Consider the following 68,872-nt stretch of genomic DNA (forward strand, 5'->3'; position numbering starts at 1 on the left):
AACCCCGATATCCCCAAATATCAGGATAAGCACGTGCTGGCCAACACTCGAGGGTGACGAAGCCAATTTTTAACATGCACATAAATAAAATACGTAATTAGAAAGAATTATACCAATGCAGAATCGTGTTTAGAGCATACAACTAATCAAGAATAATGTGAAAGAATTATTATAAAAAAGTATGAACCAAGGAATGGGTACTACACAGAGGAGGCTCGAGATGCCTAAGCGGAAGTGCCCTGACACCGAGATCACGTGCCTCGACTCTAACTCCTTAAGGGGGCACAAAAACAAAGGGGTGAGTGGACCATAATTTATAATAATAGTAATAATACGAAAACTAGTTTCTTTATGAACATATAACCCCCTGTTTTGAAAACATATATAATACTATATAGTAGGCTGTATGAAAATCCTAGCATGCCATGCAAAACATTGGTTAAACATGTACGTCTAAACCAGTGCTCAAAAATGGTAATAGCCGCTCGAAGGCAAACCCGTAAATCTCATCAAGGATGTACTCTCTAGGGGTATCATAGTCGTCCAAAGGCAGTACATGTCCATCACCCGAAGGTGAAGCTGTACGACACTGGGTTACACCAATGAAAAAACATGGTAAGCCCTATCACTTAAAGGTGAAGCTGTATAACTTTGGGTTACACCAGAGAAGAAATATATAACATCACACATCAACACTAACCCCGAGCTAGTGAAGCTAAGGGTATCATCATAATCGCTCGAAGGCAGTACTTGTCCATCACCCGAAGGTAAAGCTGTACGACATTAGGTTACGCCAATAAAGAAACATGGTAGGCCCCATCACCCGAAGGTGAAGCTGTACAACTCTGGGTTACACCAAAAAAGAAATATATAACATCACACACCGACACTAGCCCTAGGCTAGTGAAGCTATAGGTATTATCATAATCACCCGAAGGCAGTACCTGTCCATCACCCGAAGATAAAGTTGTACAAGACTAGGTTACGCCAGTGAAGAAACATGGTAAGCCCCATCACCCAAAGGTGAAGCTGTACGACTCTAGGTTATGCCAGAGAAGAAATATATAACATCACACACCGACACTAAGCCCGGGCTAGTGAAGCTGGAGGTATCATCATAATCGCCCGAAGGCAATACATGTCCATCACTCGAAGGTGAAGCTATGCGACACTGGGTTACGCCAGTGAAGAAACATGGTGTGTACATAAATATCCTCAACTGTGTCATATGGCTATAGACATCTACATACCCCTGTTCTGTGGATGTGCTATATGATAACCTACTAGATGAGCACCGAAAACATGACTTAAAAATCTCATATCAAACCACCGGAGCTCTAAAGCTCAAACCTCGTGTCATAAATCCATAGTAAGTCATATCCTTAAATCCATGGAATCTCACATTCATAAACCCGCAAAATAAATCATATTCGAAATCCATAGGAATTCATATACGCAAACCTAATAATTCATAACCTTTAGTAAAACGTAAATTCGATAAATCATAAATACTTGGTAAAAGCAATTTAAAGAAATCAAAAATTCTCCGTAAAACATATTATAAAACATGCTCAAATCATGAAATATGAAATGCATGCTAGGCTAATATTTTATAAAAACATGTAAGTTAAGAAGGGGTCCACTCACAGATATTTTGTTACCTGGAAGCCACTTGAACTAGCGATGATGGTGCCACTTCCCACCGATGCACCTAAACACAAATAGGGACCATTTAGTAAAACTCTACTAAAACGTCAGAATTTGGGAAAATGGACAGCAGATTCGGATTCGACATGTTAAAAAACCTAAGGAGAGATCTCAGGTTCCCCCACACGCTGCCACACACCGCCATAAGGCAGCAGCTCAGAAGGCCACGTGCCACCGCATGCACCAAGATTGTCACTGGAAAAGTCATCGGCGCCGTCATAAACGACGACGGAGCACAGTGCGTGTGCTCTATGCACTGGCAATGACCTCGCCCACGCACAGACCCACGCAATGACTATGAGACTAAGCTTAGATCTGGGTCGAGTCGGATCTAGGTTAAGCCTGGGTTTGATCCGATTTGGATCTGGGTTCTGGGTTGTTGGGCTAAGTGGGTTGGGTTAATGGCTCAAGGGTTTGGGCTAGGTTAATGGGTTGCATGGCCTAAAAGTTTGGGTCAGGTTTAAGGTTGCAGGTCGGGTCGACCTGATTTCAAGCCGTAGGTCGGTCGAACTTCACAAAGAAGAAAGCTGGAGCTTCCCGAGCTTCGATCACCCCCAAAACCTAACTAAAACTAATCATTCAATATATTAATTTGAAGCCCAAAGAACAAAGAAGAATATTATACCTATCCCGTGGCCAATCATGGCCGAAAAACGGCCGACGAGTCTTGGGTTCCCTCTTCGGAATATGGGCAAGTCTTTTCTATGTTATAACTGCATTCAAACACACCCAAACAACTTAAAAGCGTCTTAATCGCAACCCTAGACACGATCTACCAAACTTTAGGAATGTTCAAGCCTCGCCTTCGCCGGAGACGATGAGAACTCGCTGATAAACTCTGTGTACAATGCAGTGGGAGAGGGAAAGAGAATGAGAAGTATGAGCCATTATGGGGTCATGGTGTGGTGGTGGAGTTGCTAGAGTGTGAGCCATGGTGGTGGTGAAGGTGGTGCCGTCGCCATTTGTTTGTGTGTGTGTTCAAAGAATGGGAGAGAGTGATAAAGAGAGGTGAAAGAAAGAGAGCTAATGAGAGAAAGAGGGAAGTCACGGGAGAAAAATGAGAAGGAAAGAGTTCCAGAAGATTGAGGACCAATTTATAGGTCCCACGTGGCACACAACCCCAATATAACATGTGTTTCAAATGAAAATTTACCAAAATGCCCTTGTCGTATCAAGATTTGTAAAATCATCGTTATAATTCCGAATTGTGTTCTACTTGCACCCACGCATTCGTAACGACGAATACTATCAGAATACGTCAAGGAAATGAATCTTACGTGACACGACAAGAGGGAGAGAGTTCTAAAAGATTGGGCACCAATTAGAATACGCTAAGCACACTATATACGATATATGTTTTATAAAGGTTTTATGGCATGCTAGGGTTTTCAAAAAACGTATTACTTATTAGCTATATGAGTTTTCTAAAACTGGGGTTTGGTACTTTGAAGAGTAATTGATTTTAGTATTACTTATATAAACTTGGTCCACTCATGCTTTGTTTTGTGCCCTCTTCAGGACTTAGAATCGAGACATACAATCCCAGCGTCAAGGCACTCTCGCAGTGGTATCTTAGAGTCCTCTCGATGTAGGAACCATTCCTTTGTTCGTAACTTTTCATTGTACAATATTCTTGATTAGTTGTACGCTCTGAACATGTTTTCCACATTTTCATATTCATTATAGTTAAGTTTACGTGTTTTATTTTACATTCGTTTTTTCTTCATATTTTTGCATGTATGTTAATATGGCTTCGTCACCCTCAGGTGTCGGCTAGCACATGCCTACCCTGGTGTTTTTTAGGATATCAGGGTCGGGCAAGTCAGAGGGGGCCCTAGAACACAAAAGCAAATGGGGGATTAGACTCAAACAAGTTGACGACCCAGGAAGAATTAAAAAAAAATTATTATTTTTTGGCAAGGAATAGGCAACAAGCCTATGTGAGAAGTGATGAGCAACAAAAGGCATCTCACCTCCAGCAAAAAGTACTTTTCAAGGGCATGGATATGTAAATAAATGGTGACTCACCATCCTCCGAAGGCAATCACCAAAAGGCAAGGCTTGGATAGTCGGGCTAAGAAGTCTGTAAAAGCAACAAGAGACACCAGAGAAAATGACACTCAACCAATCAATCAAAAGACATCTCACTTTGCTCTCAGACAAGCAAAAAACCAGAAAGCTTTAGTTTGTCCCTACTCTGCTCGTTTAGTCCTAGGTCCACCTTAGAAAGCCATCTTTTGTCAAGTTTTAGAAGTTCTGCTAATTTTCCCTAGCATTGTAGTATCGAATCCCTTTTGTAAACCCATTCTACCTTTCATTCTCTAAAGATTGCAACCCTTGTAAAGTACAAGGAGAGGTGGTTGCAAGAAGATGAACCTTGCCTGACAAGGTTATAATCTTGCACGAGTCTCTTTTGTTTGTGCTTACATAAAGTAGATATGTTGTTTAATGCATCTTTCTTTGAGTTCTAACCAATTTCAATTGCTTTTCAAAGTTCATTCGTGTTTAATCTAGCTAAACTAATTAACTGTGCTCCTTTAGTGTTAACTGTAATCAAAGAAATAGTTGGAAGGGCCTTAAACTCCCTTTAACTGGACATACAATATTATGAGTAAAAGTCCTTGTTTACAAGGCAAGAAAAAGAACCTTATATAGACTTAATCAATCTGTAACAATCCAGCAAGATCAAGAAGTCTAAAGTAACTATGGCGCAAGTAATCAACCCAATTAATAACCAAAAAAGAACAATTTATTATACAAAAATAACAGTGGCATACTCAGATCCTTATTAGCTTTGATTTTGAGCCTCAAAGCCTAATAAAGGCCCCACAAAGGCACCATTCAAACTAATAGCAAACTCATATTGCAGTACACCAAGCAGCAAACCTTGCCCGACAGGCAAGACCCACGGGAGTTGTGTGAGGGACAGCTCTGGCCCGAACACATCCAATGGCTTTGAATGTGCTATGTTTCCTCTTAAATTGCTTGGTGATTGGACACTCCTCCATATATATGTTACAAAGTAACAACACAAACGAACAAGGGAAGAACAATATTTGATTTTCACCTCAATGGCTTCAAACAAGCATTCATAAGCATCACCCTAATTTATAAACACTGTAATTATGTTTTCAATAAGAAAAAACAAAGTATGAACACAACCAGGTGGTGGGCAGTACAATTTAAAAATTAAAGATGTCAGGGTTGCATATCAGATATATAAGATTCACATGCCACATCGAGGATTTCAACAAAGTAAACGGTAAAATTTAAAAGACTTGGTGAAACTAAGCAAAAACAAAAGACAAAAGTAAACCACTTACAAAGTTGGAAAACTTGGTTATGTTGAAAGGGCTGAAATGAACAGGAGCTTCTGCCAAAAAGAGCTCCAAATAGTGGAGTAAAAACAGGCCACAATCGAACGAATTTTCCTGTTGCGGTAGCTAATGAGAACACGAACCACTGTCAGAAGTTCTAACATTTTACCATCAGGAAAAACTATTCGACACTTCTTTATCTCAAACCACACAAAAAAAAAATGAGGGAGCGAAAGATAAAATTTTACAGTGACAAAAATATGACAAATAATCCAAATATAAATCCCAACTCACAATAAAAATGCATGTCATGCCCAAATTATTCTTTGTGCATATTTGTTGGATGTCATGATAAATGAGATGGGCTAGTACTGTAATGTTAATCCAAAACCTAAAGTTGACCATTAGGAAGAAAGTTTAGTCCAACATGATTTCAAACAGTGATCATGGACTAGTTGGGCTTGGTTTCAGAATGGTCCATGATCGTCCATTTTATGGATCTCAAAGGAGGGACAAGTCTAGATTATCACTTAAATAACTTCAGGGATTATGGGCTAAGTTCAAGCTCTTTACCTCAAGCCCAAATGTCTCCTAAAGTGAAATGCACTAGGTAATTACGCTCAAGCATATAAGTGAAAAGAAAAATATTTAAGCAACTCCAATGGATTATAGGGGGTTTTTTTTATAGTATAACGATGTATTTGTACACTAAGAGGAGAGAAGAGTTCGGTTAAGTTACACATTAAACAACCTAATCTGACATCTAATATATCATTTATGAGATTCGAACCTAAAACGTCTCACTTACAAACAAAGAAGAATACTATCAGATCGTAGTAATTAAGTATATCAACATTTGTAGGTTGAACTCGAGTGCCAACATGTGGTCCTTAAGGCTGAAATGTGTTGGGCACAGATATTCTCTTCCTACAACAATTGATAAACTTTTCAACGTTCTTAGAACACAAGACATAACAACACATGTTATATATAATAAGAGGGACACACATTGAAAAATCTATCCTCAGTCGTTGCTTGCGTAATTGACTGTCTTCTATGGATTTTATAACAAACAAATGTATTTCTACTTATTTACTCCCTTGACATTCTTTGAATTTGCCTCCCAAGGCACTCACCCCCACCCTCCTCCTTTTTTTTTTTTCTTTTCTTTTTTTGGAAACAGGCACTCACCCCTTTCGCATCCTCTCTCCCTTCTTTTCCTTTTACTTAACCCAGAAGGAAAAAGCATTTTTGCAATTCAAACAAACAAAACATTCACAGCTTGAAATTGACACGTGTCCTTATTTTAAAGAGAATTTTAACAAAAAAACTTCTAGTACTATTTATTTTAACAAAAAACCGCATTTAAATTTTTAAGCAAACCCACCTAGTATAAAATTATTAACTCTGCCCTTACGTACATCCCCAAAATAACATAATTACTCGTGTTGCACTTATAGGGCGACCACAATGAGTAAAGATGAATGATGTTTTCTTTACATTATTTGTTCTTTTTAATACTTATTTGTTCTCTTTATATTAAAAAAAAAAAAAAAAAAAAAAAAAAAAAAAAAAAAGAAAGAGCTAAGCTTCAAATGAGGTACTTGATCTAGGTCCAAAATTTTGAGCTATGATTGGATTTAGTCCAAAATTTTACTGTTTAAACCGCATCATTTTAGAGATTTTTTTTTTTTTATTGAGTACATCGATATTTTTACACAAGCAAAAAAATCAATTCAACTAAACCACATCATTTTAGAGAATTGTCTCTTAAGTTTTGTTTACTTTTTATACGTTGGATAGTGCCATTCCTTTCGGCCAAAAAGAAACCAGGATTATAATATTTCATAGAATCCAAACAGGATTCAATATTATATTTTGTAATTATAGTTTTTTAATTAAGTACACACTATCAAATAATTAAACACACTATCTTTCCTTTTCACATTTCAAGCTTCAACACATATACAATGTACCAAAAATAAGATATTATAAAAACTTACTAAAATGTAAGTGTTGATGTCAGCCGAGAAAGAAGCCACGAAAAGCCTAAGAAAATTGAGAAGCCCAAGGCCCAAGGGTCTTAGAAGAGGATACCCCGAGCATTATAGCTGACCGTCTATAAGCTTAGCCTAACCAGGATATGTAAAGAGTTTTTCAATCGCTAGGGAGTAGATGGGGAGACTAACAGCTTTATGGCACAAACTTGAAATCCGACACCAGCTTGAAATTTGAGTTATTTGATCGTCCATCAGACAGCAAACGATGTTGCACCGTGGGTGCACCATTCACGAGCTCCGAGACTTCTCTGGTGGTTTTCACTGCCTTTCGACCACTTTTTGGAAGTCAGCCTAGTTATAAAAATCTTTCCCTTGTCTTGTTCTACATCTCTGTGGTTTTGTGATGTTTGGAGTTTGTCAGAAATTTGAGTTTACGTTAGCTAGAAATCACCACACGTGGCGGCGCGTTTGGTGGCACATGGGAAACTCTAGCTATCTGGATTTTCGACAACGATACTTCCTTGATGTCCAGAGCCTAAATCCAAGGTTCGTTTTTGTTGAAACTTGATACGATGGTTTGGTTATTAGAAATATGGGTATTGATTTTTTATTTTTGTAATTGACGTCAACTTAACCGTTGGATCGTCGGTAAGTTTAATGAGCATGCTATTCATCGATTGATGGACCTTGAGAAATTGTGAAACAGAAATCCAACAGTCGGGTCTTTCGATTGAAGAATCTATGATTATTGACATTTGTAATAGATAAAGATCCGACCATTGGATCGTCTCAAAATTATAGTATGTGGTTGTACGTAATATTTAAGGATCTTAGGAATTTGAAATTCTGTTGTGCAGATCTTCCGAATTAGACTACGTTGGATTGTTGACCCTACCGTTAATCATGTTGATCGAGATTTGACTTTTGATCAAACGTCTCGAATCGCTCTTAAATATTGAAATTAATATTACTGAAGACTAATAAAACCTTAACCGGATTCTCCTACGCAAATAGGTAGGCTAGTGTAACGTTGGCTGATTGGAAATTAATATGGCGGGGGAGGGAAAGTAAGTTATTGATTTTGACTGGGTGCATGATTGATTACACGTCTAATACAAGAAATGAAATTCATTTTTTATTCTACCAAGAGTGGTACTTAAAGTTTGTGGTAGAATCCGATGTTTATAAACATGTATTGGTCCTATCCAGACTTGCAAGTTGCAAACTCTTGTACTAGAGGTTTGATGTGGACGAGGAGCATGATGCACAAGAACTGAACTTCAATGCAGAGAATTCTTAATTAGTCATTTTACCAAATAAAAAGAGTAGAAGGTCACCCGAGCAAAATAAAGACAAAGTCAAGTGTCGCATCATATTATAATTTAACTCATTTATACAAGAACGTATGAGCTGTACTGAACGCCATGGTCCACATAAAAGATAAAATAAAAAAACAAAACAAAAGGGATGCTAGCACCAATTGCTTGAAGGGAATATTTTTGCCTCCCATAAGTGCGAATCAACTCGCTAAATTGTTAAAGCTATCTATTAAGATTCGTTTAATTTAATATTTTTATAATATATAGATTTTATAACTAACAAATGTACAGCCATCTGTTTCAACTTATTTACTCCCTTGACATTCTTTGAATTTGCCTCCCCAGGCACTCACCCCTTTCGTATCCTCTATCTCGCTTCCCTTCTTTTCCTTCTACAAGCCCCAGAAGGAAAAAGCATTTCTGCAATTCAAACAAACAAAACATTCGCAGCTCGAAATTGACACGTGTCCTTATTTTAAAACTAGTGACTGAAAATGCAAGTGCTGCAGCACCAGGTGATACAGAAATTGCTTGGCAAAAGAGTAAATAACATAGAAAACGCATGGCAAAAGGGCAGCTGCGTTTCAACTGCACAACCAGCGGCTGAGGAAGAATAAAACCGATAATCTCTTAGATCGGTGATCGGTCGGCATATAAACTAAACGGTGGTGATCGGTCCCCTGCTGATCTGCGGTCCAGGTTTTATTACCTTAATTTCCAAAAAAATATCCGCAAAAATAGAAAAAGGCACAATGGGAAATTTCCATAAATGGGAAAGAAATTTCGCTGCCTTTCCTTTCTTGAACAAACCAGCTGCGCCCAACTTTCTCTCCCCTCTCTCTCTCTCTCTCTCCCCTTCTCTTTCCAAAATTGCTGGCTCTCACTCCTCTGCAAATTTCCTGGTCAGACCAAAACTTCAGACCTGAAACCACCCCGATGAAGGTAAACAAAAAAACCGAGGAAAATCCAGTAATTAATTTCTGTATGGTTTTCCTTTTTTCTTCTTCTTCTATTTATGGTAAATACGAAATATTGGACAGTTGATTGTGGTTGGTGGGTTGGTCTAGGTTTTGTTTTACTTATTTCGATTTGAAACGCTAGGGTTTGTGGTCAATAATCCTTAAAATTATCAGAAACCCAGAAAATATAAGGTAGTTTTTGAGTTTGTGGACATTTATATGTATGTGGAAATTCGAAGTGGTTGGTTTATTTTAGTTTACTTGAATTATTGTTTCTGAAGGGGGTAGGAAGAATTGGAGAAAATGATTAGGGAGAAGATCAAGATCAGGAAGATCGACTGCTTGCCGGCAAGGCAGGTGACCTTCTCAAAGAGGAGAAGAGGGGATTTTGAAGAAAGCTGGAGAGCTGTCGATTCTATGTGAATCTGAAGCTGCTGTTATCATCTTTTCTCAAACTGGCAAGCTCTTTGATTTCTCAAGCTCCAGGTACCAACCCTGTACAACATCCCACCGCCTTATAAATTCTTTTGAATTTTCCCAACTTGAACAAATATAACCAAGTACATGACTTGATAACTTCTCTCCTTCTGAGAGAGAGAGACAGACAGATTCAGTCATTTGGATCAAAAAGTTATGTATTCCCAAATGACCAGAGAGTGCTAAATAGCTAGATAGATAATCTATTCATGTACACAAAGACAGAGAGAGAGGGAGAGAGTGAGTTTTAACTAGATAAGGTACTAAGAATGCTATCTAGAATATCTAGTTCGGGAAAGTGAGGTTTACTTTTGATTGAGACAACTTCTAGTTAGGTGTCCTAGTTTGAGAAATTAACATTTTTTTAGTTTTACATGCTTTCAATCTGTGAAGTGGTGCCGATTTTTTACGTGATGCTGATCTCTTTGCTTTTCATGCTACATGCAATCGTGTCCGCCATGCAGAAGTCTATATATATAAGAACCACTGGTCTAGTGAATTATGTAATCTTATTACTATTTTACAGTTTCATAGTCTATCTTGCCGCTTTGATCTTATTGTCCCCACCTATCACAAATTGTTTGTAGATAACAACATATAAAATAATAGTTGGGGTTTGTTATTTTCTTAGACCGTCATTCTCACTAGAATTCAGATAATCAATTCGAAACAAATAATCTAACAACATAAAATCAAAATGATTGATAAAATACTCTGGCTAGTAAAAGAGTTACTTACTCTCTACGTACCATAAATATTCACGCATGACAACTTCAACACACGATGTTAGGCTATGTTCCAAAAGTTGTCCTTCATTCTCCCCACCTAAACTAAAATACCTGTAAATGAATACAGTGAACTTGCTAAAGACTTAAAACACGAACATTCAATTATACATGCTTTGGATTTTTCTTACTAGGAAGAAAGTGATGTGATGAATACTTGGGAATTCATCATAGAAGCCTTGAAGATCTTTTGAGAAGGAATATGTATGCCTTCGTCAAGTAGGGCAATCAGTGGTGCAGCTATGGCCATATATAACCTGTTTTTCCACATGCATGCATGAAATAATGAACTAACTTGAGTAGTTGCAAAGATTAAAACCTTCTTCCATAAATATTGTGCATGAGACGAAGGGTGAGATTAATATCTTGACATGTAATTGTGGAATAAGAATTTAGATAAAGTTGTGCTTTTGTTTTAGTAAAGAAAAAAAAAGACACTCCCCATAGTAAATGATGATGTCATTTTTATTAATAAAATGGGAAATGTCACTTTTAAAGTGGTTCCTTTAACCTGAAATGTGTTATATAGGATTACTTTATCAATCTGACATCTCAAATCATCACGCATAGAAAGATGCCCTTATTGTAGGATGGTGTTTTTTAACTTGTCTATTGTGTCAGAAAAATTCCTATTGAGGGGTAGCTTCTAAGAATTTACTAGATAGTCTATAACCTTTTTGTGATCTTGATATTCCTATTTTTACCATTCGACATTCTTTTTCTATACCATTCCGAACCAAATATATCGATAAGGAATTGTCGCGTGGATTAGGACTGATATACTCCCACATATAGAGGGGCTTTTTACACCACCAAAGTCTCCCCACCGTCGGCAATTCGAGCTGACCTCATTGTCTTGGTTGACTATGATGAACGACTGGAAGAGGGACATCATCTAGGTCGACTTGACTAAGATGTGTTCATCAGCACTTGATAACCATGGTGAGTTGACCTCATTCCCTTTGTTCATACTTGATAGCCATAAGATGTATAAAGAATTCAATATTTACTGGAAACAAGTACAATTTTACACACCGTAAATGAGAACTTTTCAACCTCCGTATATTTGGTGACAGAACGAGAGGAGATGATTCTAGTGCTGCAAGCATTCTAGCATCAAGCGTTTTCTATCATGTTCCTTCAACTAGGCATGGAGAAGGACTTCTTCTCCTAGCTGGTAGAATTCCTATCTCGGCTATTGCAAGCTTCCCATCAAGCCATATCAATTCCACTCATGAAATTCCCATCATTCCTGTCAACTATTAACTACAAAACATTTCGCCATAAGTACAACATAAATTAGTATCCGAGTATCTAAAAGAAATAATATTCATATGTTCGTTGTGTGTGATGTTTATGCAATTTGTAGATCACTCATGATAAAGTCTTCTAGAGGATAAAACTTAGGTTTATTTACAACTACACTCTGGAACTCAATTTTGATCTCACTTTGCCATCTATAACTCAAAATCAACATTTTAATCCATGAAACTCAAAATTCCTTCTACTTTGACTTGTGGACTATATCTTTTCTCTGAAACTTAAAAGTCACCTCCCTGAAACATGTGGGACCCACCACCTAATAAGACTGTGCCACACATGCCAATGAATTTGATTATAAATCTTCATATGGTAACATTCAATAATCAGAAAATATTAAAATCAAGTTTTATAGAGTAAAATGACGAAATTAATAGAAAGTATAATAAATCTCCACTATGCGTTAGCATTCAACATAACAAAATTAACAGAATTAAGGCAATCTGGAGCGAATTTGAGTTTTATAGAGTAAAATGACGACTTTTGAGTTAATGGGTAAAATGGGATCAAAATCGAGTTTAAGGAAGTCAAACTGGAGCGAATTTTGAGTTCCGAGGAGTAAAGTGGTGACTTTTGAGTTATAGAGGGCAAAAAAGTAAAGACTTAATGCTGAGCTTTGGTGTAATCATATAGTTATGGGAAAGTTTTCAATTTGTTCTTCATGAGTTCTAGTTACAATCTTTTCTCTATCATACATATTCTTGATTGCTTCGATATATGCTACTCATACTCCTTTCGTCTCTAGAGTCTTTCAAACTCTCTTGGTACCCTATCATATGCCTTTTTCACATCTATAAAGACCATGTGCAATTCTCTTGCATATCTCTGCATCGTTCCATCGATCTCTATAAGAGATAGATTACTTTTGTAGTGGAGCACTCTGGCATGAACTCAAGTTAAATGTGTGAGAATCATGTCTCTTCCCTCAGTTTATATCTAATTTATCCCTTCCAAAACTTCATTGTATGATTCATTAACTTAATATGCTTATAGTTCATGCAATTTTGTATGTCGTCCTTATTCTTATATTATTTTGCTAACTATGGTAGCAAAGCATTGACAAATTCAGGATTGGTAATCAAGCCACCCGCCAAAAAGTGGCCGTAGCGAATAGAACAATTAAAGCATATTTGCAATAATGTCTGAGTTGATGTGAGAGGAACGTTTTGGACATTTTAGGCCCATTTGCTTAGTTAACCTGATAGTCCCAACGTTGGTTTTGCCTTTTTGTTGCGTGTATCCTCAGTTGGTGATCTCATTATCTCATAGATAATATTCCGACTGGACATTTTGATCCAGGTAACCAGACCAAGCAATAAAACCTCCAGAAAGCTTTGCCTTAATGTTCTGGGCCTTTTGGCTGGTTGGTTTGCAACATAACCAAATATCTCCAAAGTGAGATTGTTGTGGATGGTTAATCTTGATGAATTATCTCCAAATCTGTATTAATTTGTTGTAATTTTGTTTTCTTGTTGGTAAATTAGTTCTGTAGCATTTAACTGTGCATGTTTTTGTCTTATTGTTTTGGGGTATTTTATTCTAGCAGTTATTCTGTTTACATGCATGTTCAAAGTGGTTGATTTCAGTCACAGTTTTTATATTATTTTTGTAAAAGAAAAATTAAACCAGAAAAGAACATAGTAATAACAATCTCATACAAGGTTGCATACAACATGCAAGTACTAACTTATTGGGATTATTGCAAAAGTATTTGCAAGCACTAACTAATTCTCTGTCTCTTTTTTTGTTGAATATTATTATTATAGATGTGTCATAATTTATAAATAATAATGAAACATGCTAATTATATTTTATCCTTTTATGTTGTGAAGTACCAAGGATGTGATTGCAAGGTTCAAATCACATACTTCTGGGGAAAAATCAGATCAACCCACGTTTGATCAATTGCAGGTGATTCAGTTGAATATTGGTTTTCCTTTTTCCCGTCCTAATTGCTCTTTAATTTTCCAATTTTAGTGGTATAACAATTAACTGTGTCAAGTGAATGTATCGCATTCTGTGATCTATACACTTGGAGCTATGGAGTGTAATTTTACGGCATATGATTTCTTTAACATAAATAAAAAGGTAAATTACATTTTGCATCTTCAAGTTTGCATCTCATAACAAACTCGTAACTCATTTTTGAACATTGCTATTTCATACGTCAACTTACTATTTCGTTGAAATATCATACATCCGTTAGTCGGTCCGTTAATTTAATGTTAAATGATGATGTGTCAACTGTGAGTCTCACATTTTTAATAATGTGATGTCAAATTTGTGCCATATGGACAAACAACTAATTGAAATTATATAAATTATAAAAATAAAATAAATATTTAAAATAAATTTAAAAAATATTTTGAAGAATCAGCCCACGGAGCCGATAATTAGACTAAGCCCAAAATCAGACGATCCTCCGCTCAGCCTAGAATCATAGTTGTATCCAATTTTAATTGTTTGTTTGTTTGTCCATGTGGCAAAAATTTGAATCAAAATGTGGGACCCATAGTTGTCACATTATCATGGTTGGCCTCTTGGGCTAAATATGTGCAAGTACCTGGGGTTAAGTAATGACCCCAAGTCATAGTTTTGACTTCCATTGAAGTTCTAAGTTGGGTTTTTTTTTTTTTTTGGATAAATTTTAACTTGTGTTATTAGTTAGTATTCATTTGAATCATTGAGTTTTGCTCATGGAAAAAAGTTTCATGTATGGTTTCTTGTTACGTAGGAATCAAATGACCTGGAGATTGCTACAATTGAATATCCATGCTCAAGCATGTTTAAGTAGTCCGTCTTTTGCCCCTTTTCTCCCTTCCCTTCACTGTGACATTTGGAATCTATAAACGAAACATCTTTTGGCATAAAAATAGGCGATATCCAATTTTGTGCTTTGTGCTGTTCTAAGATTTTCTTCTTTCTTGTTTCTCTTTGGGCTTGATGTTTATAAGCTTTTCATGTGATTCTGTGACAGATTAGACTATCTAAATGATGGTTTGGTATAAATATATTTCCCGTTAAATAGTTGGAGAAAGAAAACAAGATCATGCTGAGTAAGGAACTTGAGGATAAGACCCGCAAGCCGAGGTAAATATATTTTATCAGTTTGCTTGTAAGATATATGGTGGTTAATTAAGCTGGGATGATCGTTTGACGAGAGTCAGCTGAAATTGGTTTGGCATGCAAAAGGCAGATGAAAGGTGAGGACCGTCAAGACTAGGGTCTGGATGAACTGCAGAAGTTAGAAAAATAGGTGGAAGCAAGCCTTGGCTGTGTGATTGTAACTAAGGTATGTTCTAGCTAGCTAATTTATACTGTTACAAGTGAATACATCTGACCATGGCTTTTAAAATCTAGGTATCCCTCAGATAGAGGAAAACATTTTTGAGTCTTAGTACGTATTATTGTGCAAAGATCCGGATGATCTATTGCTTAATTAGTCTTTGTTCAAATATCATTCTTGCAAAATAAGACAAATGTCTTGAAAACGTTCAAATAGAGTATCTGTTATTAGCTCTCCATAAAAGTAATATTGCACTTCTTCCTCTAATTTCATATTTTTCACTATCATGAGTGAACTATGGCTGGGCTTAATCAAATAAATAGATCAACACGTTAAGCCTTTGGTTAATTTGAATGTAAACTTTACCTCTTTTTTTTTTTGGTTTTTTTTGGGGCAGTTGTAAAGAATGTAAACTTGACCCAAGTATATATACTTTAATTAGGTTATTTTATGAAAGACATAATGCTACTCTTATCACGTTTTCTATACCATATTTGTACCACATCTGAGGCCATACCTTATTAGAAATGTTGTACAAATGTGGTATGAAAAATATGGTAAGAATAACATTTTTTTTATGGATTGTATATCTATACAGCAACATCTAGTTTCAAAATTTCCATCTTTCAGGGAAACAAAAAAATTACGAGTGAGAAAAAGGTTTGTAGTTAAATAAATGATTGTTGTGTATGTGTCTATATATAAAATAGAGTTTCCAGAAAGAAAATAATTAATCACTAATGAACTTTTGCTTTGTTGTCCTCTGCATGCACTGATTATACATGCAGGGAGCTGAGCTGCTAGAAGCTAACAAGGGATATTTTGCTGTCCTCGCGGAGCTTTTGCTTACGTATCGTGGGTGGTTCTCTCAAGCTGATTCATTTCAGCATGATCAGGTCGAATTTTACACATTACCGGTTTAAAGCACTTAAATTTTCTTTTCTTTTAAGGGAAAAAAAAAAAAGCCATTAGGAAAGGTCTTCATAAAAGCTTGGGTTGAACGTAGTCCATCTCTTTCGTGGCGAGCTCAAGCTTGTGTTCAAAGATAAAATTGGGATTGCCACGCCTTCTTTGACGTTGAGTTTTGATATAGGTTTTCCTGTTTTTTATTTTAGCCCGTTATTACTTAAAAACAGAGAATTAATATTTGAAGAAACCAACTAGTTTGTACCAAATTAAAGAAAAACCGACTGTTGTGAATTTTTTTTGTACGTCAATAGATTAGCTCAAGTGCTCATTTGGGTTTTGTTCTGAATTTTTTTCGTGTACCTAATGTTTCTTTGGAGCGTTTGGTTTGTTTCCTCACCCAAAAGAAAAATCTGGAGAAAACCAAAGGTAAATAGTGGAGGATGGCACAGATGTGTTATCCATTGAAACTAATTTTTTGTTTTTGTTTTTTTTTTTTTTTTTTTTTAAAACTTTTCTACAAATATTATCTGAATCGTCTAACCTAGCTATTGGATTAGTGTCTAACATTGATCATGCGATAAATTCTCCCTTACTTGCACTACCTGTGCATATTTATTTTATGTAATGTGAATCACTAGCATGATTTCATGTTAAGTTGTCAACTAATAGATTGTTACAGTGACGATCACCGGCCGTTATTCAACCGAAAATATGGGATTCCACTCTCTCAATACTACAGCATACGGCACATAAAATCACTTGCATGGTTTCGTACGAGATCGCAAATTCATGATGTTGGTATAACTGTACGGCCAGGATGCTACAACATTTTCAGTGAACTTGCTAATTAATTTTGTATTCTCTATTTTCAGGCTTCCTTAGTTTTCCTAGTTAAGAAGTTGACCAAGATGGAGAGCGCACTTCCTTAAAATTAGTAAATGAAGTCGAGTTATTGGAAGACATATCCGGGGGAGTGCCATTTTGTGTTATATTTGTGTTCCATGCGGCATGGCAATAGATTAATTCTTTAGACCGTATTTGTAAATTTTGTGATGTGTCATTAATAGAAAATAAACATATTAATTAACAATTAAATAATAATTCAATCATCGACGATAAAATCATATGATTCGGATAAAATCATATGATTCAGATAAAGTCATATGATTAATAAAATACAATTTGTAAAATATGGCTTAAATGGAGGTTGCTTATAAACATTACTATTTCAATAATTCAGATAAAGTAGACAGTAAATTCAAAGCTTGGAATTGACACGTGTCGGTTATAATTGTACATTCGCTCGGTTTTCCAATTAGATGTCCATGCTTTTCCTATCATACACTTACTGCCATGCATTCTCTCTTACCATATTTCATTTCGCATTTTATGTCCCTTATGTCGGCGATGCCCCTCTTCTCCTGCCGCCGTCTGTCTGACAAACCCTAAATCAAATCTGTTGGGTACAGGAGAAGGAGCCTTCCAGGAGTTAGGCGGGACCTATACTGGTGGATTGGCAACAGGTATTCTTTGATCTGTTAGCGGTGCCGCGGCTCAGCGAACTTACATATTCTGCAGATACATGAAAATAATTTTGGTTTTTTTACAGATCTCAACAAACCACCGCCACAGAAAAAAAATGAAGATTCAGTCACATGACGAGATTGCAGAGAAGAGGAGAGGGAGATATAGAACCACTGACCATAATTTATCTAAATTAGTAAAATCATAAGACGATATTGCTCTGCAGAGAAAACGAGAGGGCCGGGATGGCAATGGTGGAAGAGGGTTTGGAGAATACGGCTACTGAAACTCGGGGCGTTCGGGTTTGGGGAGTTTTGTTTCACAAGTGGGAATGAGTATTGCCAGCAAGTGTCGCAGAGATCGCCGCTTGCAGCTACCGCCGCTCTTTGGGATAAAGAAGTGAGAAAGACGAAGTGGGTGAGGAAAATCAAACCGTATGGTACGTAAAAAGAATTAAACTGAGAATCCCCAGCCTTACTGTCGTCCAGTCCACATATTATAGACGGTCGTGATCGCATTCATCACTCATCACACCAACTGATTTGCGTTCCACGTTTCTAACCTTGTTTTCCCAAAAAATATCTAAAAAAAGAAAAAGGCGCAAATAGTGGATACCAAAGAAAGATATTTCCTATTTTTCCATAAATAGGAAAATTAATTTAGCAACCTTTCCGTTCTTGAACTGCCGGCAGCACCCCAACTCTCTCTCTTCTCCATCTTCTTCTCTTTCCAGAATTGCTGGCTTTTCTTTCGCTGTTCTGCAAATTTCCCAAAACTTCAGACCTGAACCCCACAACGAAGGTAAACAAATAATAACGGAAAACCCAGTGTAATTAATTTATGTATGGTCTTCCTCCTCCTCCTCCTCCTCCTCCTCCTCCTCCTTAAATACTGTAGGCTTGTTGGACAGTTGATTGTGGTCAGTTTTTCTGGGTTTTGTTTTTCTTATATAGATCTGAGATGCTAGGGTTTGAGGTCAATAATCTGTTATTAGATCTGAGATGCTAGGGTTTGAGGTCAATAATCTTTAAAATTATGAAAAAAAAAACCCAGAAAATATATGCTAGTTTTTTAGTTTGTGAACGATTATATATATGTGAAAAGTGGTTGGTTTATTTTATTTATTTGATTTAGTTGTTTTTGCAGGGGTAGAAAGACATGGTGAAAAGGATGAATGAGAAGATCAAGATTAGGAGGATCGACTACTTGCCGGCAAGGCAGGTGACCTTCTCAAAGAGGAGAAGAGGGATTTTCAAGAAAGCTGAAGAGCTGTCGATTCTGTGTGAATCTGAAGTTGCTGTTATCATCTTTTCTCAAACTGGCAAGCTCTTTGATTACTCAAGCTCCAGGTACAAATACTGTACAACATCCCACCGCCTTCTAAATTCTTTCGAATTTTCCTTACCTGAACAAATTAATATAACCAAGTACCTGACCTGACTTCTCTCTTAGAGAGAGAGAGAGAGAGAAAGATTCAGCATTAGAGTCAAAAAAATTTATATGTATATATAAGGAGGAAAGTGCTAACTAGCTAGATAGGTCATCCACGCATGTACACAAGCACACATAATTTATGGTGTCAGCTAGATAAGGCACAGAAGAAAGGCTAGAGAATCTAAGAACTTTCACCCAGAGAGAGAGAGAGAGAGAGAGAGTTAACTAGCTAGTACGAGGATAACTACATAATTTCCAGTTCAGAAAAGTGAGGTGTACTTTTGATTGAGACAACTTCTAGCTAGGTGTCCAAGTTTGAGAACATTTTTCGTAGTTTTACATGCCTTCAATATGTGGAATTGTGGTGATTCTTTGTAAGTTACTTGCTGATCTCTTTGCTTTTCATGCTAAATGCAATCGTGTCCGCCATGCAGAAATCTATATATATATATATATATAAAAGCCACTTGTCTAGTGAAATGTAATCTTATTACTATTTTACGGTTGTAGATAATAATAATAATAATAATAATAATAATAATATATATATATAAGCCACTCTTTGCTTTTCATAGTTTATCTTGCCGCTTTAATCTGATTTCCCCTACCTATCACAAATCGGTTGTAGATAATAATATATAAAATATTAGTGGGGTTTATGAAATGAAGAATATATGTGAGTATCCTTTTAAATGGGGTACACCGTTTCCCTTTCTAGATACACGGTATATTATTTCTTAGACCATCATTCTTACTAGAATTCAAATAATCAGTTATAAATAAATAATTTGACAACATAAAATAATTATAAAATACTCTAGCTAGTAAAAGAGTGTAGCACTATCTACTTACAATATATATACATACCAATATGTATATGTATATGTATATCCATGTCAACTTCAACACATGATGTTGGGTTATGTTCCAAAAGTTGTCCTTCATCCTCCCCACCTAAACTACAATGACGGTTAATTTGTAAGGACTTAAAATACGAACATTCAATTATATATACATATATATATATATATGCTTTGGATTTTTCTTACTAGGAATAAGGTGATATGATGAAAACTTGGGGATTCATCGTAGAAGCCTTGAAGACCTTTGAGAAGGAAATATGCATGCATGCGTCAAGTAGGGCAATGAGCGGTGCAGCTATTGGCCGTATATAACCTGTTTTTTTTATATGCATGCATGAAACAATAAACGAACCTGAGTAGTTGCAAAGATTTAAACCTACTTCCATAAATAATGTGCATGAGAGGAAGGGTGAGATTAATATGTAGAAATGTAATTGTGGAATAAGAATTTAGATAAAGTTGTGCTTATGTTTTAGTTAAAAAAAATATTCCCTCCACATAGTAAGTGATGACAATATTAATAAAACTAAAATACCATTTCTAAAGTGGTCTATTTAACCTAGAATGTATACTATAGGATTTAGTGTATCAATCTGTCATTCCAAATCAACGTGCATAGAAAAGATGCCTTTATTGTATGGTGGTGTCTTTTACATCGTTTATTTTGTTAATGAAAATCTAAAACTAGCTTACTAGCTTATAAGATGTTAACACATCTATTTGGTAGAGAGCGAATGAGCTTTTTGTTATCTAGATCTTCCTATTTTATTATTAGACTCTATATCTATTCCTTTTCCAAATCGGATGCACCAATAAGGAATCGTCGCGTGAATTTAGAGTTTAGGGACATCATCCATGTCAACTTGACTAAGTTGTGGTCATCACCACCCGATAACCAAGGCGAGTTGACCTCATTCCCTTTGTTGATAGCCAGGCCATAGAATGATTATCCATGTCAGCTCTACTAAGCTTGGTCACCACTGAGAGAACTGAGCCGACTCGGCCGAGTTGCTCTTGTTTAATTGTACCATGTCGGCTTGGGCATTATATGTAGGGCACGTGTCGACCATAAAGCCCTTACACCCCATCACATTTTGAGATGCCAGATGTCGATCAGATATGAATAGATATTGGTGCCTCGAGGCTGGAAAGGCTATTTTTGACCGGTTGTGTTTTTATATACTCTCCATCACCTGGATTGAGCCACATGTCAACCAGCTGTGGGGTCTCTCATGGATATATAAAGCAGCCACCTCCAAGCAAAAGATTAGGCTAACTTACTCTGGAATCACTCTCCATTTCTCTCACCTCTCCCATTCTTCTTGTGAAAGTCTCCTAAATCTAACAGATTTCCAAGTGGGATGCCCATGTCAAATGATTATTAAATACAATACGAAGTGGATGCTGCCCAGCGAACCACTCAAATCTCATTGCCTTGTGCATGATCTGTTATTACCGTGCTAGAGCTCACCTCACCTCGGTCTACTACCATTATTCCTTTGATTTTGACCCAAAAATATGTGTTTACTTCCTAAAAACACACCTCTATAAACATTATCTAAAGCAACAAAGGAACAAATTGAAAATGCTTTTGTAAATTAAGAAAGAACAAAAAGCTACTTTTGGAAGAAGATTCCAATGCTCATTGAAAACAAGTAGTTTCCAACGCCTCTTCTTACTCACTATAAAGAAGATAATTTTTCAACCTCTATATGTATATTGGCCAACATCTTAGATTTTGCATTGGCATGTGATATTTTTTAGTCTATACTTTCGTTAAAAAGATAGAAGAGCATGTGATCACCAACAAGAACGGGTCATCAAAAATACAATAGTCGACCTCATTTAGTGGGATAAGACTTTGTTGTTGTTGTTGTTTTAGTGCCTCCTTTTGCTCACTAGAAATAAGACAGTGGTTCAACCTCTATATATTGGGCGTGTATTAAGAAAACAAGAGGAGAGGATATTGGTATTGCAAGCATTCTAGCATAAAGCATTTTCTATTACTTCCTTCAACTGTAGGTATGGAGGACTTCCTTCTCCTAGCTGCAAGAAATCTGTCTTGGCTGCTGCAAGCTTCCCAATAAGCCATCCACAAGTATGACTACAATTTTTTCTTCCATAACCTCAAGTTTTTAAGCTCTTTTTACTCTCTTACTTTTGAAACCCAAGCTCCATGGACAAAATTCGTCGACCACCCTAAACGCTTTAGCCTTGATACTAAATCCAAGTTTAGCCAACACCAACCACCAACTTATTTACTAAACTTGGGGCTTTGGGGATCCTACATCTCAAGCTCTCATGGAAAGTTTAGAATATTTTTTTCATAGTTAAAAATCTTTCTCAAAGCCATTGGATACACTTCATCAGCACCGAAAGCATTTTAACCTAACTTTTTTTTTTTGGTCCAAAATTTTAACGTAACATCAAACCAAGCATTTTTGAGTTGCTATAAGAATATCAAAGCATTCTGTATAGCTTACTTCTCATTCAAGATGCTTTGGACATTGTTCTCACAAACTCAAAATTGGGGGACACAAATTAGGTTTCATTCACCTCTTTACAAGCCCAACTTCTCTCCAAATATATCAAACAAATAATATACAATGCATATGTGTGTGATATGTTTGTGCAATTTAGAGACTACTCATAATAACGTCGTCTAAAGCTGGATAAAACTTACTATTAAAGTTCTTCACCTATATATCTAGATATAAAATATTAAAAACTTTATCATACTAAAATTTTCAACATGTTACTTGCCTGCATCCCCTTGAGCTCATTTGAGAATCTCATGCAGCAACAGTGAACACGACACATCAATGAAGTATATACAAGGTTAGGTGCCTCCATTTTTGCGGTAAACGTGAGAATGGATTGCCAATATTGCCCTAAATTATAGTCAAGGAAGTGCATGTTAAGTTTTGTATAGCTTATGGATAGTCCTTTAGTACTAGTTTTGAGTGATTGATGAAATGTTATCTTAACAAGTGTCGGGTTATGGATTTTAAGGATATTTGTCCAAGATCAAGTGGGTTCATGTAATAGAGTTAGCCCGCCTTCTAACATCTTGTATTCGATTGATTACGAAGCTAAAGTCCTTAAGTACTATAGTATAGAATATATAAGCACCCCTACCCCCCAACACCCACTTTCGGAGGAGGATTCCAGTGTTCCGGAGAGTGGTCTTCTTAAGGGAACTATTATAGGAACCAAATGTGAAAGAAGGTTGACTTGGAAGGTGTACCTCAACATTCTTGCATAAGCAGATAGTGAAGACTTGACAATTGTGGAATCAGTGCTACAATAATAAGCCTCCTAATTAAGTCCTAAGATACCTAAGACCAATAAAAAAGTACTGTGTGCTTGGATTAATCTTCCAATTAACAAGGAAACACAATTCATTTACTTATAATATTAAGGTCGTATAAATGAGTCTTAATAGTCTAGGAAACAACTCATAGGATCTTTCACCTTTTGAAAATATACAAGGAAAACAATTAGTATATTAACTCTCGTATCCCCAAGATATCCCTCCAAATTAAGTGCATTATGTTTAGGTCTTTTCCACTAAAGTTGGATGGCTCTAACTAGATGGACTTAGTAAATTATCAAATCAGTCATTACTTGTAAGTAGAGTTATTAAGTTGGTTAGATGTATGTGATTCTCTCTTTTTATCCCTTTTTTTTTGTGCGGCAGTGGACGAGATTAAAAGCACAAGGTAGAAACTTGAAAAAGTTAGCAAGAATTGCTTGTTTTTATTTCTATTTGTTTATTGTATCGAAAACCTTTTGAAAATATAGTTGATCATTGACAAATTCAGGATCAAAGAGACCAATCAAGCCAACAAAAAAATGATAATACTTAGGCATATACTCACTTTTTAATTTGACTCAATCAAAAGATATTATGTGTTTTTTGTTTTTAAAGCGCAAGAAAAATTAAACATGTCTATTATTTTTTTTAAAATAATATAACATGTGTTACAATATTATTGGGTCAAAATCAAAAGTGAGTACATTTGCAAGAATAATACTTAAGTGCTTACTATCAATCAAAAAATGCCAAGTGTTCTTTGTTTTATTGAAGCCATGCCTATTATTGTTCAAAATATTAAAACGTGTGTTAAAATATCATTAGATTAAAATAAAAATGTATGTATGTAGAATATTCATTAGTGGGAGTAGGATTCTCTCCTCTCCTATTCTCTTCCCTTTCCCTCCCCTTCTTTTACACATTGTTTTTTGTCTTATTGTCTTTATAAAAAAAATCAATATAAGATGTTAATATGGATTAACCGTGACCGTTCAAATAAAGGAGAGAGATTATAAGAGGAGAGAATTTCCCTCCTCATAAATGAGTGCCTATCCTATTTGCAATGATGCTCGAGTTGATGTGAGAGGTACTGACTTAGACTTTTAGTCCCACTTTTAGTTACCTGATAGTCCCAACGTTGGTTTTGCCTATTTGTCATTCTGTATCCTTAGTTGATGATCTCATTATCTCATATATAATATTCCGACTTGACCTTTTGATATGGGTAACCAAAAGCTTTGCCCTAATGATTTGGGCCTTTTGGCTGGTTGGATTGCAACGGTTAGAACCAAATATCTCCAAAGAGATAGTTGTTGACATGTTGTGGCTGGTTAATCTTGATGAATTATCTCCAAGTTGTATTGATTTGTCCTAATCTTGTTTTCTTCTTGGTAAATTAGTCCTCCTGCATTTCATGTGCATGTTTTTGGGGTATTTTATTCTAGCAGTTTTTCTGTTTGCATGCATGTTCAAAGTTGGTTGATTTCAGTCTCGGTTTTTAAATTATTTTTGTAAAAAAAAATTAAACCAGAAAAGAGCAGAGTAAATAACGATCTCGTACAAAACCGCATACAACATGCAAATACTAATTTATTGGGATTATTGCAAAAGTGTTTGCAAGTGCAACATGCAAGCACTATTGGTTTTATGTTGGATATAATTTTATTTTTATGTGAATAATTCATAAGTAATAATGAAACATACTAATTATAGTTTATCCCTTTATGTTGTCAAGTACCAAGGATGTGATTGCAAGGTACAAATCACATACTGGTGGGGAAAAATCGGATCAAATCACGCTTCACCAACTGCAGGTTATTCGGTTCAATATTAGTTTTTTTTTTTTTTCCCACTTTGCTCTAGAATTTATATTTTTAATGGTACAACAATTAATTGTGTCAAGTGAATGTAATATTTTCTTTGATCTGCACTTGGAGCATCGGAATATATTTTTACAGCATTACAAGTTAGACTTCTATATATGCATGCAGCAGGGTTGGCCTGTTGGACTAAATATGTGCAAGTACTTGGGGTTGAGTAATGACTCCCAAGTTATAGTTTTAACTTCCATTGAACATTCTAAGTTTTCTTGTGACAGATTACATTTTGTTTTCTTTCTTGTTTCTTTTTGAGCCTGATGTTTATAAGCTTTTCACGTGACAGAGTAGATTATCTAAATGATGATATAAATATATTTCCCATTTAATTAGTCGGAGAAAGAAAACACGATCAGGCTGAGTAAGGAACTTGAGGATAAGACCCGCAAGCTGAGGTAATTATAATTTATCGATTTGTTTGTAAGATATATGGTGGTTAATTAGGCTGGTATGATCGTTTGACGAGTCTGCTGAAACTGGTTTGGCATGCAAAAGGCAAATGAAGGGTGAGGACCTTCAAGACTTGGATCTGTATCAACTGAACAAGTTAGAAAAATTGGTGGAAGCAAGCGTTGGCCGTGTAATTAAAACTAAGGTATTACTTAAAACTGAGGCTTAATACATATTATTGTACAATGATCCGGAAGATTTATTACTTAATTAGTCATTGTTCAAATATTGTTCTTGGAAAGAATAAGACAAATATCTTAATTTTGTTCAAATAAGAAATTTGTTATTAACACTCCATAAAATAATACTGCACTTCCTGCTCTTAACTTTTTGCCCTATGCTTGAGTGAGCTATGACCGAGCTTAATCAAATAAATAGATTGACACATTGTGCGTCGTATACACCTTTTTGTTTAATCAAAGGAGTAATGCTAGGTAGACTGAATTTTATATTTAAATTTTCAAATTAAATGATGTGTCATTAATAAGAAATAAGCACGTTAATCAATACTTAAGTAAGTGATTTAGTTTACAATATTTAGTCTTTCTAACATTACCCTAATAAAAAAAATCAACAAGTTTCTAATCTGACTATTCTTTTGCAGGCGTATCTTTCAAATTTAGACTTTGGTCAAATTGAATGTAGACTTGACCTTTTTATTTCTTGGTTGTAAAGAATAGAGCTGAACCATGTATTTTCCGTACTTTAATTAGGTTATTTTACTAAAGAAATATTTTGGATTATATATGTATATATAGCAACATCTAATTTCAAATTTCCCGTTTATTTCAGGAAAAAAAGATTATGAGTGAGATTATGGCACTTACGAACAAGGTTTGTAATTAAATAGATGATTGTTGTCTGTGTCTATTTATGGAATAGCCACAAATATATACAAATAGTCCAGAATTTCCCGAAAAGATAAATAATAAACATTAATGAATTATTAATGAATTTTTGCTTTGTTGTCCTCTTCTATGCCCTGATTATACATGCAGGGAGCTGAGCTTATAGAAGCTAACAACCAGCTAAAGCAGAGGGTAAGAAACTACCACCATTTATATTTTTTCTTCTATTTTATTTAATGAAAGTAATAAAACTTAATTAAAAATTAAATTTGGGCGATCTTTTTCTTTGTTGTTTTTGCATGGCAGTTGGTGATGTTATCCGCTAGAGGAGATATCGAACCGGCGGCGATCATGGAGTTGGAAAACCTGAATAATGTTGGAGAAGAAGGCATGACATCTGAATCAGCCACAAATGTCACCGCATGCTCCAGCAGTGCTCTTTCTCTCGAAGATGACTGCTCCGACATCTTGTCTCTCAAACTGGGGTGAGCCGCTTGCAAATATATATGCTATTTGCTGTTGGCTTTTGCTTTGACTTTTGGCTTGTGCTTATTTGATGATACGACGAAGAATAAAGGTAGTAAAATACTAGGGAGCTGTGTAGATAAGGGATATTTTGCTGTCCACGCGGAGGGTTTGCTTGCTTATCATGGGTTGTTCTCTCAAGCTTATTCATCTCAGCATGATCTGGTCGAATTTTACACATTACCAATTTTAAAAATTTTAATTTACTTTTCTTTTAAGTTTACTTTTCTTTTAAGTAAAAAAAAGCCATTTAAGGAAGGTCTTAATGAAAGCTTGGGTTGAACATGGTCCATCTCCTTCGTGGCACAAGCTTGTTTTCAAAGATAGCAGTGGGGTTGCCACGCCTTCGTTGCCGTTGAGTTTTGATGTAGGTTTTTTTTTTTTGTTTTTAGCCTGTGATTAGCTCAAGTGCTCATGTGGGCTATGCTATTTTTTCCTTTCTCCTGTACCTCATGTTTCTTTGGGCCGTTTGGCTCCTTTCCTCAGCGTATCACAAATTCATGATGTTCGTTAAGTATAATTGTACCGCTATGATGCTTTCATTCTTCAACATCTTCAATGAAATTGCTAATCGGTTTTTGTTTTCGGTATTTTCAGGCTTCCTTAGTTTCCCTGGTTAAGAAGTGGAGACACAGATGGAGAGTTGCACTTCCTTATAATCTCTAAATAAAGTCGAGTTATTGTAACATACGAGTGATATGTGTGTCTTAACTCAAAAACAAATTGGAAGACATCTCTGTGGAAGTACTGTGACTGTGTGTTATATGTAAAACTATATTTGTATTCCATGCAAAGCATGACATTGATCTAGTTATGCAAATGCAGGCCTATGAATTTGGACTCTAATTCAGTTTTGTCTTGTCTTGTGGATTTGTTGGGGATGCCTAAAAGTTATAAGGTTTCGTAATTATGCTTAAATATTCATTTCTGCCTTAAAAGGGTGGGGACTTGGACCGAAAATCGAACCCCAAAAATTAAAAATTAAATAAAGGGGTCTTTTAATATGAGTAGAATTTTATGAGGCTGATTTGAAAGGAGTCCACTAGTGTTGCATCATCCTAGGTGGGGTCTACTAAGAGACTATATCTCCATGTCAATTATTTATGTCCATAAGTTTCCCATGAATTTCAACACTTACCACTGTATAGTTTTTTAAATGAATTTACCAAATTCCAACGATTTTTAGGGCGTTAAGTTTATACACGTATCTCCAAACCCTTATCTCATCGATTCCAATGATTTTGAAAGAAAAAAAATCTTTCTAATTCCTGCGTTGTATACTTCAGATTCAAATTATTAGATATTATATATATATATATATATATATATATATATATATATGATTCCTACAACAATCAATGCATGCATGAGTTTTGGTTTTAAATACGTGTGAATTAGGGTTTGTGGGTTTCTGTAGAACAGGTAGCTTATGTTCAATACTCATATTTTGTTGATTCTTAGTTGTTGTTGTTTATATTTAGGGGTGGAATGAAATTAAACTACCTATGTGAACTGAATTTTCCATCTATTTATGTACTTGAATGGGTGGAAAGTTGATGTTTTTCTTTGATTGTAACTGATTCGTTGTTGTCTACCTACATGTGTGGAATGAAAACAACAAATAAAAATGAAAAATTCAAGTACCTAGAAAATTAATAAAAAGGGATAGTTAATTTAAAGCAAAACTAATGAAAAGAGCTTGAAAACTTTGAGTTATAACGATAAGGACAAAATAAAGGGTAAAGTGAATAGTACCAGGTTTGACTTTTTAGTGTAAAAATGTGGTTTTTCATTAAAGTGAACAGTACCGTGGGTTTTTCGTTAAAACTCCCTTAATTTAATGCTGATATTAGGTAACTTATATTGTGGGCTTTCTTAATTTTATTTTTTCAATGTGTGTTTGAAATTTTTGTGGAATTTTTAAAGTTTATAACAACTAATGTAATTTATATTGTTCATGTATTTGTGTTGTGTAGAGTTGGCCAATTTGAATTCAAGTATCGCCTCTCTTACTCTTAATCCACAACCACAACAACAAGTTTCAAGGCAATCTCAAGCTTCTAATTCAGAAGGTTTATTGATTTCTCATCCATTAGTTTCACTTTCACAAGGTCCAAGGTCTTCCCAAGTATCGCCTTCTCAATCTCGTTCACAAGCTCAAAGACCTCCTCAACCTTCGAAAAGTAAATTTCCAAAAGGAAAGGGAAAGAGAGGGTTGAACGATGTAAAGTAGTGACTTAAAAATTGAAGCACCAAAACCTTTTTGTTGAACAGTATGAAACAATTTATTTTTTCGGGTTATACTACTAAAAGCCACAAGGCATTTTGATGTTGAAATTTGTTTAAACTTTAGTTTTAGAGCTTAACCTTTTCAATTGGGCTTTTCCTAAAGTAATGCCATAAGGCCCTTTGATGTTGAACTTTATTTGAAGTTGAATTTTAGCTTTGTGATCTTGAATTTCTTTTCAAATTTGGAAATGGTATGAAATTGAAACCAAAACCATTTGAAGTTGAACTGAACTGCAACTAAATGGTTCGGTTCTATTTCGGTTCAAGCTTCAAAATCGCATCGAACCACACATCAAAAGAATTCGATTTTGGTTTTGGTTTCAACCCAGAACCGCATCGAACCAAACTGTGCCAACCTCTAAAACAAATTTGAGTCTTATTTTGCACCCAAAAAGTTGATATTCAACCTCCCCCGAGAATTACATATGTGCTTCATTTTGCCTTGTTTTTCTCAACATCATCCAATATCAACCAATAGCATATGTGATAAGGTTATTATGGTTATCTTGACCATGTTGTCTATGTGTGGTCCTTTTTCATGACGCATAATTATTGAGTTCACATCTTTCCTGTTGCGAAAAAAGTTATTTTTAAGAATGTGATTATATAAACGTAAAAGTAGAACCTTATAGAATATAGAAGTTCTTATCCTATTGTGGCTAATTTTGAGCATGTTGTCAATAATTTGTTTGACTATCTCTTCAGTGTAGTCAAGAAGCCCAACTAGTTTATCATGGAGTATACTCAGCGCTTCCTTACTGAAAAAGCCAAGATTATCGATTATGACAAAACAGTCGCTTGGACAACTTTAAAGAGAGGACTGCCAATAGATCATCCACTCCGCGGAGACATTATCATGACTGTGGGCCATGATTTTCCAGGACCGGAGTAAGACGGATCCGAATATGCCAACCTTAGGAATTTGGTCATGGACTCAACAACCTCTATTAAGAGTTGACTAAATGGATCAGCGATGCCACCGTCATCATGTTCTGGAATCATTAGGTGAAGTTCATGTCCGTCGACTTCGCTAAGATAGACCATTCTTGTCCCGCAAGATTCGGGAACCCAATCCAGCAAGGAATCAGCAGGTTTCCTATAATCTTGGAGTTATTATAATCTAATGATTGGGGTGCACCGCAAGTAATCAAACTCTCGGAGGATGCAGTATCTACTTCCTAGATACCCTATGGGATTCTCTAGGTTTAATACGGACTCTACTATGCTAAAAGGTCATCTCCTCGACTAATATAAATACACCCTTCTAGGGTTCATCTCTGGTAATGCAACATCTGCATACTTATTCTCTTACCTACTACTTGAGTCTTAATATTGCTTACAACCTTGAGCGCATGGATGGAACTCTGATCACCAAGTGGTGGAACATCACCAAGCTCAGACAATACTATGCCTAACACGTCACCGTCTACGCGTATACAAGTCCCTGGAGAACTCATTTCTGTATCGCCTCACCATAGGTTATTCGTCAGAGAATGGTCCAATGAAAAATTTTTACATTGTACCATCTTTCTTGAACTACACCAGTAATTTGGTTCCCTTTTTCGAGAATATGTAGGCAATCCTTTTCGGATTCAATCACACCCCTTTGTCAACACAAGTCTTTTTTCAATAAAAGAATTCTCAAAGTTCTTTTTTTTTATTTTTTATTTTTTTTTAGAGTTATGATACCCACTTGTTCGTTCTTTTTTCTTTTGTGGGGTAGTGAAATACCTAAAAACCCAAATAACACAAAACTTTGAAACTTCGCGTATTGTTCAATTAGCAATTTGGGAGACTCGAAGCGTAACAAGTGTGGTTACGATTAGCGGGCAATGGGTACGGGGACATGGCACATAACCCCCTGATTTGGAACTCCAGTGCACCATCCAACTCTTGAAAAGATTATGCAACCTGAAGGTTGTGGGTTATGAGTTATAAAACTCAAACCTATGCTTTATGCATTCTAGGGAATGAACAAAAAGGTGATCCAAGAATAATCTAAAGGGTGGCTTTGAGTCCCAACCTTGCGTACGATCATTCTTATCCTAAACCAACGTACTAAGTCAAGTAAGTTCTGCAACACCATATATTAAGTAGGTCTGAATGAGGCATTTGGACTAGGAAATCCTCAAGAGGAATTTTATTCCAATAAAGCTCCAATACACAGAAGTGCCTTAGCCAAGCCAACTAAGTGTAGTCCAATCGGAAACACTCTGGTCCGATGCATAGGGTCTGACAAAAGGATTTGAAAAGTGTTTTCAATCCACATGCAGGTGACCAAGTCCCTGACGAACTTTTGTTTAAGATTCACTAGGGACAAACCAGCAATCAGGACTGAGAATGAAGCCCCTTCTTAGTTATAGGCATATCTAAATCCTCTAACCCAAAACAGGGCAAGGTCAACGAACAAGACAACATATTGAGAAAGGAACGCTTATTCGACTTTGAACTTTGGAGGTCATTCTGGGTAAGACTTATCACTTTTTCATCTTTCATCCGACAAATACATTATGACAAATATATGGTAAAAGGATTTTTCATGGGCATTAAACCCAGTGTCGGAGTAAGGTGGTACTCCAATAATCGCAGTGGCAATCTTCATGGATACCAAGTTAGAGAGGTAACATTTTTCCGAATCAATGTTACCTAGGGGGCTTTTGAGCTCTGTCTGGGGCCTACAAGCTCGCTCATATTCTATTATATTACTTATTACTTTGAAGTTAAATTACTTTGAAGAAATTTGTTGGATTACCAGATTATTCCACGATTGGGAAGCAAGGGATGGAAAAATTTCCAACATTTTAATCAAATAGGATAAATGACATGAATAAAATTGCAAGTGTTTATAACATGTATATACATGTTTGTTATAAAGTCTCATGAACAGGGCAAAAAAGATATAATTACTTGGGGGAGACAAGTATTTACCACTAACATGCAAATTTTCATATGGAAGCTATAAAACAGATTTGACCAGGACCATTAACTCTGATGAAGTTTAGTCGTCGTCAGAAAACTCCAATGAAGTTCAGTCGTTGACAAAGACAAATATGGCTAAGGTTCAAAGAGAGAACTGTGTTTGGAATGTAAGGCATGAAATAGAAAAAGAGGTTTCATGATGAAAACTAAAGGCTAAGCTGGAGGAAAAACCACGGTTACATTGGAGCTATTTAAAGGCAATGTGCCAAAAGATGTCACCATTGAATCTGAAAAGCTTCGCCCATAAATTCATGTGTTCGAAGAACAAAGATTGCTCAGTGATATATAGGGCTGCTCCTTATTAAATATGTGCACAAGTAACATGATTTTTACACCATTGATGCCTCTCCTTCTCAATATTCAAGATCGCACAACTGAATTTGTAACGTTAAAAGTTCACAGAAACGAAGTTGAGACTCCATGCTCTGAAGGAAGAAAACGGTACGTATTCTGGCTTATTCTGAAAGGCTTGGTCTCTAGGTAACTACCCATTTTTAAGGGACCAAGTCATTTTTTATGCCTAGATAGAGACAATTATGAACCATAATTTTCTAGAGTCGGAGTAAGACAGATCAGAATACGCCTACCTTAGAAGTCTGATGACGGACTCAATAGCCTCCATTGCAAAGTTGGCTAAACAGATCAGCGATGCCACCATCATCCTGTTCCGGATTTAGTGGGCGAAGTCTGTCGACCTCGCTGAGATATACCATTTTTGTTCCGCAAGATTCAGGAACCTAATCCAGCAAGGAATCAACGGGTATTCTATAATCTTGGAGCCCTTACAATCTAAGAATTGGCATGTGCTGCAAATAATCATAGTCTTAAGATAATGCAATATCTACTTCCTAGATATCCTTTGGGATTCTTTCGGTTTAATACGGATTCTACCGTCCTAAAAGCTCGTCTCTTCCACTAGTATAAATAGACCCTATTAGGGTTTTTATCTGGTAACGCAATATCTGTATACTTGTTATCTTGCCTATTGCTTGAGTTTAATATTGCTTACTAACTTGACCGTCGAAGGACCTTTGACCGGTTCATCCCCTCCCAGTCCTAGGCTTACTTGCGGCTGTTTGTTCTTTTACAGGTTAACAAGTTTGGGTATAAATTCTACCGATCACTCTTGAAGATGCAGAGAACCTCACCATTCAGCAAGATTAAATCAAAGCTTTTTTTTCGGACGAATAAATTCACTAACATTTTAGATCAAAAGCGTCCTATTACCTAACTGTTCTCTAAATACATCCCCCACATACCTCATATGGACAGACCATTCAAGTCAAATAACTATCAAAATACTAGCAAAAAGAGCATTGGTGGCCTCACGACTTTCAGTCTTCAACAAGGCTTCTTGTGACACATTTATCCCCTTCAACTGGAGGTGTAAGCCGCAGCCTTTTTGCAGCACGTTGCTCTAGCGACTCGGGCATCAGACCATCGTCAGGCGTTGGTCCATCGGAAATTTGAACATCATCATCACATGAGACTGTCCTGTTGTCTACCATATCGGAGTCTTGATCCATTTGTACATCAGGATTTTCTTGGCACGAGGGAATTGGAGCCACTTCCTGCACCGTACTGTGGTGTTCAGAAGCTCCATTTCTGTTGCCATCTTGCACTTTATCATGGTTCTGAAAGCCTCCATTTTCGTTGCCATCCTGCACCTCATCATGGTCTTGAGAAGCTCCATTTTCGTAGCCATCAAGCACCTTATCATGGTCTTGAGAGCCTCCAATTTCATTGCCATCCTGCACCTTATCATGGTCCTGAGAAGCTCCATTTACGTTGACATCATGCACCTTATCATGGTCTTGAAAACCAGCAGTTTTGTTGCCATGATGCAATCTATCATGGTCTTGAGAACCTCTATTTTCGTTGGCATCCAGCACTATATCATGGTCTTGGGAAACTTCATTTTTGCTATCATGCACCTTACCATGGTCTTCAGAACCTCCATTTTTGTTGCCATCATGCACCTTACAATGGTCTTGACAACTTCCATTGCCATCATGGAAAGCATCATGGTCTTGAGAATCTCCATTTTCATTCCCGTCATGCACATGATCTTGAGAACCTTCTAATTGTATAACGGAAGCATCCTGCATCTCGCTTGGAGCAGAAACAAGGACATCTATTAAACATGTGACATTTTCCACAGAATGAGAATGGCTTACATCCATTTCTTCTTTCTGACTCGAACCCAAACCTTCCCCAACTGGATGGTTCTCAATGACCGCTATATATTCAGATTGGTCAGAGACACACATTGATAGTTTAGGGGATGAATCAGTGTTTCCATTTTCCGCTTGCGCCAAGTTAAAGTCAGTCTCAACGCCATAAGCTCTTGATGTATGCTCAATGTCACAAGTTTGAGATGTAATTCCAGTTATTTGCTGAAAACCAGAGTCTCCTGTAGGCAAAAAAGCAAACTGCTCTCCAGTTTTGGTGTCGTCCTGTAATGAAACAAATGGTAAGTGCAAGAATTGTACTCTCTTAAACAAAACTATGTAGAATGATCCATTTATAATACATTTTTTGTCCTATATAGTTCTCAGCCCATAAAGGAACCCCAAAATAAAATAAAAAAAGTGTACCAGCCTGCATCACAGGTCTACATAAATCTGCGACTTTTGAATAATGATAGAAATGATTCTCAAAGCATTTACTGGTTAAAAGAAAATTAAAACCCAAATTAAAATGAGAGATTGAATTGAAAATCTGTGAGTAATGGTTTTTGAACTTGTCACAACGTGGACCAATAGTCCATTTGGGTAACTCCATTAGAACTTCCCTACCTCAAGACTTTAAATGTTTAGTTTGAAGGGAAATTTTAACGAAGTTATCCAAAAGGACCATTGCTCCACATTGTAACATGTTTATGGACAAATACTAACAGATTTTTAGTTTGGGGACCAAAGCTCCAATTAGGTCAAATGTAAGGGACCAATACTCCAATTTCTCTTTTAAAAAAAAAAGGACGATCATTTAAAAGTAATTTTTAAGCAAAACGTAAAAACAGAACCTATAACATGGCCTTTCCAATACCTCTCTCCCAAACACACACATGAACTAAAAAGCAACACCCAAAAGAACTCCAAAACAGCGCAAAAGCCAACATTAATCATGCTGATGCTTTTCAATCCCAACTATCTAATAGTAAGAACGAATATTGTTCCCAACAGAACAAGAATAAATAATGTTACCTCCATCAGTGATATAGCTCCATTAAGACGGTAAAAAGATGATTTTTGGTCAAATGATTGATATTCTCCAAAGAGTGAGCCGGGAGTGGCTCCTGGCTCTAAAAGCTCCTGGAGAACCAAGCCTGCATCATTAACACACTCAGAACTCCTTAGAGAAGATGAGGATAATAGAGTAATTTCAATTCCCTGGCCTGCTTGAGAACTTGACATATTTTCTTGGCAAGCTACAGCAGGACCACATCTTCCTGAAAAAGACTGCACACCAGTTTCATGCTTGTTACATTCTGGAAACTTAGCCTGGTCTTCATCACTGGAAGCTGCTGAAGAGACTCCCCGACAACGATCTTCAAGTAGCTCAAAAATTAACCTTTGAATAAGGGTACGCTTGAGAGATGCCTCGGATGGAAGAAACCAATTTGCATTAAGCTGGCAACAGAAATTGTGATTATGCATAACAAAAATTTGAAACATAAAGCTTGCAATTAAATTACAGGAGGATCATAATTAAAAGGCAACAAGAAATAACGGGGAAAAGGTACGAGTTTTATGCACAGAAACCCCATGTAAAGTCCTAACATTTGTATCTAAAATCTGATTCTGTCCCAATTCATTGTTAGGCAACAGAACTGAAAGACTTTCTATTTGAGAATAAGAAAATCGTAGAATCTTCAGATGTGAAGCATGCCAGAAACTGTAAATCAACATACTAACATAGAAGCTGGGAACATGCAGAAGTATTCTAACACTTCGCATTAAGGACATTTGAGAATTCAAATATCCAATAAGTAATTGTTGATATGTTTTGACTTTTCATCCATCAATTAATAGGAAAACATGCAATGCTTAAAGTATGATATCTTAGTTGGGGTTTCATGCAGCAGTTAATAGAAAGCAATGTTTTAAAAAACTAGCATTGAGACCAGCCAAAGCGATTTCATGGGTGGGGTTATCAAGAAAACGCCTCTGCCCAGTGGGAGTGGGTTATAGACTATCCTAGGCGCCACCTGGGAGTTTGAATTTTTTATTTTTTTTAAAAGCCCAAACCCAAAACGACGTCATTTTGGGCAGGTTTTTTTATAAAATTCATGCTAATTTTATGTTTCATAGTTTCTATTAGTTCATTATGACTTTATGGTGTGAATTAGAGAAATAATAATAATAATAGTCAAATATTTGATTGCTTGCCATGCTTGCTTGATTGTTTTACAAAGTATTATATTTTATATATAGGAAGTATTATAATAATTTTAGGTAACGTGAGGCGATAGCCTCACGCCTATCGCCTAGGCAAGGCTATCCATGAAATGCCTTGGCTTCGCCCCTTCGCCTTTGCCGTTTAAAACATTGAGAGAAAGTAAGTGCTCTCTGTTAAACCATGAGATTTACATCCAAAGGCCTTGAATGTGCTATGTTTCCTCTTAAATTGCTTGGTGATTGGACACTCCTCCATATATATGTTACAAAGTAATAATACAAACGAACAAGAGAAGAACAATATTTGATTTTCACCTCAATGGCTTCAAACAAGCATTCACAAGCATCACCCTAATTTATAAACACTGTAATTATGTTTTCAATAAGAAAAAACAAAGTATGAACACAACCAGGTGGTGGGCAGTACAATTTAAAAATTAAACTGCGTATCAGGTATACAAAATTCACATGCCACATCAAGGATTTCAACAAAGTAAACGGTAGAATTTAGAAGACTTAGTGAAACTAAGCAAAAACAAAAGACAAAGTAGACCACTTACAAAGTTGGAAAACTTGGTTATTTTGAAAGGGCTGAAATGAACAGGAGCTTCTGCCAAAAAGAGCTCCAAATAGTGGAGTAAAAACAGGCCACAATCGAACGAATTTTCCTGTTGCGGTAGCTAATAAGAACATGAACCAGTGTCAGAAGTTCTAACATTTTACCATCAGGAAAAACTATTCAACACTTCTTTATCTAAAACCACAAAAAAAATGAGGGAGCGAAAGATAAAACTTTACAGTGACAAAAATATGTCATTTAATTGTACAAAGAGAGCATATATCTATTGCAGGAGCCCAAAGACAGAATGATCACAAATGAAGATGCACATGTGCAAGCTATTCCATTCATCTGATATATATTTATAAAAGATTTAGGCCAAAAGGGAAAGAACATTTTAGTAGTGTTTATTGTTACAAAACAATCAATTTGCCATACCGCATCTACAACTTAACCTATAATGACTTAGTGCATATACTTGAATACCAGACTATCATACTAATTCGACCCCATAAAAATGAAAGACAATCTTAATATCCACAAATTTCTTTGTATATTCTTCTTTTTATATTAAAAAAAAGGTGGTTTCAAGATAGTAATGCCCTTCACTTAGAAAACAACTTACATGGAACCGCCACCTGGCATCCTGTGCCAATGAAGCAAGGACATTTGGACAAAAAATTTACCCAAGCAGTAGCAGTTTTTATTAAGACAAGAACGGTAGCATTTATATATGATACTTCAAATTATCTCTACCCCACAATGTCCTATGAAATCATTCTTCCACGTGGCCTATGAAATCACAAGGGTAGTAAGCATACACAACAATATGGTCATAAGAATACAATATGCCCATATAATACAGATTCTTTATTGTTTCCCCTCTCTAAAACTGTTACATACGACTGGAGCAATACCTCAAGTGAGACAAATCGCAGGTTGTGAAACTTTGATGAAATTTCTTCAGATGTCTCCTTTTTCCTTTCTTTCCACTCTTCCCACAGATAACTATCATTTCAAGATCAAACTTTGATGTCACAATTTAGAATATCTAAGTTCTGAAGTTGTATTAAAGAGTGTATATGCCATTCAAATCCCCCAAGTACTGAGTACCCTATTCCAGGATCAAACCATCAAACACAAACATAAAATATCCCACATTATCCCATAAAAATAGAAAAATATGTCTACTGACTTGAGAATTGTCCAAGTGTCTCCTTCCCCCTCCCAAAAAAAAGAAACTTCAACCTAACCTAATGCTTGTATTAATATCCAATGGTTATATCGCAATAGCCTGACTGTTACTAATATCATCAAGTTTTCATAAGAATATCAAGAGTCGAGCATGAGCGATTAGAAGTACTAAAAAAATTAACTGTAATAGCTAATAGATACCTTTGAATTAGATTTTTCAGACCCGTATGACTTCCTTTGATAGAATCCATGTGTAAAATACAAGGTACTTTAAGTGAATTTCCTGATTCTCCATCTGAACATGGAAAAAGTATATAAATGGCAGGATGAAGAAGAGATGAGATGCACATTGCGCAATCAAAGAGAAACTTACCATTATGTTTAGGCACTTCACCAAGATGGCATATGACTATTAGGCTCCAGTGTAGACTGACAATTAAAGCACAAAAGCTACGTATCAGCACCCCAGTAAATTGAGCTTATTACAAAGGCAAAAAGTTTGGTCAAAGGATCATACTTGAAGTTTATAGGAATGAAGATGTAATCCCTTTCAAATAAATCCACTTTCCTCGTCCATTTACGAACTCGTTGAAAAGCAGCTCTGCCATCGGAAACACTGGATGGATCTTTGTCCAGGTCAGCCAGCTTCCGAAAGAAAAAACTATTGAAAAAGTGGAACCTATGCCTTTTCTCAGGCTGAATCTGATTCTTCAGATACCTGTCAATAGAGTATATTTTAAAAGGTGAATTATAAAATTTTCAAAACATACAATCACATTATAATTCTAAGTGCTAATAAAGGCAACAGCAATTAGCATTAGCCTTGTCGGAGGTTAGCATCATCTTTTGGTAATTAACAAATATTATTTATTACATTTTCAAACGCTGTTTCAAACTTCAAAGGATTAGTATTTCAATGATCTTAAATCATTACATGATGGACTCTAATTATCATGTCTTTAAATTCATTAACAGTTCATAAATTGAAGAATCATCAAAATTAACAGTTTCTCAACGCTTTCATCTACGATTTCGGTGATTATATATCAACTTAGTTGAAATATATTATTTATTTATATACTCAGGTAAAAAAAGTTCTAGCAATTTAAAAGTTCCTTAAACACAAGCCCAAGGTTTTCGTTGAGGATAGCGAGGATATTGATGATAGAGAAGATTGATCCAGTGTGGGACTCACCAGATGAAAGAATGACTACGTAAAGATAAATTTGGGAAATTACGCGCCAGTTTGATAACCATTTCGTTTTTTGTTTATAGGATTCATATTTTCTTCATAAAGATAGAGGAAATCTCTATGGAAGAACGAGGAATAAAGAAGGGTGGATGAAGGGTGGAGGAAAAAGTAAGTAGCAATAATTAGAAAAGAAAACCTACTAAAAATTGTTTTCAGTTTTCGGTTTTTGATTTTCACTTTGTTTACTTTGTTCCACTTTTTTCCAACCATACTTCCTCCAGCTTTGCTCTTACCTTTTTTTCCCCTGTATTTCACCTATATTCATAGCAAATAAAAAAAGAAAACTAAAACCTGAAAATAAAAAGGTTATCAAACGGGCCAAGTTGCTCAACTTTGTAAAACTAAGTTGCTCTACTTGCTGACCCCTAACAACAAAATGATTATTAGTATGTGATTATTGGTACTTTTTTATATTAAGGTATGCAAGAGTCACTTGAACACATATAAATACGAAGTTAGCTTTATTTATTAGTAAAATCATGAATTTATCAGTAGTTATATTTTCCCTTTTGAATGATTAAGAAGAACTAAGCATTTAAAAAAAAATCTACACAAAACAATGTACTTTAATGAACACACTTGGTTCTCATATCTCCTGTTTGAGACCAAGGAAAGGGATGTTACCTCCCAACATTTTTAATTTCTTTTTACCTTAACTCTTATTAATAAAACTGACAAAACCAAGTCCCAGACAATGATAGCCGTGCATAATGGAACTAAGTATTTAGAATCCCAAATCATGCAAGTCTTTAATATAAAGATTATAAATTATGCATCATGCAAGTCTTTAATATAAAGATTATAAATTATGCATGTGAGGTTATCCACGCAAGCTTACTTGATATAGAAGTCAATAATTGTATCATTAATAAATGTATCTGGCTGTAAGAGATCAACATCTCTCTTGCTGATGGAAACAGCATCTGAGTCCCCTTTCGGATATACAACATCTTCAAAAGGCTCATCAAAACTGTATAGCATCTCAAATATGTTTAGAAAACATCATAAAACAACACCGAGAAAGAAATAGAAACTGAACTGTAAACCAAATCAATCATGTTCATTTTCATAGAACCAAACAAGTATTCTACCATTTGGTATATTACTAAGCAACATAAACACAAACAGTTTCGACCAGAATCCAACTCCATAAATACTTAATGGTTTTACAGGCAATAACAAAGGGACCACATAAATTGATTATGCGTCTCTTTAAATTGATCCTTCTTCCTTTTGTTGTATGAGTTAAAGAGAAATGGAAAAACTAAATGACTGTTTAGCCGATGATGGATTTTGGGCCACGGGTATGAGTTAAGCGAAAAAAGCATACATCCACATTACATACAGAAATAATTTATTAATTCTTTACTTTTGAAAAACAAATCCCATAAATTCAAAGTGATCAAGAAAGCCTTACAAATGGATTATGTGATACCGAGGAACAAAGAGTTCAAAATTTATCCAATCCTCACCATTTAAGAGAAAAAAGAAAAGAAAAAAAATACTAGAAAGCATAACAACTGTAAACAACTAAAGAACTCAAAATGACAGAACAAAGAATCTGAAAACAAAGAAAGGAAAAGGAGGGTTAAGGAAACATCATTTAACTACTAATAATACAGAAAGCAATATAATTTGTGTCATCATAGTTACAGAGAAAAGGAACTAGGACCACTTTAACTCACTTCGGAAAATGATGCCTCTGCCCGATTGAATCGTCCTCATCTGTTTCCATGCCCATGCTACTTGTATCAAAATGGGAAAAAATACAAATTTAAGATTGTGCGGTACTACTGAAGTAAAATGAATTGATACAACAATACATCATACACAGAACTGGTACATATTTACAGTTGTGGCAAATAATTCACCAAGGAAAAATACATTGTGAATCCAAACAATTACCTTGCATTTCTAAGCTAGATATATGTGAATGAACAAACAAAAATTTTACAAAAATGTACGGTTGAACCATTCCTTTTTTATTCTTTTCAAAAGTATGGTCGAACCATTCTAATTTGCAAACCACTAAAAACACACGCAATACTTATCACCACAGCAGTACATCATCCCTGTAAAGAGGGAAAATGACTGGACACTATGCCCGGCCCACAGTAACACAGCAGCATGGTTGAACAGATAATGTATAAATTAAATGCATACAAACTCAGCACTAATATAAATAGAGAACATAGCTCTAAACCAAGAGCCTTAAAACTAATAGATTTAATGTTTACTGGGTTTTTCCAGCACCAATTCTTATAATAAAAACGCAAGCTGGATGGTTCACTTCACACTATTACTTAGAAGTCCTAAATTCACGAGTGGACATCAAATGTCTCTCACAGCAATCCCTTTTGCTACTGAACTATGTATCCCCTTAAATCTGTTATTGTAATCCCCCAAAATGCCATTTAGTTCATTTCATCCTAACACTAAGCCTTTGAAAACACAAAAAAGGAATTTATGATCTTGATGAGATTGAATTTCATTGCACTGACAAAGCGTAATTCTTAAATCAGATTACATTGACCATTTCTTGGATATTGTTTCAGATAAGTAGTCTCTAATTTGTGTATGTTTGTGGCTATACTTTTGTCAATGTTGATACAAATGAGAGTAAAGAGAAAATATGGAAATTTAAATCAAGTTAAGACTATAAAAAGCATATCCAACGTATTAAATTACAGTAATCAAACATCATGTGCAGAACTGAAAGCCTGAAACTAGGATTCCTAAACACATAATATCCTAGTCTATCTGAAGTAATGAAAGCATAGTGTCCAATGCTGTTCCTTTTATAAAATTATCAAATATTGCCTTTCTACACAAAAAGAAAAAGGAATTACCAAAAAGAAACATGTTGTCATTTCATTTCCAACATTCAACACAAATACAATTACAGTCATACACCACGTAATTAGATAGAAAAAGAAGCAGTATTATTAAGAGTATAGGCCATCAAATAATACAGCTACTTGGCATAAAGCTTTGAACATCAAGAAATACAAATTACATTTTGTATTAACCAATGAAACATAAACAAACTTACTCATGCAAAACCCATGAATTGATATATTTTGCATTCAAAGACATTATCCTTTGCTGTTGCTCGAACCAGTTGGGTTCAACAATTGCAATCTTCAACTCTTCAGTGCCTAGGAGAAGTTTAGGTAGCAGATAATGCCAGAAAAAAAAAAAGAGAGAAGCCACACTCAGCTTAAGAGTTTCAAGTCCCAAAAGGACAATAAAACTAGTTGGGACAGAATTTAACCCACACACTGTTCAAAAAAAGGATTAAAAATCTAGAACTTTATTTTCTTTTCTGAATTACAAAGAAGCACATATTCTCATATGACACATACTACTTGCTAAAAGTAATCTGCAGTGCTGAAAGATGCCTCATTAATAATTGGATTACAAAGTACTAGTCTATCTTACTTATAACACTTGGGTCACAAATATTTTCCAGTCACATATATGACTACATAGAGTGTCCTCGCCATAAGACTTTCTATATAATGTAAACACAACATTTAACCTGAAACCCTCTTTATCAGTGTCCTAGCTTCATAGCTCAAACATCATAGAATGAGATCTGAGAGCTTGCATAGAACCAGAGTGAAAATTGACCAAACTTTTTCAGAAGGATCACATTAGTTTTGACAAGTGAACAGCAAGTTAAGGTGGAATTTCAAGAAAGAGAAGTCTCCCAAAATACACTTGCAGCACCAATCTCACTAAATGAATGCAAAAACCAACAAAAAGAAAAGAGCTTGTTAGTAAAAGTGCACTGACCAGAAGTATTGGGTGCACTATCATCTTCCGCGGCATCCTTTGATACAACACGAAGTTTTATCATGACAAATTCAACCTGAAAGCAGTATAATAAACTGTACATATTCAATACCAAGTATATATAGTAATTGGTGACATCCAATAGGAGAGTTTCAGGACTCACTTTTTTAAACCACTGACACTCTACATCAATGAGATCACCGACTTCCCATTCAAAACTAAAGGTTCCAGGGCGTTCGGATGTTGAACCACTGATTTTGATGCAACCGGGAGAAAAGGTTAACTGAGGTTCTGTACAATAACTATCCCGATATATAACATAATCAGGATAAAGAACAACCGTCATATTTATATTATCCTGCAGATTATGCAACAGTATAAAAGTCACAATTAAAAACCTTCAAAAAGTGGATTAACAAATATTAAAAAATCTGCACCATAAAATAAAAATGGTATAGAAAACTTATTTAGAAGGTAAGTAACATTATATTAGCTTATTTATTTTGCTGCATTACACTTATTCAAAGAATAGATAGTCTCCCTCACCGAAAGATGCCCTGATGGTGCATACTTCTGGGTTACCTTACACATCCCTTTAATAGCCCTCCAAATATTCTTTGTATTTGTGACATGAAACAAAAAAGTACCCAATACTCACCTAAACTACCCATTACACTACTCAGAATATGAATATCCCACAAACAACCCCACTTTCTTTCTTGACATTATTTTGTTTAACCATCAACATGCACTTTCACTTCTTTATTTTTTCTGTTTTTGTAACCCCAAATACGTAGTTATGCAAGGAGCAATCTCACATGTATTGGACGGCTAATAAAAGAGAAAAGAGATTACCATTTCCAAATCACCAGAGCAATGATACGGTTTATATGTACCCAAAGAATCTGAAAGTGAACAACAAATAATAGTAAGAACACCAAGATGCATGACAGAAATGACTAATGAAAGCACAAACTAAAGATTAGCAGTCCTCCAATTAACAAGGAAATACCGTCATCCTCTTCAATTTCAGAAGCAGGACTTGATGGAGAGTCACTCGTGCTTTCATCAGCATCTAAAATCACATTAATTGGGTCATTCTGAAAAGACAAAAAAAACACACAAAAAAAATTCAGAAAGCATAATTTTGATAGTTAATCTCTCCATTAAGTATATACTTCAGCAGGTTTATGACAGTTGACGTACACTGGACGGAGACACCGCAAGGGCAGAGTGTAACTGGCTTTTCCATAATGATGATGACATAGCATTTGAACCTCTTCTCTCTGGCTCAGAAACAGGACTTTTGGATCCATGACTATCTAATTTGGAATCAGAGTGTTGTTCATGACTCAAACATTTGAATTGTGGTGCAGCATCCAATTCCATATACTCTATCTTGGTAGCAAGGCTCTCTTCAATTGTTCCCACGGGGGAATATGAAATAGCATTATCGCAACAATGATCTTGGTCAACTGAATCAACATCTACACAAGGTATGCTGCTGATATCTTTTGATTCAAGTTTGGCTCCCTGCGCAACTAGAAACATATTTAGATGAATTAGTATCCTTTATAGCTGACACTGATGATACACATAAACCATTTTCATTTTTCAGCTAACAGTGAAAAAGAAATATAAACACCAACAACAACATATCAACAAGACTCAGGGCAACATCTTGCTACTAACAACCACATTGTTCATGAAAGGGTGCAAAAGGGAGATATAAATGTGCAGTACATTCCAACTGATGACAAGTTGCAGAGATTCTGACAAAAGAGGTTCATAGTCCTGTATTTTTTAAACACTGTTCCAATCTCAAACTGGGATTCTGCAGTTGAGATTGAGGGGGAGTGTTGACAGATGTCAGAAAATTAGTGGCTGGATTAGTACATCAACCAAAACCGGAATAACCAACACGTAAATCAGCATTTTTACAAAAAGGTGCGAAACCATTGTAAACAGGGGATTGGAATGCAGATTTGACATACAAACGGGACCTGACAACAATGTTACATATTTACCAGATTATGCAAATACGGAACTGTAAGTAGCCTACTGCATACAAAGTGATTATTAATGGTCAAAGGTTACCATATATAAAACTAGGATTGCTGGAAGATCCGTCTGTAAATACCTAGTTCTTTCAAACATATATCCAACTCCGCCAAAAAATCTCTACCTCTTTCTACGATATGATCAACCTCAATTTACAGATTAGACAATGCAGTTAACTCAGAAATCAACCGCCATATTATTAAAATTTTCAACATACAAAGATAATTTTTAGTATGAGACAGTAAACAGATCCCACAGTTTAGTACAAATTTGTTATAAAAACAATAAACCTGAAGAACAATTAACCAGCAACTCAAAAAAACTACTTAATCCTACAGGAACGATTAGCTTATCGATAAAGATCAACTCCAAACGGGCCAAATTTCCATCATAGCTCAAAGCTAACGTAGTAACAATTTCCCAACGATCGATTATCATAGCAGCAAGTGCCAAAGTTGTAATTCGAAGCATTAACATAAAAATTCAGACAAAATTATTGAACTTTTATTCATTTCACACCAGATTATTTTCCCACGGATTCTCGGCAACCAAACACAGAAGTCTAGCTTACTAATTTTAGACATTGCGGAAAGCAAACGTACCATTCTGGAGAAAATCGTACTTGAAATTCGGATTCGTATCGAGGCTAGGGTTTTTTAACTTGCCAAAATATTTCCCCTGGACCGATTCCGAGTGGTCGTCCTCCTCGCTGAAGTCGAAGACTTCGAGACCGCTAGTCTTCATCGCGAAGGTAACGGGTTTGGAGTGGAAACTCGGGCGAGTCAAAAATTGACTCGGTGAGTGAGCACAGGGGGTTGCGAAACTCGGTCAAATCGGAGAGAGAAAGCAATGTGAGAGAGCTGAAGACGAGGGGTTTTGTCGTTGCTTTAAATTTGTAGGTAACCAGCCAATCAGAGACAACTTCCTTCTCTTTTCATTTTTCTTTTACAATTTTCTATATTTTTTAGAAAAAAAGTAAATAAAATGTATTTGGGTTGGTGAGTGATTAAAAGTAAGGACGTTTTGATACATGCGGCTCATTTTTAAATATTATAGACTAAACATCTATTATTTTTGTAAATTTGATTAAACATTTTTCTTACAATTTTGGTACTTTAATTTTATTTCATTAGAAGTCTATTCACGTTTGTCACATCCCGGCCCGGGGCGGATCACTTCCTAGGTCCGCTCCACCACCGTAGCACGATATTGTCCGTTTTGGGCTTACCATTCCCTCACGGTTTTGTTTTTGGGAACTCACGAGCAACTTCCCAGTGGGTCACCCATCATGGGATTGCTCAAGCCCCCTTCTCGCTTAACTTCGGAGTTCCTACGGAACCCAAAGCCAGTGAGCTCCCAAAAGGCATCGTGCTAGGTAGAGATGAGAATATACATTTAAGGATCACTCCCCTGGGCGATGTGGGATATTACAATCCACCCCCTTTAGGGGCCCGACGTCCTCGTCGGCACACCACGACCAGGGTTAGGCTCTGATACCAAATTGTCACATCCCGGCCCGGGACGGATCACTTCCCCGGCCCGCTCCACCACCGTAGCACGATATTGTCCGCTTTGGGCTTACCATTCCCTCACGGTTTTGTTTTTGGGAACTCACGAGCAACTTCCCAGTGGGTCACCCATCATGGGATTGCTCAAGCCCCCTTCTCGCTTAACTTCGGAGTTCCTACGGAACCCGAAGCCAGTGAGCTCCCAAAAGGCCTCGTGCTAGGTAGGGATAAGAATATACATTTAAGGATCACTCCCCTGGGCGATGTGGGATATTACAACGTTAGTATTCCTTTTTTTCCTCCCATTTTTATGCATCTCTTATTATGATGATTTAAGAATTTTTTTTTTATTAAAATATTTATTTTAGTAAATCAAATAGAATGTAACAAAACTCGTTATTAGGTACGTTTGGTTATAATGGTACATTTAGCTACTTGGTACATTTGAATTTTGGTCCATTTGGCTTCTTGATACATTTGAATTTTTGGTACGTTTGTTTTCAAAACATAAGTTTTATTACCTTTTGTCCTAATAATGAGGAATTACTTTAATTAATTATTATTTTTTATAGAAAGAGTCGCTAACAATGTAAAAGTTTAAATTACTTTAATTATTTTTTTTTTTATAGAAAGATTCATTAATTAACTGACAATAGCCTTTTTGTTAATTCAAAATTATATGATTTATTGTTATTATTTGGTATTATCTACAATAATAAGGATTTATCTCTGATCAACTAAAAGTTATTCCAAAGACTTATCTACCAAAAAAAACAAGACTATAGCATTGTGTATGAATCAAACATATTTTAAAACTTTCCAAAAGGATGAATATTCATTTGAATATAGTTTATAATTGGGTACGTTTTAATTCAGGGTTGGTACATTTTCATTTGACGTTGGTACGTTTTCATTTAATGTTGATACGTTTCCATTTGGCGTGGGTGTACATTTAAATTCGAAAAGTTTAAATTTTTAGATTTAAATATAGTTGGAATTATTTAAAATATATAGCAGATATTTAAATATAAATTAATTTCAATTAATCTGAAGTAGTTCAAGTCTAAGTATCTTGATCAAATGTTTCAAAAGCTTAATCAAAAACTCAAAAAACATAAATGTTTAGTCTACAGAAGTCTAAAATGAGGCATCTAATTCTAATTTTCTCTTAAAAGTATATTTAGTCTTATAGGGTTTTTATCATAAATAGTCTTTGAAATTAACCCACTCAAGCAATGACACATCCCGACCAAAATCAATGTGTGTTGGCCGTAATGTGAGGGTGACGTAGCCATGTGCACGGTGCAGAAGCAATAATAATAAAAGTACGAATAAATAAAAACCAAACTACTAAATAAGCTAGTTAAAATAACACACTAGTGTGAGACTAAGTATGATAAACAAAATCAGAGCACAAAAAGCCTAAGTGCAGTCTAGAAGAACGAATACTAATTACACAACACCCAAAGGTGATCCTACATTTGTGATGTTCTGTTAGAACCACTATCAAGTCCTCATGAACCACCAAAGCGTTTTTAACTAGAACCTGGAGGGGTGCAAAACAGAAAGTGTGAGTGGGTAAAAACAAAGCTTTTCAAAATCATTTCATACTCAAAAGTTCTAATCCCTCTCTGTAAAACCTGTATAATTTCCCAGAAAAATAGAATATATAAATATATCACAACCATGCTCAGAGTAGCAACATTCACAAATATGTATGTATGTAAGCCATGTCAACTAACTCAGCATATGATGTAAGTAACCCAGGTAATGTCAATCAATGCAGAATATAAGTCAGCCGGACTCACCTAACATGACCTGTACACCTGAATATAAAGCTCAAATCCACAACTCAATCACTACACCTGCACACGAGTTGGAACCACCTAAAGTGGTCTGTACAACAGGATTGAGTATAAATAAGTACGCTCAAGTGCTACAATCACGTGAAGACTATGCGAATAATCGTGAGTCACCTACGAGTCGGAACCACCTAAAGTGGTCTATACGACAGGACTGTGCACCTAACTTGGATCCAAGATAAGAGTGTGGTAGGGGAGGTGAACATCACGTGAAGGACTATGCCCTACTCTGGGCAGGAGCACTAACACCGGGGTGCAAGTTTATGAGCTCTCTATGCATCTCACATAACCATTAATTCACAACCATAAACTATAACTTACCTGGCACTTACCTGTGCGTCCGCAGCAACAAACACAAATATATGCAACTAATAATGCATAATTAAAATAGGCAAAGACTATGCATGACATTTAAAACATATAAACATTCAATTTCGTTTTCTAGGAAAATTCTCAAGTATATAGGTATATACGGAAAACCAAAAGCCCACTCACTGGTATGTGGAAGGGTCGTAACCCCCCGAGCCTTGAGTGATTGTGCTCGTCCTCCGGATAGGTCTCACTTACATGCGAAACAACTATAAAAACGTCAATTTAAAGCACATAACCAAAACTAGGTAATAACTTCTCATACAATGCTCAAATGGGGTGTTTGGATATTCCATCTTCGTGAGGTTGAGAAGTTATTTTAAAAATAACTGACTGACGGCGTCAGCATATTCCGTCCAAACTAACTGAATATTCCATCTTCGTCTTCGGCGAGTCGTCGATCACCAGAAATTGGAAAATTTTTAAAACCTTCGTTTCTCACTCGTTTATTCACCATTTTCTATGAAATTTGCACTAATGGAAAGTTGGAGATGAGTAGAACAACGTTATACCTGTTTGAAACCTCAAAGATCATGAGATCTCGCCGGAGAAGTTCGAGAAAAACCGGCCAACTTCAAAACTAGCTTTCCCGACGTCCACTTTCACCCAACGAACCACTCCGAGCTTCCTGAGGACCTCACTAAGCTTCCTATAAGCTTCAAATTCCCTAAAAATCAATATTTCACGTGTGCATGAACAGTGACAAAATCGGAGGTTCATAGTTCGACGCGAAATCGAAGGATTTCTTACCTGAATTTGGTATGATTGAACTCGTATGGTCCTCATGAACACAAAGGTACCATTTTCCACTTTGATCCATCACGTTTGCAAGGGTTTTGAGTCCCGTCCGTACAAGTGAGAAGGAGAGAGAGAGAGAGAGAGAGAGAGTCACGGGGGAAAGAAAAATGATGGGTGTGTGTATGTGTGTCCTGTAGAGTCAACCCCCAAAAACAATTAAACAACACCCCAAAATGGCAAATACCCACCAAGGGAAAAATCGTCATTTCACACTTACAATACAAATAATTCGAGACAGGCTGTCACAATCAAAGTGGTTCTTAAAATTGAAATTCGATCAATGTAGTCCCTGAATATGAGTGTTGAAAATCAATGTCGTCATTCCATTAAATTTCTGTCAAAACTTCTGTTAGTGGCTGATGTGGCATATATATGGGACCTAATCTAATTAAATATTCCTAGCTATTCCAGCTAGTTCTTGCCGAGCCACATCCACTATTGTGAGGTCCGATTCCTCCCTCCGTCTGCAACCCAGCTGTTGCCATGTCCACGACGTCGAGCCCAGTCATGGTGTTGTTAGGGTACAATTCAATTCAAAACTTTGTTTGTTCAGGTTTGATTATGGCAATATATCTAAGAAATTATTTCATCGAACGTTTTTTTCCCCTGGATCCAGGAATAGTGACATGAACTAAATGTCCTATCTAAGTCAATGAACTCAATCCGAATAATCCTAACAAGTGATGATTTAGACGAGATTCAAAATTTTTGAACCACGAAACGCTTTTGTTGGTTGGTTAATTGGTCAAATTTTATTCATGAAAAGGGTTGAGTTGGTATTAGGCTAGATACAACAAAGTAATTCTATTAGATTTAATGTACTTATTAGACCTAATAAGTACCTTGTGTCAAAATTGAGAAATTCTATGGGCCCAATCATAGACACTCTAAAATCCTTTTTCAAACCTGCTCCCATTTCGAATCAGTAGATAGATAAATAAACACATCTCACTACACTGATCATGGGCGTTCGTGTTGACTAAGGGGGACAAAGACCAAGAAGGGGTTATTTATTAGCCAAACATTCTTGATATATCTTCCAATCTCATAGTCCCCATGCAAAGGAAAAAGAATTTCACGTTCTTCCTTTTCAAGAGATGAAGATTAGGAAAAGCCTATTAACTGCAGCTTTCTCCAAACCTCCTAGAAAAGCATTTGTATTTAATACATGTAAATTTACGTATTCTTACTTTCATGCGAGTATATATATTTAATATAAAATGGTAATTGTATAAAATAAATGTAAGTATTGTAGCCAATTTCCAAATTTCGAAAGTATTGTTACTCACCTCAGTAATTTATCTCCACACCCACTCTAATGCAATTAATAATAAGGGAACTTTAACGAAAAGCTCCTGGTACTGTTCACTTTAACGAAAAACCACATTTTTATATTAAAAAGTCAATCATAACACTATTCACATTACCCTTTATTTTGTCCTTATCGTTAAAACTCAAAGTTTTCAAACTATTTTCATTAGTTTTCCTTAATAATAATAGGTTTTAGAAATACTTGCATACCCAGGGGGATGAGCATATTCCATCGTTTACAAATAACATATTTTTACCCTATAAATTTCATGTCGAAACCATAAGAATAAAATATTATATTTTCTTAAATTCCATTATTCGTGAGTAAACATATCCTCTCAAATTAAAAAGAACTATCACTACTACGGTCTAGTGGTATGTAAGTGAGAACTTTTAGGTTCGATTATCTTTAAATCAAGTTTCAACTAAATTATTATGCATAACTCACTATAAAATTTAGCCCGCACTGCATTTTTTTAAAGGAAAATTAATAAAAATGACTTAAAAACTTTGAGTTTTATCGATAAAGACAAAATAAAGGATAAAGTAAATAGTATTATGATTAACTTTTTAATATAAAAATATAATTTTTCGTTAAAATAAACAGTATCAAAGTTTTTCATTAAAGTCGTTTTTTTTTTAATATAAATAATATCGAATGTAATAAAAGGAACTTACATGTGGTTCGTGGCGCGCGTTCTGAGTCCAATATTGTTCTGTAAATCGGTTGTATCTGTATGTGAGTAGCTCCCACTCGCATCGAATTCCCCAGCTGCTGAATCAAAACCATAAACCATTACCCTTATGCTTCCTCCTTCGGTTTTCTCACGTTAAAATTTGATCCAATTCAGTCCTCCTTTGCCATCTCCATTGACGACGGTGAGCTTCTCCGCCGCCCTCCCTCCTTCCCCACAACCACAATCTGCAACCAATGGTGAAAATGTAGGTCTTCGATCAAAACCAAACCAACCCATGAAGCTTCACAAGGACTACTATGGCTACTGCTACCCCAACCAGTCTCAGAAAGCCGCTTTAGCTGGCCTCCTGGTGGTCCTCTTTCCGGCCTTCCTGCCAAACCTCTTTGGCCCATTAAGCCACGCTGCTCCTTCCATCTTCTCGGTAAGTTCCTTCCCACTAAACCACTCTCACATGTTTGAAGCTTTTGTTAATGGAAATGCTTAATTTTGTTGAATAATTGTTTGACTGAGATGGGTTTTTTTTGCAGGAGTGGAATGCTCCGAAACCCCGGCACTTGCGCCTTCTAAATCCGGCTTTACTTCTTCAATCTGTCAGTTCCATTTCCTTTTTTTTTCCTTTGATTTGTTGTTTGCTTATAAACAGTTGATCTGATTACATGTATTTACATATTGGTTTTGAATTTGTGTAGTATGTGGATCAACAGAGCAAGCTTTGGGCTCCGTTGCCCAACCAAGGATGGAAGCATTGCCCTGAAGAGCCTAATAGTTTATCATGTGAGTATTGAAGATAAGACCACATTATATGTTACATTGGATTGATTGTTATCTGATGTACTTCCGCTCATTTTCTTGCAGCATCGCCAAAAGAATCTACCTGGTATATTCAGGTGTTCCTTGACGGAGGCTTGAACCAGAAGAAAATGGGGGTAAGTTTTGAAAATTTTGTGAGGGAAGTTGTGCTATAACTTGTAATATTATAGCCAATTAGGTGTACAAAATGAGGTTGTCTAATTTAATTTATTTGGTCTTTTTTTTCATAAAAAAGATTTGTGATGCAGTTGCTGTTGCTAAAATTTTGAATGCCACTTTGGTTATTCCACACCTTGAAGTTAATCCCGTGTGGCAAGATTCGAGGTATATAGTGAGTATGCTAACCTGGAACCGTTCCTAGAAAATTATTATTTCTGTCCAAGGGGAGCCATTGATGTGAAACTCCTTGTGCTTTTGCAGCTCCTTTGAGGACATTTTTGATGTGGATCACTTTATTGAAGCCCTACAGGGTGAGGTTTCTATAGTTAAAGCCCTTCCTAGTGAATTTTCTTGGAGCACTAGGGAGTATTATGCTACTGGCATAAGGATTACTAGAATAAGAACAGCACCTGTTCACGCTTCTTCTGATTGGTATCTGGAAAACACCTTGCCCATATTGCAGAGGTCAGTAAATGCTTTGACCCTTTATTGAGCAGAAAGTTGTTGTATCGTATACTATTGTCCATATCATATATGTTGTGTGTCCTAAAGTTTAGATTCCATCTTGTATTGGACCATGCTGTGTATCATTCCCTAAAGTTGTGATCGTGATAGCTTGTGTTATAAACTTGGACATTAGTTGTCATCTTTTTACCAGGGTAAATAGCAGAAAGAAGTTGTCATAACAAGGAAAGTTTTGGCATGGTAATATTATATAAGGGACATGACTTTGGGAAATAGGTTGTTTGGTTAATGTGCATGGCATATAGTTAGAACTTAGTAATGCATCACAGAAATACTTCTGTATCTGCATGCCAAGGCATCAGGTTTTCAAGTTACATTATCTGTTGGATTTTAATAAAATAACTGTGGACGGATTGAGTCAGTGTTTCAAAAAATTCAATACCATAAGCAGAATTCATTATAGATTTTTGCACCTTCAGAAGAGATCTCGAAGGGAAGGTATATTGAATTACAGAAATTGATTCCCGTGTACCTCTTGCTGCTCCAAGGCCAGAAAGATAAGAGGAACGAATTCAAGACAGTCATTTGTGGATGGAAAGAGCATGGTTTTCTAGGTTTAACTTTAAGCCAGAAATATCCTTTGGTTTTATGTTAGAGTATCTTTTCTGAGCACAACTTGAGCTACCAATCTGAATTATATGCCTATGTTTCAGTACAATAGTTTGCTTTTTAGGATCTAAATTTTAAACGAATATCTTTTCATGACTTAAAAGGTGCTTCACTGCTACAGATATGGAGTTGCTGCTATCTCCCCATTTTCTCATCGTTTGGCCTTTGACAAATTGCCTCAAAACATACAGCACTTACGTTGTAAAGTCAACTTTCAAGCTTTAGCCTTTGTTCCTCATATCAGGGAATTGGGAGAAACCCTTGTTAATCGTCTCCGCTACCCTCCCAATAGAAACCCAAAAGCAGGTAGTGACTCACAGGACAAGGCAAATGAAATTGAGAAACAGGGAGCTGGGAAATATGTTGTTTTGCATCTTCGCTTCGATAAGGTATGTTTTTAATTAGCTTTAGATCCTTGGCATGTTTGATTATGTAATCATTTCGGAGTATTGGGGTTAATATAAGTTTTATGAAATATATACTGTACAAAATGATTTTTGAAGAATCGTAAAGCTTTTTCTAAGAATCTTAATTACATCTGCGGGATTAGTATTTCCTATTAACTTCTTTGCCTGCACATACACACAGGACATGGCTGCTCATTCAGCCTGTGATTTTGGTGGAGGTAAAGCTGAGAAACTCGCCCTTGCAAAATATCGGCAAGTAATCTGGCAGGGTAGGGTCCTAAAATCTCAGTTCACAGATGAGGATTTAAGAAATCAGGGGCGTTGCCCATTGACTCCTGAAGAGATTGGATTGCTGCTAGCAGCTTTGGGCTTCAACAATACCACCCGACTCTATCTTGCTTCTTACAAGGTTTGTCTTAAAAGCAGAATGTCTTTGCTGGTATTTAGGGTCTAATGGCAAGGGGCTCGTTTGTTGATGTTTTTGTTTTTGTTTTCGTTTGTAAAACTCGGAATAGTCTTAGTTAGATATTCTCCTTATCTTCATCTCTGTCATTTTCATTTCCCGCTCTCTTCAATTGAAACAAAAGCAAAAATGTTGACAAACGAGCCCCAAGCGTTTCATGCAATTCCTTAGGTTCCTTCTCAATAAATGTTGACATCATGCCTTCATTGTGGTTTGAAATTGGAGAAGCAATTGTATGTTCCTTTTTTTAGGTTTACGGCGGAGAAGCAAGGATCTCGACTTTGAGAAGATTATTTCCAGATATGGAAGATAAGAAGAGTCTTGCCTCTGCAGAGGAAAGGGCCAAAGTTGAAGGCAAGGCTTCTTTGTTAGCCGCAGTTGACTATTATGTGAGCATGCAAAGTGACATCTTCATTTCTGCTTCTCCCGGAAATATGCACAATGCACTGGTAAGAATATCAAGTTCAGTACTCGGTAAATACTTATCTTCTTTAAGATGGTGAGGAAATAGTTCCGATTATCCACATCATCAATTCTGTCATTGTAAATAGCGTGTTTTTGCCCTGTTGTAAAACCAGTGTTTCACTGGAGAAGAATTGTGAGCTGACAGGATTAAAAATTGTTTCGTCAGGTGGGTCACCGGGCTTACATGAACTTGAAGACTATTAGACCAAACATGGCGTTGTTGGGCAAACTTTTCGTGAATAAGAGCATGGAATGGTCGGATTTCCAACGTGCGGTTTCAGATGGGCACAAAACTAGACAGGGGCAGATGAGGCTGAGGAAGGAGAAGCAGTCGATATACACATACCCTGCTCCTGATTGCATGTGTCGAGCTTAATGAAATTTTGTATAGGCTTCATTTGAGCTAATTATTGTACAGTATGCTGCTTCTTATGTATTGATGATGCCTGTAGGGCAAGCACTGATTCTTGCCGGTATTAGGTAAAATATTTCACATTAATTAATCATAACTGTTACACTGTGGGTATTTATACAAGACTATTACAGCTAGCAAATAAAGATTACTTAATCTCTAAGTATTTCCTCTTCCTGATGTAATTACATTTGTATCCTTAATATCCCCCCTCAAACGAAACGGGGAAAGTTGCAGTTGAAGTTTGGAACGGAGAAACAGAAATCTGGGCTTGGACAGAGCCTTGGTGCAAATATCAGCAATCTGATCCTGGGAAGCCACAAAATGCACAGAGACTTGATTTGCCAGAACCTGTTCCCGAATGTAATGGTAATCAAGCTCGACATGTTTGGTACGAGCATGAAAAATGGGATTTTTGGCTAAGGAGAGAGCAGAGATATTATCACACCATAACTGGGGAGAACGAGGAAGAGGATAAGTGAGATCAGTAAGGAGTTTGCAGAGCCATGTGAGTTCTGCAGCAGTGTTAGCAAGAGAGCGATACTCGGCTTCAGTGGAGGAGCGAGCAACAGTAGGTTGCTTCTTTGCACTCCAACTGATGAGAGAATTGCCAAAGTAAATGCAATAACCGCCTGTGGAGCGTCTGTCTAAGGAGCAGCCTGCCCAATCTGCATCAGAGAAGGCACGTAGAGACAGAGCCTGGGAACACTTAGAGAACCATAAGCCCAGGTCGATAGAACCCTTGAGGTAACGCAGAATGCGCTTCACAGCTTGCATATGGGAGATCCGTGGAGTGTGCATGAACTGGCAAACCAAATTGACAGCAAAACTGAGATCAGGGCGAGTCCAGGTGAGATACTGGAGAGCACCAACGAGAGACCGATATTCAGAAGCATTGTCAAGGAGGGGAGAAGTGTGATCAAGCTTAGTGGTGCTGAGAGGAGTGGTGCAGGGCTTGGCACCTTCCATGTGCGCCTTGGTCAGAAGATCTAAGATATACTTAGTCTGATTGAGAAAGATACCTGAAGAGGACCGTTTTACTTCGATGCCAAGGAAGTAGTGAAGAGCACCAAGGTCTTTGATGGGAAAGAGAGCACTGAGATGCGATATAACTTGTTGACAGGCTGCAGAGGAAGGACCAGTCACTAAAATATCATCCACATAGACAAGGATGAACACCAAAGTGGGAGATTGCTTGATAAACAATGAGTGATCACTCTGAGAACCTTGGAACCCAAGAGAAGATAAAGCCGTATGAAGTTTAGCATACCAGGCTCGAGGGGCCTGTTTGAAACCATAAAGTGATCGGTGAAGATGACAAACATGATGTGGTTTAGATCGATCTTCAAAGCCAGGGGGCTGCTGCATGAACACAGATTCAGTGAGAGTGCCATGGAGAAAGGCATTGCTTACATCGAGCTGATTGAGGAACCAGTCATATTGAGCAGCAAGAGTGAGAAGAAGACGAATGGTGACAGGCTTGGCTACAGGGCTGAAGGTTTCAGTGTAATCCAAGCCCTCTTGCTGGTGAAAGCCTTTAGCCACTAAACGGGCTTTATACTGATCAATAGAGCCATCGGGTTTTCGTTTGATCCGAAAAACCCATTTACAACCCACAAGATTGGGAGACGAAGAGGATGGGACAAGGGACCAGGTACCTGTGTTGGTAAGTGCAGTAAATTCTTCCTGCATTGCCTTTCGCCAATGGGAGTATTTGGAGGCTTGGGAGTAGGTTGTAGGGATATAGTCAACAGCAAGATGGGGAGGAATAGGATGCTTGGTGGCAGTGAGAGCTTTAGGTTTAAAGATGCCGGATTTTGATCGGGTTTGCATAGGGTGAAGATTGGTGGGGGCTGGAGACTGGGAGGAATGAGAAGGAGAGGGATCTGCAGGGGGAGATAAGGGGGTAGGATGAGAGGATAGAGATATGGAATGGGAGAGAGAGGCAGGATTCACAGGAGCAGAGGGAGATGAGGGTGAGGAAAGAACAAGAGGTGGGGGATGATAGGAAAAGGTAAGAGAAGAGGGAATGGAAAATGGGGAGGAGGAAGAAGAATGGACAGGAGGTGATGAATGGGAAGGCAAGGAATGAAAGGGAAAAAGGGATTCATCAAAGATAACATGGCGAGAGATATAGATTCTGTGAGAAGAAGGATGAAGACAGAGATAGCCTTTATGATTTAGGCTATACCCCAAGAAGACACAAGGTTTGCTTTTTGGATCGAGTTTGGAGGATGTGTATGGCTTCAACCAAGGAAAGCAACGACAGCCAAAGACCTTGAGAAATTTATAATCTGGGGTTTTCTTGAAAAGAGACTGCCAGGGAGAAGGCCGGGAGATAGTAGGTAGCCTGTTGATTAGGTAGACAGATGTAGCAAAAGCTTCAACCCAGTAAGTATGGGGTACTTTAGATGCTGCTAAGAGAGTTCGAGCAGTCTCAACTATGTGCCTGTGCTTACGCTCAGCACACCCATTCTGCTCAGGAGTGTGAGGACAGGTGAGTTGATGTTGAATGCCAGAGCTAGATAAGAACTGAGAGACAGCAGTGCTAACAAACTCTCCACCAGAATCTGAACGTAAGGTAATAACTTTGGAACACAGAGAGTTTTCAACAAGTAATTTCCATTGCTTAAACACAGTAAGTACATCAGATTTATACTTCAAAGGATAGAACCAGCAATAACGAGTATAGTCATCTAGAAAAATGACATAGTATCGAAACCCCTGATGAGAAACAGATGGTGAGGGGCCCCAAACATCCGTGTGAATGAGTTCTAGAGGCTTGCTGGAGGTACAAGTAGTTCGTGAAAATGGAAGTCTGGAACATTTCCCTAGTGCACAATCTGAGCAAAACATTTTATTTAAACGATCAACAACAGCAATACAGGATTGAGAAGCCAACTTATTGACAATCTTCACAGAAGGGTGGCCCAATCTTTGATGCCAGATGTGTCTTGGAGCTTTGACAGAGGCAACTAAAGCATGAGACGAAGGAGCAGGTAATGATGCTGCAGAGATTGGATAGAATCCATGTTGAACTGGACCTTTAAAAAGCATCCTCCCCGAAGAAAGATCCTTCACAGTGAAGTGAGTGGGATAAAGATGCATAGAACAGGAATTTTCAAGTAGAAATTGATTCGCAGAGAGAAGATTATGCTTTAAGGCAGGGACATGTAAAACATTCTTTAACAAAAAAGAATGAGTAGAAGTATGTAAAGAGGATGCACCAGAGTGGAGAATGGGCAAACCTTTGCCATCTCTAATATACACTTGTTCTGGACCAGTATATGGTTCTGAATTCTGAAGATGAGCAGTCGAATTCGTCATGTGCGAGCTAGCACCAGAATCGACGATCCAGGTAGGATTAGGAGGGGAAGTATTAGCAATCATGGCAGAATGAGAAGCTTTGCCAGTGTAGTGAGGATCCATGCGATGGGGACAGTCACAAGCTTCATGGTCTGGTTGGCGACAGATCTGACAGAATAACTTGCGAGGAGAAGAGTAATGTGGACGAGAACCACGAGAGAATCGTTGAGTAGGATTCCGAGAGTAGTTATTCCGGCCAGTGTTGTGTTTAGAATTGCCACGAGATTGAAAATTACCCCGATTTGGACGGCATTGATTAGTAAACCCTTGAGAAGCATGCGAAGCAACAAAACCTTGAGGAGGAAAATTTGCAGGCAACGGAAGAAGACCAGCAGATGAATGATACGCCTGAAGAGAGGCAGTGGAAACAGGTTTCTTCCGATTATTGAGCTGAATTTCCTTACTAAGAAGTAAGCCATGCAACTCATCAATAGTGGTAGAACCAATACGAAACTGAATAGCATCAACAAATGAGTCAAATTCGAGAGGTAAGCCATGAAGTGTGACTGAGATGAGTTCTGAATCCTCCACGGGAGCACCAGCATTGGCAAGGGCATCTGCAATTTCTTCAATTTGTTGAAGATATTGAGCAGCAGTCAAATCACCTTTAACAAGACTGCGAAGACGAGAACGAAGCTCGTGAATGTGCGACTGAGAGGCAGTGGCGAGGCGCGATTCCAGTTTCGCCCAGAGTTCTCGAGCAGAGGTCACGCCAACTGTGTAGGGAATCAAAGATTCAGAGAGAGTGGAATTAATCCAAATGAGGATGTTCTGATCATTCTCAAACCAGGTAACATAGTGCGGATTGAGAGTTGCAGTGCGATTGCCAGACGAATCAAGAAGATATTTGGGCGGCGCTACCAGAGATCCGTCAACGAGACCGGTAAGATTATACCGGCGGAGGATCGGAGCAAACAAAGCACTCCAGGTGAGATAGTTTGTAGTTGTGAGCTTGATTGGAACCATATATCCAATGTTCTGGATCGTGATGGAAGAAATTGCAGAATTAGGGTTGAGAGATGCATCTGGAATCGGATGAACAGGAGAGGCCGATTCGGAAGATGGAGAGGCAGTAGTCGCCATAGCTAAAGATTGAGAAGAGATCGCGATGAGGAAACACGATCAAGATCAAGATCAAGAACCGATCGAAGAAAAAGAGGAAGCAACGCAGAGAGAAGCAGGAAAAGGGATCGAACGAAGGGTCGTGAGACTGGAGGCGAGTGATACCATATTAGGTAAAATATTTCACATTAATTAATCATAACTGTTACACTGTGGGTATTTATACAAGACTATTACAGCTAGCAAATAAAGATTACTTAATCTCTAAGTATTTCCTCTTCCTGATGTAATTACATTTGTATCCTTAATAGCCGGCAGTGGAGAGATTCAATGACAAAACCACCATTCGTACCACGATGCCGACACTGACTGTTCCGTTTAATACAGTGAATTTTTTTGGTGCTACGAGATTCCAGGCTTTGAGTAACTTAGAACTAACATTTCAGCACGCTCTCATCAATGTCTTTTTGTAAGAGTGCTCCTGTGCTCACCCTTTTGCCTTATGTTTACACCCATATCAAATTAAATATTTTGTTGACAAATTTACCCTCTTGCACGATGACCTTGAAGGACATGCACAAAGACTTGTAAATAAAATTAAAATTAAAATTGAAAATGGTAGTTCTAATATAATTATTTAATAGAAAAAGTGAAAAAGTTGCAAAAAATTAAAGTTATTTTAAGAATAATGGTGGGTGTGAAAATAGTATTCCATTGTTTTTATTTTTAATGGTGGGTGGCAAAGTAAGAGTTTGTTTGGATGTACTTTCAAATGACCGAAAACTTTTTTGGTGGAAATGTTTTAGAACCAATCTTTAGTAAAGATGTAAGTAAATCCTAAAAAAACACATAACTAATGTTTTTTGCAGCCTTATTTGGCTGTCAAATGGGCTTGATGGTTCTATAAATTAAGTTGGGTCACGACTCTGGTTAATTTAAATTGGAATTGGGCTGTCAAATGGGCTTGAAATCCGGGCCTTTTTAGATTTAGAGCCCAGTCCAGCCTTTTTTGGCCTGTTTTCCCAAACTATAACCGTCAAGTCAAACTATCAAATAATGGATCCATTTTATAAAAAATAAGTAAAATTAAAACAAGAAACAATAATTTAAAACAATAAAAAAACACCAATTGACACACGCATAAGTGTGTGGCAAGAGACTAATTAACCATAAAGAGAAAATGTACATAACACAAATTATCCAAACCTAAACATAAAAGATAACACACAACTCGATTTTCATCGTGGAACATAAAATACAAAAAAATAAAATAATTTGCACTAACATCAATACTCCTTAATAAATACAGAAACTGCCAAAAGAGAAAATAGTAATACAATAAACTCGATAGTGTAACTGTGTAACTATTTATGTGGAGTATAAACATTTTTCGTTCTTCTAACTATCGACTAAGGTTCTAAAAGGCGCTAGTTGCTAGTTGGGTGACAAGCAAGAGCCTAGCGTCTAGGCGTCTAGGCAGTTTTTTTTTTTTTTTTTTTAAATTTTAGTTAAATTTATTATATAACATGTAAATAAATGTCTACTTATATTTTAAAACAGAATAACACATAAATTATAAAGTATAAAATATATTGAAAACATAGAAAACAAGCATATAATAAGAGTTCATCTTAGTATTCATCATTTTTCTTACAATTTAGGGCTTGTGGTTGTAGAACGGCTGTAAATTAAATTGGGTCACAACTCTGGTTAAATTAAATTGGAATTAGGCTTTCAAATGGGCTTGAAATCCGGGCCTTCTCACTCAGAGCCCAGTCCAGCCTTTTTTTTCCATTTTCCCAAACTATGCCGTCAATCGACAAAAAAAAAAAACAAAAAAAAAACAAAAAAAAACTAGACCGTCAAGTCAAACTATCAAATAATGGACCCCTGTTATAAACAATAAGTAAAATTAAAACAAAAAACAATGTAAAAAACAATAAAAAAAAGTCTATTATCATAAGCGCAGGCGTGTAACAAGATGCTAGTTAATTATAAAAAGAAAATGTACATAACACAAATTACCCAAACGTAAACATAAAATAGGACACACAACCTGATTATCAATGCGGACATAAAAATACAAAAAAAAAAGGCACCAACATCAATACCCTTACTATCACTTAGTATTACGGTCTAATAGTATTCCTTTTCATTTGTAAGTGAGGTCTTGATTAGATTCTCATCAAAGGCGAGTTTGAATTACATTATTGCTAACTCATTGTGAGGTTAAGTCTACCTCTTCCCCCTTAGTGTAGATAATATCAATTGTTAAAAAAAAAAATTAAAAAAAATAACTTCAATACCCTTACTAAATACAGAAACTACCAAAAGAGAAAATAGTAAGACAAACTAGAGAGTGTACACTTTATATGTGGAGTCGGTAAACTTTTTTCGTCCCTCTATCTATCCACCAAGGTTCCAAAAGGCACTAACCGCTAGTTGTGTGACGGACATGAGTCTAATGTCTAAGCATAGCCTAGGCATTTTTTTTTTAATTTTAATTAAATTTATTATATCACATATAGATAAATGTCTATTCATATTAAAATAAATTATTATATTGAAATATATGAATTGCAAAATAGAATGACACATAAATTGTAAAAGTATTAGAACATATTGAAAATATGGGGAACAAGCATATAATAAGTGTTTGTCATTGTACTCAACACGTCTCTTAATTATGGAAAAAATAAAAGTTAATTATTTTCTGTCTACGTAAAAATCGTGACCTACACGGGTGACTAAGCAAGTTTAGACGTCATTTCTTAATTTTCAAATGTATAGAGATTAATCAAAACGATGATCACCCGCATAGCGTCTAGAGGACACTAAATGGAAGTTTTTAGAACAGCGCTATACACAATGCTTTCTGGCCCTTGAAAAACTGTTTTCTTATTGATATGTGAGTTGCGCATATTTTGTATTAAAAGCCGATTCATTTTTCATTTAAAAGCTGGTTCACTTACCTAACATGTTTTTCGTTTAAATTTTCATTTTGCAAAAATATTAAAATAAAAAAACTGAAAACAAAATGGTTAGTAAACCCGTCGTAAGGGTACCTTTTTTCTTCATTACTTTGAGTTATTCATTACAGGGCATGGGAGAAACTGGTCGTTTCGGACTGAGACCAACAAATTTTCAAACAATCATGGAAGACAATGTAATGGCAGCTTCAAAAACTCAGCCGCATGCATTTTTACACTTCAATTAGAATATGACATTGTACGTAGCCTTCTCGGTCCTGCTATTCAGTTCGCATGGACATCTAACCATCCTTCACATCCGTGCCAACGGAAGGAGACCCACCACCATTACGGCTGCCACTGAATTCTTTTGATACTGCAGTAGGAGATAGAGACATGTCCTCCTCGATTGGAAGCGTTCGCTTTGAGCCCTCCAAAGCAACGCCAAGGATAATATTCTCTTCTAATGGAGGCCTAGCTGTCGATGGTGCTGCAACAGGCTTCTCGCCATCTTGCTTTGGCTGTGTAATGGTCAAAGGAACATCTGCTTTTTCACTACCAGTCTCGGGTGAAGCAACATGAGGCTTCTTAGCCGTCACCTTTTGTGGAGACACACCTTTGGAATCAGCTCCTGTTGTCTCCTTCCCTGGATATTTTATACTCTCGTTCTTGGACTGCAGCATTTCGGAGTTGTTTCTAACTGAATCATCAGATGTGGGATTCCATGTTTGGGGTTCGGGTGTTGGCATTTCAGAAGCCTTAGAGGTTGTACTTGAGTTGGAACTTGAAGTCACTGCAGCCTTATCGTCAGTTTGTGCATGTGTTACGGCTGGCCCAGCTTTAGCATCTGATCCCTTGGAGTCAGATGGCGAGGCTGCTTCAGCTTGGGCCTGTTTTTCTCCATTTGCACGCGTTGTGCGAGTCGAAGCCTTGCCTTTGTCGTCACTACTGATTTTGTAAGATGGTTCAATAAGTAGATACGGACGGTTAGTGGCTGCCCTAGAACGAGTGAAAATGGTGTCAGCGAATGGCACGTTTTCCAAGTCACCCTCACTGTAATATTTCTGGACTGTGCGGATGGGTGTGGCAAGCCGGGCATGGTGATGGCTAATAACTCTGAGAAGATCCAAAAGTATTGCCTCCTGTATTATTTCATCAATAGAGTTCGTGAGATATACATTCAAGGTTTTCTCAATGCCTATAATTACAATGAAATATTTAGGGAATTGCTATTGGCACTCCAAAAATCTCATTCTACACTCCAAACTTTCTATATTTTGAAAGAAAAATACACTTGTGAGGAGTGTAGAATGAGATTTTTGGAGTGCCAATAACACTTCCCAATATTTAAAGGTATTACGATATCCATAAACATCTACAAAGTTCAGGCAGACAACAAGGAACTTGGAAAGCAGAATTAGCAAACAACACGAATGATACAATCCACATCCAAGGTTATGTGACACTATGAGCTTGTGGAACAAGTATGTGATGGGAAGATCCACGAACAGTCGGAATATTCAGACAAGGTTATGGATTCCCATTGTACTAAATAAATCTCAGCATTAACTTTCAGAATTGAGAACTAGAAAGCACCTACTCTCATACTATGGCTTTAAGGTCATTATTACTCAGCATCTCTAGAAAACTTCCTGAAATTTGTATCGGCGTCCATTTCAAAGTTGGTCAAGAATTATACTATCAGATTCTATTATATAATTTTGCTTTTCGGGCATCATTATTTCATAAAGCTTCTACCAATAAAATAGTATTTACCTTGACGCAGAGATACTCCTCAATATGAGATGTTTTAACAAAGCAAGACACCAAAATCTGTCACAAAATTGTACGTTTATGAGACAAACTTGAGATAAGAACAATCATTAAAAAAATAGTTAATAAAAAAAGAAGAAAACAAAAGGGAGGAGCAGAGTATATGGAGATTGAAGATCAATTGGAAAATCAAATGAGTTTTCCCATTTGTTCTATGAAGACCTTGGGAATCAAAGTGAAGAATTGGAAGACCAACAATTTTCGTCATGTATTTTTTTGAGTAGAAAAGTTCATAACTTTGAAAAATGACAGCATAAAAGCCTTACCATAAGAGCCTGATTTTCTGGATTAATATTGTCCAGAAAAACTCTTCTATGCAACCTTTGCTGCTCTACTTGAGGATTTTTTGCCAGAACCTTGCGCATATCAGCTACTATAGTCTGTCGACAGCAATGCCACCGAGGTTATTGTATGACATGATAGAACAAGCAATATTCCAGAGAACAAGTCACAAGCCAGTGAACTAAATTAATACTCACATTAATTTTATTTACATCCAAGTGACTGACAGCAAGGTGGGTCTTGATTCGCCAATGAGTTTTCTGGCTAAGATTCCGGACAACATTTACAGTGAACTTGTGATTTGGAATGTGAACTGCTTCACGATCATCGCCCCTAATAATTGTTGGAGACCACCAACCCACATGCTGGTAAAATATATCAAATTCATCAAAAAATAAATAAAAGGGGCCAAATTGCAGATAAGAAATTCACTTCCAATATTTATTTAGCAGAAAGAACTAAATTGTTGAATCCCGCTTATGTTTAAGGTGGAAGTAATAATGCACATACAATATGTTTTTCCTCCTAACTGTTGTTCTCATTTGATGATAGATTAACAAAGATATGTACAAACCTCAACAGTACCAGAAACTTCATAACCTTCAATCTTAGTCTGGATCCATTCGTTAACAACAAATGGGCGTGTGGCATGGATCATTACACTTGAAAGGAAGTTTGTGAATATCTGAGTTAAAAAAAATATTAAAAAATAAATAAAAATATTAAGGTCAACGTTGTCAGAAAAACCTTGAAAGAAACTATACATTTTAATAGTATTTGAACAAAAGTATACACTAGATAAAAAATATTTGTAGTTATGATCAATGAACTGCAGCTGTTTCAGTTTACAATGTCAGGGGAAGAAAATCGCTACCTCACGACCAGCAAGGGTAAGCAATACTGTGCCCAGACCCCCAGCCGTTACCCATTTCTGGGTTGAGAATCCCAGCAATTCCATGAACAATGATACCGCAGCAACCCAAACTGCAGAATAAACCGCCTTTCCAGCAAAATTGAAGCCCATCTGTCCAAGCAAGATACAATGATTATGTAAAGAAAAATGATCTTATACGCTATAAGTGCCACCAAGATAGGTATAATACTATATTATTACAAAATCACAAAATAACAAAATTTTGACAGGAAAAGTAAAACTATGCTACATATATTGCAAAAATGGTAAAAAGAAGCTAATGTAGATGATAATGAGTAACATTTTGTTATTTTTTTGCATTAACACCAACGACATTTTCCCTTTCAGCATTGCTAATTGGAAAGGGAAATCAATTTTTCCAAAAGAAAGTATGAAAACAATACATTTAAACAAGGAACTAAAGGAGTTGCATACTGAGAAAGTAAGAAAAACATACATTTCTTGTTTCACTTGGGTCACTTGTCTCCATAAAGAACTTCTGTGCTTGTTGAATCAAGCTGTAAACAAAAAGTATTGCTATAGCAAATCAAATTTTAAACCCCAGAACCAGAGCCATCAGAATCAACAACCACAATGATTATAGGACCAGTATGGACAAAAGAAAAATAACACTCACACAGACACATCCGTGTATAGAGCATAGCAGCAAAATAAAAAAACTAAGCCAACAAAATGAAATTAACTTTTTAACTAATATAAGAAGAACTAAAGTTGTTGAACTAGGCCATTAGGCCATTTTCAATGTTCAAATTACTTTTAACTAATATAAGAAGTTGCTTGACTCCTTCTGAAAGAAACAAATATCAAAATGCAATTCATCGGAGACCAATCTACTGGTTGACCACCAGAATCATGAAAGAAATTTCTTTGAGACATAATAACAGCAGAGAATTGTACTCACCTTGACAAACAATAGGCAAATGTCAGCACTGTAGATAATGATTGTGTAAAATTTATAAGACGTTGCTTGACAGCCTGGCTAGCTTCTGAAGGTAGGACTACAGGATCAAATGCTCTGAAATGAACATTACGGCAGTTAGTGCAGATAGACTGGAAACAAATACCAGGTTAAGACAAGCGAATACATTAGCATTATTTTTCGTTCCCAAAATTGTAATTTGAAAGTTGAAACTAACTACTTCTAATGTAGAAGTGAACCTGCATAAAAGTGTCGCTCCAGTCCAGAGAAGCAAGGGCTGAAGGTAAGAAGTCATGACATAGTGTGACCTACTTTTCATCCAAGTATTATCATTCCGCTGCAGAAACTCACCATGGAAGAATTATTCAGCTCAATAACATAATCAAACCATGTCTACAGGCAAGGTGTGATGCAAGAATAACTTACTCGAAGAAAAATAACCCTGCCAAGACGCAATAGTGGCCCAATACCCCAAACAGCAAAAGCAATGATAGCCACTGCTGGGATCAATTTAAGTAAAGCAGGGCTTCCACATAAAGTACCATAGGACCTGCATAATATGTCAACATGTATATTTCTTTGGACACCACACATTTCAATATTAATGAGAGAGAAAATATGATGAGGCATGGCTTCCAATTAAACAGAATGTCGTACCCAAAATTTAATACCTTATATGCTGTGTGTGCAGTTCTCTAATGAAAGCAAAAAAGGAATTGAGAATTCAGTTGGGAATGCGTATACATACCTTGTCAAAACAAGAGTAGCAGATTTCAGAACAGGAGCCCCGTTTCCTCCACCTGGACCTAAAACAGATCTGCACACGAAGACATTGCATCTGGAAGAAACTGGACCTATTGGGCCACGTACACTGCTTAAAAGATGGAGACTGCAGGCACCCTGTCGCTAACAATTAAACGTAACAAAACATAAATGAATATTCATGGCCTTCAACTCACACACACAGACCAAGCAAGCACTACACTATAATCATCCACTCGACAAAACCTTGAAACAAGGAATGATGAGCAAATCTTAGAAACACGAGCACGCACACAAACAGTTCCACAAAGGGAAATAGAAAACCCAGAACTCCGGTGACAATTATGCATACTGCATACCAAATCAACGAACAGCGACTGGAAAGAAAAAAAGAACTGAACCAATGAGAAAACCATACCAAACCATGTGACGGAAGATTGACGCTAACCGTATGCACTCGACCCTTTCCTACAAGACACTTTTAACCCAACAAAAATTACAAAACTCCATTAGTACTCCATAAAAAAAAAAGTAAACTCTTAAGCACGAAGATAGTATGAAGCAAAAAAGACCACAAAGAAATCTCACATACAGCATCTGGATTACGGCATCCACGATTATTGTGACTTCTCCAATCAGACAAAAACCTCGTAGCAGCCGCATGAGGCATGGTTGATTCTCAAGCAGTAGAGGTGTAACTTTGAGCAACAATAAGGTAATGCCGTCGAAAATCAGATTACCCCTTTCAACCTAATCAGACTATGTCTTCAAATTATGGGTCTCTCTCTCTCTCTCTCTCTCTCTCACTACCAAATATGTACACCAACACAACACCTGCCAAACCCAAACTTCAAATTCTCACTTCATATTCAAATCGTAAACAAAAACCCATAATTATAAA

General features: G+C 36.6%; 4 protein-coding genes, 1 long non-coding RNA gene and 1 pseudogene across 13 annotated transcripts in view; 3 read left to right on the forward strand and 3 right to left on the reverse strand.

The window, feature by feature from the left end:
- Nucleotides 1–9,584: 9,584 nt before the first annotated feature.
- Nucleotides 9,585–17,087, forward strand: LOC103964951 (annotated as a pseudogene).
- LOC125475958 lies at nucleotides 16,587–17,920 on the reverse strand. The gene is made up of 2 exons (XR_007257316.1): nucleotides 17,782–17,920; nucleotides 16,587–17,651 (listed from the first exon to the last, which is right to left on the reverse strand). It is a non-coding gene; the product is annotated as an uncharacterized LOC125475958 (long non-coding RNA).
- A 331-nt stretch (nucleotides 17,921–18,251) lies between these two features.
- LOC103964952 (MADS-box protein AGL24) lies at nucleotides 18,252–27,762 on the forward strand. Of its 2 annotated transcripts, none has more exons than XM_009377956.3 (9): nucleotides 18,252–18,404; nucleotides 18,750–18,952; nucleotides 24,952–25,030; nucleotides 25,427–25,488; nucleotides 25,589–25,688; nucleotides 26,336–26,377; nucleotides 26,542–26,583; nucleotides 26,698–26,876; nucleotides 27,514–27,762. In XM_009377956.3, the coding sequence occupies exons 2-9, from the start codon at nucleotides 18,762–18,764 to the stop codon at nucleotides 27,521–27,523; spliced, it is 705 nt and encodes a 234-aa protein (XP_009376231.2). In that variant the 5' UTR covers nucleotides 18,252–18,404; nucleotides 18,750–18,761; the 3' UTR covers nucleotides 27,524–27,762. The 2 variants fall into 2 exon arrangements, with proteins under 2 accessions (XP_009376231.2, XP_009376233.2); XM_009377958.3 differs by having other exon boundaries at nucleotides 18,266–18,404; nucleotides 18,738–18,952.
- Nucleotides 27,763–33,317: 5,555 nt separating this feature from the next.
- On the reverse strand, nucleotides 33,318–46,341 carry LOC103964953 (probable ubiquitin-like-specific protease 2B). Of its 3 annotated transcripts, XM_048581458.1 has the most exons (17): nucleotides 46,051–46,341; nucleotides 44,594–44,928; nucleotides 44,400–44,487; nucleotides 44,243–44,292; nucleotides 43,551–43,745; nucleotides 43,388–43,463; nucleotides 42,642–42,747; nucleotides 41,275–41,334; nucleotides 40,428–40,559; nucleotides 38,855–39,055; nucleotides 38,711–38,766; nucleotides 38,539–38,632; nucleotides 38,061–38,151; nucleotides 37,145–37,264; nucleotides 35,654–35,816; nucleotides 35,391–35,512; nucleotides 33,318–34,640 (listed from the first exon to the last, which is right to left on the reverse strand). In XM_048581458.1, the coding sequence occupies exons 1-17, from the start codon at nucleotides 46,190–46,192 to the stop codon at nucleotides 33,519–33,521; spliced, it is 3,153 nt and encodes a 1,050-aa protein (XP_048437415.1). In that variant the 5' UTR covers nucleotides 46,193–46,341; the 3' UTR covers nucleotides 33,318–33,518. The 3 variants fall into 3 exon arrangements, with proteins under 3 accessions (XP_048437415.1, XP_009376234.2, XP_009376235.2); XM_009377959.3 differs by having other exon boundaries at nucleotides 35,391–35,816; XM_009377960.3 differs by having other exon boundaries at nucleotides 35,391–35,816; nucleotides 41,275–41,331; nucleotides 46,051–46,340.
- Nucleotides 46,342–51,982: 5,641 nt separating this feature from the next.
- On the forward strand, nucleotides 51,983–60,677 carry LOC103964943 (O-fucosyltransferase 31). Of its 2 annotated transcripts, none has more exons than XM_048581459.1 (11): nucleotides 51,983–52,415; nucleotides 52,522–52,584; nucleotides 52,684–52,768; nucleotides 52,850–52,938; nucleotides 53,040–53,128; nucleotides 53,225–53,428; nucleotides 54,219–54,486; nucleotides 54,686–54,913; nucleotides 55,219–55,416; nucleotides 55,599–55,901; nucleotides 60,583–60,677. In XM_048581459.1, exons 1-10 carry the CDS (start codon nucleotides 52,269–52,271, stop codon nucleotides 55,806–55,808), a joined length of 1,581 nt encoding a protein of 526 aa, XP_048437416.1. In that variant the 5' UTR covers nucleotides 51,983–52,268; the 3' UTR covers nucleotides 55,809–55,901; nucleotides 60,583–60,677. The 2 variants fall into 2 exon arrangements, with proteins under 2 accessions (XP_048437416.1, XP_048437417.1); XM_048581460.1 differs by having other exon boundaries at nucleotides 52,850–52,920; nucleotides 55,599–55,906; nucleotides 60,588–60,677.
- A 2,636-nt stretch (nucleotides 60,678–63,313) lies between these two features.
- LOC103964945 (mechanosensitive ion channel protein 3, chloroplastic) overlaps nucleotides 63,314–68,872 on the reverse strand; it is a 6,039-nt gene continuing 480 nt past the window's right edge. For 2 of the 5 annotated variants that reach the window (XM_009377949.3, XM_009377947.3), the window contains exons 2-14: nucleotides 68,564–68,805; nucleotides 68,390–68,449; nucleotides 67,958–68,115; nucleotides 67,636–67,759; nucleotides 67,449–67,546; nucleotides 67,192–67,305; nucleotides 66,727–66,787; nucleotides 66,231–66,380; nucleotides 65,931–66,041; nucleotides 65,554–65,721; nucleotides 65,341–65,454; nucleotides 65,018–65,074; nucleotides 63,314–64,383 (exon numbers count right to left, since the gene is read on the reverse strand). In XM_009377949.3, coding sequence (XP_009376224.2) covers nucleotides 63,544–64,383; nucleotides 65,018–65,074; nucleotides 65,341–65,454; nucleotides 65,554–65,721; nucleotides 65,931–66,041; nucleotides 66,231–66,380; nucleotides 66,727–66,787; nucleotides 67,192–67,305; nucleotides 67,449–67,546; nucleotides 67,636–67,759; nucleotides 67,958–68,115; nucleotides 68,390–68,449; nucleotides 68,564–68,641 — 2,133 coding nt within the window. In that variant the 5' untranslated portion in view covers nucleotides 68,642–68,805 and the 3' untranslated portion in view covers nucleotides 63,314–63,543. Of the gene's footprint in view, nucleotides 64,384–65,017; nucleotides 65,075–65,340; nucleotides 65,455–65,553; nucleotides 65,722–65,930; nucleotides 66,042–66,230; nucleotides 66,381–66,726; nucleotides 66,788–67,191; nucleotides 67,306–67,448; nucleotides 67,547–67,635; nucleotides 67,760–67,957; nucleotides 68,116–68,389; nucleotides 68,450–68,559; nucleotides 68,806–68,872 lie in introns of all 5 variants that reach the window. The other 3 variants (XM_048581461.1, XM_048581463.1, XM_009377950.3) reach the window with 3 other exon arrangements.

This window comes from the organism of the source record quoted next, unplaced genomic scaffold (genome assembly GCF_019419815.1).
Source record: "Pyrus x bretschneideri cultivar Hongxiangsu unplaced genomic scaffold, Pyrus_bretschneideri_v1 Contig17, whole genome shotgun sequence".
NCBI lineage: Eukaryota > Viridiplantae > Streptophyta > Magnoliopsida > Rosales > Rosaceae > Pyrus > Pyrus x bretschneideri.

Coding starts and splice junctions, on each gene's coding strand:
- LOC103964953 (XM_009377959.3), bottom strand. CDS start 46,192: ATGAAGACTAGCGGTCTCGAAGTCTTCGACTTCAGCGAGGAGGACGAC. Junction 43,464..43,550: donor AGTGTCAGTGGTTTAAAAAA/GTGAGTCCTGAA, acceptor TACTGCTTTCAG/GTTGAATTTGTCATGATAAA. Junction 39,056..40,427: donor ATTATTGACTTCTATATCAA/GTAAGCTTGCGT, acceptor CTCTATTGACAG/GTATCTGAAGAATCAGATTC.
- LOC103964952 (XM_009377956.3), top strand. CDS start 18,762: ATGGTGAAAAGGATGAATGAGAAGATCAAGATTAGGAGGATCGACTAC. Junction 25,031..25,426: donor TCACGCTTCACCAACTGCAG/GTTATTCGGTTC, acceptor CCATTTAATTAG/TCGGAGAAAGAAAACACGAT. Junction 25,689..26,335: donor GCCGTGTAATTAAAACTAAG/GTATTACTTAAA, acceptor CGTTTATTTCAG/GAAAAAAAGATTATGAGTGA.
- LOC103964943 (XM_048581459.1), top strand. CDS start 52,269: ATGAAGCTTCACAAGGACTACTATGGCTACTGCTACCCCAACCAGTCT. Junction 52,416..52,521: donor CTGCTCCTTCCATCTTCTCG/GTAAGTTCCTTC, acceptor TTTTTTTTGCAG/GAGTGGAATGCTCCGAAACC. Junction 52,769..52,849: donor AGAGCCTAATAGTTTATCAT/GTGAGTATTGAA, acceptor ATTTTCTTGCAG/CATCGCCAAAAGAATCTACC.